A 72,089-nucleotide genomic window follows, 5' to 3' on the forward strand; every position below is an offset into this window, starting at 1 on the left:
GGAGTACTGTCTGGACATTCTGTCCGTGGTCGAAGAACCTTGTCATTCAGTTCTGTTCCGGCCATAACACTCCGACTCAACAAAGTCTCACAGCTGCAGGAGGACACGGATCCCCTTTGAGTTGACATGGGATTGCGGGCCCGATGCCCCACTCTTGGAGGGTGATCCATCCAGTGATGAGTGCGACACAGCCAATGTGGCGTAATTTCACCATGTATAGGCTGAGTAATGGGTTCTGCTGACAAATGCCATGGACCAGGGACATTCAATACAACTCGTTCCCACATGGGGCTCAATGTCCAGAGGGATTATTGATGCAACATCTAGCTTCATGTTAAATGGATATGTCACTGTGGTTACTGGATAGGTACTCTTGCATTTTCAACCTGTTGTGGCACGTATGTTGCATGCTTTGACACTGTAGTAAAAATTTCACTTTTGGAAACGTTTCTTGTCTTCAACTTGTCTGCTTGTGTACAGGTACTTGAATGCCTCAGAGTGAGTAGGGGAGCAAGTGAGGCAGTAGGGCAATGGTGTCCTATGCATAGGAGTGCTTCGAGGTGCTCGGTCCCTGTATGCATGTGTTTTCTAATCCGGCGCATTGTCCAGTATATGTACAAAGTCTCTGGAACATTTTTCAAAGTCTGTGCGACAACAGGAAGGCACACAGACAGTCATAGTCGCTCATTGTTGCATCACACTCAACGGAAGTAGTTGATGATGAGCTGTTGACGCTGGTCAAGGCCTTCTTCCTCACCACTGTCATCGTCACTGGGCATGTGTGGGTTGGGAGCGGAGGAGATGTTGCTGGTCTGCCAGATGTAGCAGTCATGTGTCGACACCGGATACTCTCCACACACGTGTGAGAGGATCTGCTCCACCTGTCATACCACTTGCACGTTGATGGAGTGGTAGTGTTTGCGGTTCCTATAGATGGGTTCACTTGCCTGTGGTGATACGAGGCCAATGTGTGTACCATCAATGGCTGCCATCAACATTTGGGATGCCTCCCAGGCAGGGCCAGCTCAAGGAATCTTTATTTGTGTGGTCCAACGAGGCATTCGGGTGGGCCACTGCGTGCCCAATTTGTCACTTATGTCTCTCGCCAGGCCTGTTTCAGGGTCCTCGTTTATCTCTCCTCAGTTTTACAAGGGCCAGAGAGATGCATTCTTTCCTTATAAATTCTCATTCTAGATGTTGTCACTCAAGAAGTGTGTTTTTTTCCTTAAAAGGCACTCCTGATGGAAGGAGGTTGTTTCCTGAGGTGGGAGTATCAGGCAAGTGACACTTATCATGCCCTCCTCCTCGAATTCCCTCTCTGCCACCCTTGTCTACTGCCCCTCATCTCTCTATAGCCACTCTCTCATGTGAATTTCATTTGTTTTATGGCACTACTGATGTGGGTGTAGGATGTGACAGTACTTTACATCATGCACACATTGTACAGAGACAATCAGTCATGCAAGTATGTAAGTACATCAGTCTACAGGAAATGTCACAAAAGCCACTGAGGATTGCAAGGTGTGGTAATCACATGTCGCAAATACTGGTGGGCAGGATTTTTTAGGGCGTTTGGTCTGGAGAAGCACTGACTCTGGACGTGTGTGGGGACATATACAGGCAGTGGCAGCTAGGCACACAGCACGCCACACCAGTACGTGTTTTGGAAGTGCTAGGGATTACACGTATTTCTGATTTTCAGACAATGGACACCTCTGATTTTCTGCCTACGCCACTAACCCTTCACAAGACGACCCCTGGCCAAGAGACGCCAGTCAGATGTCAAGGGATATTCAAGCGGGGTTCACTGGTCGGATGTTTCATTGCACAGCATTGGTACAGTGTGGGAGACCCTTGTCCTTTTTGTTTTCTTCTTTCATTTAAGTCCATCTGGGCACGAGGCATGGCAATGAATGTAATTTCACTCTCTTTTCCTTGGACATTCCATGTGTGTGAAGACTTGGCTCACGGGTCACACTCTCTCATCCCTTCACAGTGTAGTGACCAGCTGGTCACTGTTCTAGTTGTTCTGATGTATCAGCCACTCCCAGAGGGCTGGCTTACCCCCCACCCCATAGCCACCCAGCACAGGTGTCACTGAACATGTGACCCTGCCAACAAACAGAGCAGGATGCACGTGGCCTTGGCCGGTTCTCCTATACATTTACGGTGTCTGTGTGGTTACTTTATATGCATGGGGGCCTCGTGCCCCACAGCATTACACATGGGGTGCATCAATTACTTTAACCAAATGAGCTGTGATGTGTGATGTAATTGGCAGGGCGCCAATGCAAATGCAGTATGTGTTCGCATGTGTGGTAGCTGGCATTTGCAGCGATGACATATATTGGCCCCACTTGAATGTTGCAGGGTTGCGGCCGCAGCTTCTGAGCCGCCAGGGTGTGGCACACACTATGCAGATGAGCCATCAGCCAATGGGTGCCTTTGGCGTACATGTTTCGATGTTGCGGTGTGCGTGCTCTGCAACTGCGAGGCTCGTCATTGGCCCCAATTGCCTTTGGGGGCACCGAGGGTCAATCATGGTGATGAAGTGGGTTGTGCACTTTGCATTTGGCAGGTTCCCACATTCATCGTTGTGCCACCACACTTGCTGGGAGTTGTAGTTGTTCAGGGGTTGCATGCGTGGAAATGTTTGGTACGTACCTCTGCTGTTGGGCACGGTGGTGTCTTGTCTGCCGGAGGTGCAACAGGTGGTGCAGCAGAAAGACCTGATCCACTGGATCCATGGCGGCTACGGTGGTTTAGATGACTTCTGTTTCGGCTCTTCCTCTCCGTAGTTGTATTTCCGCCATCCGTAACGTGGTGGTTTTGAAGCGGAGGTGGGAAGGGCTGTCTGCAACATCGTGATCTGCTTGGCGGACGGAACGTGTTTCCGCACGCCGGTCCTGCCCAGTGGGCTACGTCCACCACCCTTGCGTAGGCAAAAAAACGTACGGATCCTGACAGACTGCGGCAGATGGAAAATAGCCTCGGTGGGTCCATTGTGATTTGTTGGTCGCAATGACCACTTCTGGGGCGGAAAACATAATTGTTTTCCGCCACCGCCACCAGCACGGATGGGCTTCCGTCCGTCATCGTAATGAGCCCCTTAGTTATTTTATATTTCTAGTGTCTGTATTTTTATCTCAAACTGCCTCTACTAGTATGTCTATAGCTTGCTTTCTTCCGGTTTTTCAGTCCGCTTTCCCTCTCACCTTATATATTTTGTGGACTGCCTAGTGGTGGTACAGTAAGACTAAGAGAACCCATAGGTCCGTACTAGTACTAGTACTCTGCTGTGCAGAGTTCATGCCCAAGTAAGGTATTCTACACATTATTGTTGAGATGAGAAGGCTTTCTTTTACTTTCTCATGCCCAATCAGTAAATAATGGTCAGGTTGGACACCCCAAAGTTGTGTCTTCTTCTCCTCTAGGCCTTGTATTATTATTAACAGCAGTTGATGGGGAACTGATTACTGTGCACCATAGCTGGAAGGAAGTATGAGGAGAAGGAGGAAAATGGCACCATTACTAGTTCCAACCAAGAAGACCTTATGTTATGTCTGATTGTTCACCCAGTTGGCCACTCTGATTTCTTTTCAAAAACTCAGATTCACCAATAGCTCTAGCCTCAGAGTCCAGTCCTTTACAGGTTGGCTTCTTGAGAGGCTTTTCAAAAATTGCCACCAACATAATGCCCAACCAGATATTTTATTATTTTTGATAGGACATACTGTCTGTATCCGAACTGTAGTACTGTGTGTAGTGTATGTATTTACAGTCTTGCTATGGAAAACAATAAATAGGGGCAGGCGTATATGGCATCTAAAACACGTGTAATTTTTTCTAGTCATACCGACCACCAGTGCTGGGCGAGAGGGGACAGCGACACCAGCCAGCAGGGAGGAGATGTAGCAGCTGCAGAGGGTGAGCCAGAAGCAGTGGCAGGCGGTGGTAAGTCATATTGCTTGCTTATTGACAACTTATACACTCGCTGCAAGGGTGTACACTGTACTATTGAGACTAAGTTGTGAACAGTTGAAGACACCCTTTATTTAGTATCAGCATATACAGCGGGAGTTGAGTAACTAATGGCCTCTTCTATCTTCAACTCAGCAGAGAACGTTTTATGAAGAAGAGTCGGACCTTGATGGGTTGACGGAAAAAGGAAAAAAAGGATGGAAGGAGGCAGGACGGGGGAAATGTAATATGACTGGCAGAGAAGGATGCGTGGGTGAAGGGATGCATTTATAGGTGGCAGATAGGATGCATGGGTGGTTGAAGGATGGGTGAAAGGTGAAAGAAAGGATGCCTGCCTGCCTGGGTGAAAGTGTATGGGTGAAAGGAATACTCAAGGGGATTTCATGGGTCAAAGGCAAGCAAGGATGCATGGGTGGTTAAATGACAAATGCATGTTGGTGAAAGGTTTGTTGAGAATGATAGCTATGTTTGGATGGATGGATGGATGGATAGATGGATGGATGGATGGATGGATGATATTCAATAATAGGTGAAGACTGGATGAAGAGAGTTTAAAAGAAACTTTAACCATGCCTGAGTAGCAAAGTCAAGGGTGAAGAATAAAAATAATGCTAGAAGAACAATGCAATGTTAAATGGAAAAATCCCTGTTACTGTTTTGCTAAGAGTATTAGTTACAGTTGTCTTTTTTCTTTCTTGATATAGCTACTCCTCAACCCACCAGACAGGAGATAGCAACCAAGACCCGGCAACTGACGCTGGAGGCCATCAGGGCAGAATATTGGTGGCTGGTGGCCTTGGAGGAAGAGGAGGAGGAGGAGGAGGCGGCAGCATCTGCAGCCACCAATGCCACCAGACCCCAGCCAGGCCTCCCTAGTCTCCCCCCAGTGGTATGGTGCAGTGGTCCAGCAGCTGCCCACCGTCATTCAACCACTGCTGCTTCCCCCTGTATACTTAGAAGTTCCTTTCAGCCCTACATGCTCCTGAGGATGGCGCGCCTGGAGGCCTGGATGGAGGAGCGTTTTGACCAGCTGGAGAGGAAGATCCGGGTCCTAGCCTGCTGCTAGACTTCTCTTGCCCCTTTTTTAATCTGTTGTTTGGTGGGTGGGACTTGTTGGGCAGAGGGTGGGAATTCGGGAAAACATGTGTACATTTTTTTTATGGACTTTTGATTTTTATGGACAATTTTAATTTTGGACTTGCTTTACTGGACATGGGTTGGGGTTAGGGAGAGGGGTGGGTCAGGTGTTGTGGGTTTCTTCCTAGTTTATATTTGTTAGGGGAATACATTTATAATTTTACATATGATGTAAATCTTTTTTGGAGGGGTTACTCTTTTACTTCGCACTGTTTCCTTTGCCACAGCCAGTGTTTTTTAAATCTGCTCATAGTGTAGCACATCAACAGCTAGATGCAGCACCCTCACTTGTCCTACTACACTCAGTCTCTCCTCCTAGTCCATGCAGTCTGCAACTATATTAACAACTATGGACTCAGAAAGGGTGATGGTGTGTGAATTAATTACCATAGTATATAGATTATTACATCTTGTCTGAATGCTCCACAGTTCTTCTCTTACCTGTAATTAGGCAAAGTGATGGCTGCATGGGGATGGTTTCCCAAGGGGCCATGGTGGTAGTAGTAGTAGACAATAGCAGCATGCTAGCAGACTAGTCAAATACTAGTGAAAGCACCAGATTCTACAGCGAGGTTCCATTCCCTCCAAACCAAACTTAAACTGTAGGATGAGGAATATTCATAGTAGGGAACTAATTAAATTGACATATTAAAAACTAAGTTAATGTCGTTTTATATGCAAGCTTTGCAAAAAAAATGAGACAGTCACCTGAGGGAGACTAGAGTATGATTAGTAATAGTTTACAAGAAGAAGACTGTCAAACAAGAAAACATGATAAGCAATGCTAAAGTTAAATGAAAAATAATCAGAATCTTGGACTAGTAAAAGTTACAAACTGGAGTCTACTCAAGCTATGAAGTGGAGTGAACAAGTGTAACCTTTAGTGTTGGAAGGATGATGATGGATTAAGTTCCACTGAAAAAAAAATTGAATATCAAATACTGTGCATGGTTGGACAATGTAATATTTATAATATTGCCAGTGTGGGCTATACTTAGAGCCCTGCTTTCAGTTGCTTTTGCTTTCACCACATCCGCCCCACCAAGTGTGTGTCAATCAATGGTTTAAATTTAATCTAGTCACACCTCAATAAATCACACAGCCCGGGGGAAGAGGGTAGGGGTTTCGATGAATGGATGGGAAGGGAATTTGAGGGCAAGGTTTGACACTACTACACAAGGACAACACATTCATCTTGGCAGCCAACCATCCTACATCTGTAATAGGAGGAAAAGGAAATGCGTGCATGATGATGAGTACTAGACTAGTACAGGTAAATCAAATTGCCCGTCTGCCCCCAGAGAGACCCAAGTTACATTATGTTCTGTTGTACCGGGCTTGGAAAGATAGGAAATAAAATTTAAATATCTGTAGGAGTCAAGTAAACCAACATAAACAACACACACAGTTGTAATGATTGAAGAGAAAAAATGCTACTTTATTGTCCAATTGGGAGTTGCATATCTGCATTCGTCTTGAACTGTCCGTTAATCTTGGGTGCCTGGCGGATGCGGTTCGGTAAGGTAAGTGTGAGTTGTTTTTCCAGTATGGCGCAGGGTAAAGGGCCTGTAGATGGTAACACAAAAAAGATATTGAAGAATCAAGGAGAAAAGTTAAACTGAATAAGGAGTGCAACAAGAAGACTTTTAGAAGCAGCTTGGCTAAATGTGTTTTTCTGGCAGTTACCTCCAAAAACAGGCCCCCCACCAAACCTCCACTTAGCTTCGAATTTGAGCCACACAGCACTGAGCACACACACACACACAGCCAGCAACATAGCATTTTCCCAATTAAGTAAAAAAATCAATGCTTTGCTATCAGTCACACCATACTCACCACCACCACTACTACACAGACACGTGTAGGTCTGGTGTTGTTTACCTTTAGGCCACTTCAAAGTCATTATCATCCAAACTAGAAAAGACTAGTTGTCAGGGAAGTAGATCTTGTCCTCAAACTCTGGTGGTTCTCCCAGAAGTAGGTCATCTAACACACTACTTCCATGACCTGAGTCTGTTATCTTCCTGCTGTGGTAGTTCAGGTATGGTGTAATCTGGTGGTATAAAGTGCTGATTCATTTGGATCATGGTTAATCTCTCCAAGTTTTGGGGTGAGAGACTGGTCCCTTCTCATTGTCAAAAAAGCACTATCAGCACTAAAAACACACTCAGCGGAAACACTGGCTACGGGGCAAACCATATAGTTTATCGCCAGACTGTGAGCACTGGTGCCTTTTCCCATAAAAATACAGCAATGGGTTTTGATCAAAGTAGACCTCTGTTAGGTCATCCAGATACGCCTGGACCATCAGCTCAATGGTCATATTTTGCCTTTGTCTCAGCACTGGATTTAGGCCCTTTCACTAGAAAACATTCCTTTCCTGATTTTGGGGCTGACGCTCCTGTGAGCCAACCACACTGACCTCATACTCTGAACTTGAAGGCTGCCCTGCAGTACTTGTGCCGTGGAGGAGTGGACTCTAAATTTCCGGCTGTCCTTTTTCTAGCTGACTGGCTTACATAGCTATTCAAGTTTTGTAGTTGGCAACATCCGAGTCGGAAAAAGGAATGAAAGTGGCCAGTAATGGTTTGTACTGTGGATCAAGAATAGTGGCACAAATGTAATGGTTGGATGACACAATGTCTCTTTGCACTCTTGTATTTGCAGATAGGCAAAGGATTAAGCTCTCTACCAACTCATATGCTTCTTTTTTTCCTCCACACCTGTGTACATTGCATACACCTCCTTTATCTGTTCCTGTAGCATGTGCAACAATGGGATAGCTTGGCCCATGGTACTGTACTCCTTGCTGACTTCATGTGTGAACACCTCAAAAGGAAGCAGCATCTCTGTCAGGAACTTAACTACTAGGCCCCATTGGTCCATCTGAATCATCATGCCTTTCGCAGTTACATCTCCTGTTTGCATGACATATTCATTGATTGGTCTGTACTGCTCAAACAGGCGTTTAACCATGTAATAAGTCGAGTTCCAATGTGTTGGCACCTCCTGTATGAGTGCTTTAACTGGCATTCTATTATCACGTTGAATGATTCTCAGCTGCTTCCGGGCTTTAAAAGAATGGCAGAAATGTGTGCAGAGTCTTCTGCAGGTGGACAGTAAGTTGCTGACTTGGTTTTCTTTTTTGAGAAAGTCTTGAACAATGATGTTAATCCGGTGCGCCAAACACAGGAACCTTAAATAGTCAGCATTGGTTATGACCTTAACTTTATTACTGCCATTGTCCATGGCAACAAAACCAATGTTATGCCCTTTTGGTCACAGCCATTCAAAGACTTTAGTGTTAAAGTCTTCCAAAATGTTTGCAGCAGTATGGGTTTCTCCATGGCGAACATGGCTACTGTTGCATGCTTCCGAGCACCATTAAATATCTCAGCAGTGTCAACACCTGCAGATATATTTTTTCTAACCCCCACATAAGAGATCCAGTGTGCAGTGATGCACATGTAGTCAGTGGCGTGCCAACTGGTCCACATGTCTGTCGTCAGGTGGGTGGTGTGAACAGCACTCTGCTGCAAATCTAGTCCAAGCAATTCCAGCACGTTGTGATGTAGCACTGGAAGAGCAACTCTGGTGAACTAGAACCGGATGGGAACCTTAGATTTTGAGCAGATGGCTGCCACAAATTAAAGAAAACCCACCCCTTTCACAAAAGAAAAAGAAAGGAGGTCCAGCACTAACATTTTAGCCAGCTTTGCATTGTACAAACGTGCCGTTGGGTGGTTGCGTTCCTACTGCCCCTCCAGCTTAAACCTGCAGAGAATGGTAGCCTGGATTTTTTTCTTTTCTAGTGCCCCTGATGCTGCTGACTTCTTGAGAGCAGACATTGGTAGGCTCAATGCCTGTTTCGGTGTGGTAGTCACTGTACTGTCATGCCTTGGGCCCCTTGATGTCTGGACCTGACTCTTGTGCCATTGCAATGTTGTTAAAGATGATGTGGGCAATATCAATGCCCTGCTGGGGACAGGGCTGCTTAGTGTACTGAGGAAAATATCTTCCTCTTCTTCACCTTCCACCATGAATGGATTTGATTCCCTGCTTAGCCTTTCAACCCCTCCACCAACAACACTCGCAGTTTTTTGGCCGCTAAGGTGCGCCTCCCACTGGATGAAGTGTTTTTTTCTCAGATTGGTTGTTTGGCCACTGACTAACACTTGCTCCACAAATGGAGCATATAGTAATCTTCACCTTCTTCTTGCTAACTGAAAAGAAGTCCCATACAGTGACTTGCATTGACGGATGAACTGGTAGGTGGGCGTGGCGTTTGACTCTCTGTAGTACCTACTTCTATTGAGGTGGTTGTGATGGATACAGGTCGCTGCAGGGATTTTGTAAATATGGCAGCTGGAGGTGGTATCTGTGTTGGTATCTGTGGTGCCACATCCCTCACAGCAATTTAGGAAGGGGTAATGTCGGTTTCCACTGGGGCAGGGCTAATGTTCATGATGACTGGCTCATCATTATCCTCCTCTTCTACATCTACCTCCATAACTCTAAGCTTTTAGGAACATTCTTTTTCCATAGCCTTGTCTCGTGTCAGGATCCAAGTGGTGTCTAGATCATCTGTAGCTGGGCTTAGAGAAGAAGACGATGGATTCTTTTTGATAATCAACTGTATTGCATTTTTAGCACAATAATATAGCGATACCAAATCAAACACATAATCGGGATAAATTACAATCAAGGTAAGCTGACTGAGACTCAAAGAGCACTGGTGAAGTGGGTATAACATTTGCTTATCAGTATGTGTTCTCAAGCATACTCGGACCTCTCAAGCGGGCAGCAAGTTAAACCACTTGCCCCATATTTTGCCCAAAAGTTTGGGACAGCCTCGGGCCTCGAAGAGGGGCTCCTCCTGGGCTCCACACTAGTCCACCCCCCGCCTCCACTGCCTCACAGTTGGTGGTTTAGCCTGGGACCATAGTGTTGCTATATCGTGCTTCGCCACTGCAACCGCTGTTCCTAGGAGACGCCTATCTGCCCAGGACCCATCAAGGCCGTCGAACAACCCCAGGATAAGACGCTGTGGGTCGTGGGGGGCCTCTCAACCCAGGGCCCGTGTAAGCTCAAGTTCAATCCCCCTCCTAAACGGCTCAAGAATGGGACATTGCCAAACCACGTGATAAAAGTCTGCTGGAGCGTGGCTGCAACGCGCGCAGGCCGGGGAAGGATGCATGCGGGCACTGTACAGGTGTGCGGGAGTGAGGTATGCCGCATGGAGGTAGTAGAGTTGGATGAGATGCAGTTTGGAGGAGGTTGTCAGGGTCTTGGGGGCCATAAGTGCGTCTCTCCAGTCCGCCTCCTCCAGGGGACCCAGCCATCCCTCCCATCGTGCACGGAGTCGGTCGAGGGACGGGGGACCATTGTTCACCAGGGATCGGTATATCCGTGAAACCCCGCCTTTGCCAAGGTTTCCCATCACCTGGACCTCCAAGGGGCTGAATTCCGGAAGGGCAGTGGGAGAGGGGATGTGTGTGTGGAAGGCATGTCTGAGCTGCAGGTATTTGTAGAATTGGGAGGGAAGGAGGGAGTGACGTTGTAGGTCTATAAAGGATCTGATATGGTCCCCTTCCCAGATGTCCCCTAACAACGAGATCCCGACAAGATCCCATCGGCGGAAGCCCTGGAGAGATGAGACCCCGCCCAACCATGCCCTGCTCCATAAGGGCGTCTGCCTAGTGAGTTTCCGGTCCCACTGTACGTGGCGTAGGGCTGTGCGCCAGGCCATAAGTACCGTCCTAGTGATGGGGGAAGATCCCGTGGAACTGGGCACCCGTATAGGTATGCTTGAATGTGCGCAAAGTTCATCGATCGGAGTTCCACCCGGTACGCCGGGTCAGACCAGCCGCTCGCGAAGCAGTCGTGGATCATGATTAGCCGTGTGGCCAAATAGTAGAGGTGGAGATTAGTGACCCCCATTTCCCCGTCGAAGGGGGGAATACGACAATGTGCTAGGGACATTCGCGGCCATCCCATAGAAACCGAGTGAAGATGCTGTCTATTCTCCGAAACCAACTACCTGGGAGATGGGTGGTGGTATTTTGTAAGATGTACAGGAAATGGGGGAGAACCATCCTTTTGAAGAGGGCACTCCGGCCTAGGGGGTTGAGAGGGAGGGATTGCCATTTCCTAAGGTCGGCCTTGGCTCTGGTGACCAAGGGTGTGATGTTCAGGGCCCACTCAAGCTCCGGAGGAGAGCGATCCACACACCCAAGTACTTGAACGAGTGCCTGCGTAGGGGAATAGTCGTTTGCCAGTCAAAGCACGCCCGGGAAGGGTGCAGGGGAACCAGTGTGGACTTTGCCTGGTTGAGCCTGAGGCCGGAGACCCATTCAAATGCTGAGAGAACGGCCAAGCATCGCGGACCAGAGTTCTCTGGGTCTGCCAAGAACAAAAGGACGTCATCAGCGTACAGGGATCTTATCGGCGTGACTCGGATCCCAGGCCCAGCCCCGGATGAGGGAGTCTTGACAAATGAGGGAGGCCAGGGGCTCCATCACCAAAGCGAATAGAAGTGGCGAGAGTGGGCAGCCCTGGCGAGTACCCCTCTGGATGGGGAACCTCTTGGACAGCACACCGTTAATGAGGACCCGAGCCCGGGGATTAGAGTGGAGGACCCGGATGAGATGCCGGAAGGGGGAGCCGAAACCCATCCTCTCCAACATCTCCTCAACATAACGCCAATCCACCGTGTCAAATGCTTTTTCGAAGTCTAGAAAAAGCAACGCCAGGTACGGGGTAAGGTGATGGCGGTGTGCAAGGTCGAGGTGGAGGCGGCGTATGCAATGCCGGGTACCCCGGGCTGGCATAAAACCACACTGGTCGGGGTGAACCAGGTCGTGCAGGTGAGGACGGAGACGTTGGGCCAGCACAGTGGCAAAGAGTTTGACTTCCGTATTGATGAGGGAAATAGGGCGGTAGTCTGCACAGTCAAGGGAAGGCGGCTGTGTCTTTGGTATGACTACAATAGTGGCCACGTCTGTCTCTGGCGGGAAGGATCCCTCGTCCACTAAGTGTTTAAACAGGGCTGTTAAGTGGGGAACCAGTGAGTCGCGGAAAGTCGCATAGTATTCTTGGGGGTAGCCGTCAGGCCCGGGCGTCTTGCCGGAGTGCAACAGCGAGATGGCCCCCGTGTATCTCTTCCGGGGTAAAGGGGAGGTCAAGAGCCTCTGAGGCCATCTGGGAGAGGCAGGGCAGGTGAGTTCCGGCCTGGGCCAGCAAGTCCGCCAAGGAGGTCCGTGGAGGTCGGGCTGCATATAGGGTTGCATAAAATCTGGCGAAGGTTTGAGCGATGGCATGGGCTGTGACATGGTGAGCCCCGGACTCAGCCCGGATCTCCGGAATAATATGGTTGGCTCTGGGATGGGACACTAAATTGTGAAGCAGTTTGCTATTTTTATCGCCCCAGCCATACACGCGCGCCACCGAGGAGCGCCATAGCATTTTGGCAGATTCTAGCGAGATCTGGCATATCTCCTCGCGGAGCAGCGTGAGTTGCCGAGCGGAGTCCTCACTGTCGCTGGTAGCTTGGGCTCCCTCCAGCTGCGCCGCTTGGGCCTCCAGCTGTGCGAGCCGGGCTGACTGCTCCACATGCTTCACGTGGACCAGACCTCTAGCCACACCCTATAGTACGGCCTTGCCGGCCTCCCACAATGTTCCCGGTGAGGAGACAGAACCTGTGTTGGTAGAGAAATAGAGCTCCATTTCCCGCCCGAGGGATGCAACAAAGTCGGCGTCTTGCAGGAACCAAGCGTTCATCTGCCATGCCATGCGGGTGCCGTAAGAGGAGGTCCCAAGGCGGAGGGAGACAGGGGAGTGATCGGAGATACCCCTAGGTGATACATTGACCCCGGACAATAGTTGACAGTCCGTGGCAGGCAGTAGGAACAGGTCAATACGGGCCTGGGTGTGGTGGGCTGCGAAGTATGGGTGTATTGTTCCTTACGGGGGGTTCCATACCCTCCAAGCATCGCAGAGACCCAGGGCAGAGGACCAATCAGATAGGCATTTTGCAGAGGCTAGGCGGGAAGCCAAGGAGTACCTGTTGTTGTGACACGCGAAGGTTGTAGGACAGCGTTAAAGTCGCCCCCAACTACCGTCAGACCCGGTGGGAAGGAAGAGATTATCGATGTGAGGTGGCGAAGGGCAGGGGCCATAGTGGCGGGAGGAATGTATGTACACAAGAGATTAAGGGGTTGCCCCTCAATTGTACCCGTCAGGGCCACATAGCGACCTTGGGTGTCGGTCTCGGCGTGTGCCAGGGTAAAAGGAAGTCCTTGCCGCAGTAGTATGGCAACCCCCCGGGAACCCCGTGTAAAACCAGACTGCCAGACCCTGTCAAACCCGTATCTAGCGAGGAAGGTGCAGTGTGAGCCCAGGAGGTGTGCTTCTTGCAGAAACAAGATGTCAGACGCATGGCGATGGGCGCTACGAAGGACAGCAGTACGCTTAATACGGTCAAGTAGGCCGTTAACATTCCAGGAGTGGATGTGGAGGGCCCTATTGAAGGTGGACGTCATCGAGGTGAGCGGTGTGTGGATATGCGTGTGCAAGCGCGAAGAGGCCCGGGTCCCATGGGAAATGACGTGGCACGGTCCGAGTCATGGAGTAAAAGGTGTGTGGTCCGATGAGTCTCATATCAGCGCCAAAGGTGAATAGGTGTGTGTAGCTACCGAATAAAGCTGGGGACAGCGGCCTGTAGGTGGCCAAAAACAACAAACTGGTGGGAGACAACGGTCTCCCCCCTTCCCCGTCCCCCCAACTCCCCCACCCTATACTTCTGAAGAAGAAGCTTCTGTTGCCCTGAAAAGAGAAACAAATCAAACCAACAACCCCACAGTGAGGCTAAATGCTACGCTAAAACAGTTAGCAAAACAGGAGCATGGCAGAGATGGACCCCCCCTCCATGTAACCGGATAAAGATTCGTCAACAGCTGCCAGTGCATTCGGTACGGTAAGCAAGTCCTGAATCGAGGTGGAACGTAAGGCACCAGGGCAACATTAAGGCAAAGCCCCCCTGCTGCAGGATCTTCGAGACCTGGTACCCTGTAGATGCTGCCGGGAGGCGAGAAACAAAGTTCCTAGGGCGTTTCACCCCTCAAGCGTTTCCATCGTCACCGGGTCTACAAATCGCGGGGCTCCGGGACAGGTCAGAGGCCAACACGGTGTGTTGCAGGGTCACGGAGGGCCCGGGAATATCACTCAGGTCAATCAGTGAATTAGTCGGGCTGGGGGAGGTGGACTTCAGAGCTGGAGTGTGGGAAGGAGGGTGCAGAGAGGACGCACCCAGCGATCGAGAGTCCGCCCTCCGATGGTTGTTTTTCTTGCGGGACCTGGTCCGGCGTCGCTGGGGCTTAGGCAAGGTTGGGTGCGGCTGCAGGGGGCCCTGCCGGGCAGAAGAGGGGCTCTTCCCTGTCAGAAGGGGTCGCTCCTCCGTGAGCCAGGTCCAGTCCGCCTAGTGACTATCGAAGGAAAATGTCTTGTCCTGGAAGATAACCTTGAGCCGGGCCGGGAAGAGGAGGCCGTAGCGGAGACCCATGGAGCGGAGCTTCTGTTTGACTTCATCATAAGAGCGGCGTTGGGTCTGCACCCCCTGGGAGTAATCCGGGAAGACCATGATTTTATTGTTTTGAAATTGCAGAGGGCCCTGCATCCTGGCCGCCCGAAGGATAGAGTCCCTGTCTCGGAAATTAAAGACCCTCAGGATTATGGGACGGGCGGTAGCTCCAGGTGGTGGTGTGGGAGCCAAGGAGCGGTGGGCCCGTTCAATAGCAAACCAGGGTGAAAGGCTCTCCTTAGGGATCCATGAGCACACCCAGGTCTCTATGAACGTGGCGGCGTGTACTTGCTCCACTCCTTCGGGAAAGCCAATAAGGTGGAAGTTGTTCCTCCGTGATTTATTTTTGGCATCTTCTGCCCTTCGGTGGAGCTCCGAGGTCTAGGTCTGAAGGCGGGCCACCTGGATCTTAAGCTGGCCAATGTAATGTCATCTTCTGCAGTGGAAATACGGGATTCGGCCTCCGCGATGCGTGCGGTTGCGTTGCGCAGGTCTTGGCGAATGAGAGACGCATCTACCCTCACCTTGCCAATCTTGCCTTCCACAGAGGCCTGCGACGTGCTGATCGCCTGAAGGATGGTGGAGAGATCGCCCCCTGTGACCCCCGGCGCGGCAGACGCTCCCCGCCTGGATCTCGGACCGCTGTGGTGAATTGGTCCATTTTCGTTTGAGTGGGGGGAACCGGGGTCTGCAGGGCGCGGGTCCTGCCCTCGTCTCCAGGAGTTGGACAGTCCAATGGAGGCAGGTATGATCACCGGGCCCGCTGTGGGAGGGGAAGAGGGGGTCACCCGACCCCAGCAATAACCGCTCAGGCCCGGGTGCCCACCGCCACAGAGGGAGCGATCAGGTTGGTCCGGACGTCCACCGAACCAGCTGCCCCCCAGCACGGGCTCCAGCCAAGGATGAAGAGGAGGGGTGGGGGGGCACCAACGCTTCACCACTGCACCGACGCGGTGGCCGGACCCCACACCCGACCCCACATGCCGGAGGAGACACTGTTGAGGGGAGAAGGGATTCACATGAGGCCCCAGGTCCAAGCTTCATGCCGGAGGAAGGGCCGAAGTGACCCGCAGAAGCAGGCCCAGGACAGTCCAGTCAGCTGTGGCAGAGGGAGGTGCCTCACGGGACCTCAGGGCGTCTGGGATGCAGACCCAGGCCCACAATGGGAGGATTAGGAGGTTGGCGGAGCGGGGGGGCGAGGGCCACCCAATATGATGGCCGTACCCCCCACCGCCAGGAGAACAAGGGCGCCTCCACCAGTACGACAACGCCAGGAGGCCAGTCTCACCCTCACCGCTGGCACGGTGCAGAACAGTCCAGTCAATTGTGGCAGAGGGAGGTGCCTCGTGGGACCTCAGGCAGCCCAGGAAGCAGGCCCAGGCCCACCAGGGGAGGATTAGTAGGTTGGTGGAGGGGGGGCGGGATACACCAGGTCGCCCCTTCGCCCCTCCACCTGATATGATGGCCGCACCCCCACCGCCGGGGGACAAGGGTGCCTCCACCAGTATGGTGACGACCGGAGGCCGGACCCACCCCCTACTTCAGGCCCTCCTGGCCGCGGGCATGGCGCCGAATGGCGCGAGGTCTGGACGGAGAGGGGCAGTCCGCCCCGCACCTCAGCCCCAGCCAGATCGGAAGCTCCTCTGCACTTGTGAGTCACAGTTAGGGGCTCGGCCCGTAGGGCAGCGGTGGCAGGCCCAACCCGGGAACAGAAGGCCGCACCCCCAGCAGGCCCGCACCCACGCAGGAAGGTCCCGTTTACAGGCAGGTCCAGCGCCCAGCGGCAACCCAAGGCCTCCGGGCTCGTTCGCTCCAGCTCGTTGCCGCCGGGTCCCGGCAGCCCACCCCGCCAGCCAGGCCCACCACTCCAATGCCCAGGGCTCACAGGGCAGAGCAGGCCGTGAGCATAGAGGCAGGCCCGGTCACCTTCTATCGCTCCCGCCGCTGCCCGACAGCGGCAGCCGAGGTGCTGCGACTCACTGCAGGATGATGCCGATGAGCCGATTCTCCTCTGGGGCAGCGCCCCGTGCCAGCAGCCGATCAAGGGCTCCGCTCTCCGGTGTGCACCGAAGACGGCCGGGTCCGCCCCACAGCCCGGGACCGCAGTCAGTGCTGTTCCTCCACGGTCCGAACTCCTGTCACACTACTGAGCCGCAGATGGAGTTGGCCGTGCCCGGCACCGCAGAGGGGTCCTGGGTGAGGGCTGCAGTGGCACCCAGGACTCTCAGTTCTGGCTCAAACCTCCGACGGGGCTGCCATTTGCAGCCATGAAACCAGGTCAGCAGAAGTACAAATCCGCTCAGAAACGGCACAGGATGCATCTAGGGAGTGCAGCAGATCTCTGCAGCGGAAAGGTACGATGGATGGCAGCTATCGGCGGCGGATGCAAGGCGGATGACGGAGGGAGTCTGGAGCACGACCGCCATCTTGACGCCTCAGGCCGCGCCCCGAAGATGATGGATTAACCCTCCTTTTTCTTGCTGGGGATCTGGAAGACAATGGATCTTCTGAAAGAGTGGCTTGCTCTTCTTACTCAGCAAAAAGCTTTATCTCCTGAACTGCCTCTACTTTGGGAGGTTGCGGCTGTTGTTGTCCAGTTATCTGAGTTTCCTGCATTGATTGGGTACTACATTGCAATGATGATAAGTCAATTTCAACGTCACTGCTCATCGGCGTTGCTGTGATTACACTGGCTGCCTCTGAGACAGATATGGCCTTCTTCTTCTTACTAACAACCTTCTTGGTACTGGTACCTTTCTTCTTTGGGGCCATCTTGAAGCTGTCAGTTAGCAGCGGCACTTAGCTTCACAAGCTGAAGAGATGTCTGTGGTCACACATTACGTCAAACGCAGGTCTTCTGTCTGGCAGTGCTATCGGTAATGTTGTCTCCTCTTCTTGTGCACCTAAAAGCAAGAAGAACATCAGTGAAATGTGGCATTGTTGTAGTTCAAATACAAGTACAAATATATTAACATTTAGAGTGTGGTCACACTTGTTACCTCAGTTATTAAAAAAAATAAAAATACAGTATAACCATTTGTGGGACTTTGACAACAATATAAGCTTTCATGGTGTACCGTACAGTACACCCACAAAGGATAGGAAAGAAGAACAACATCAAAATACAAATGTAACAATTAGCTTTTTGTGCTTCATGCAATGAATCACTTGGGATGTCGCACTCAGGGAGCGGCAGCCGACAAATGACAGTGGAAAAATCCCTATACTGTTGTGCGCGTCATATAGCAGACATGGGGTTAATGGTTTATTGATACCAAATCCTGTTACTTATGAAACCATTTTTTTTTATTAAAAAAATCCTTTCGAAAATTGAAAAAAAGAAAATAAATTGAATAGAAAAAAAAGAACAAAATTGAACAAATTGGAAACATTAAAATATTGATAAGAAAAAAGACATTAAAATAAACAAAAAACAAAAAATATTTTAAAAAATCAAACTAAATAATTAAAAATAAGTAAAAAAATAAAAATTACCCTCAAGCGTCTAATTATTAATTTATTCAGCTCCTATTATCTCATTGATCACCCATCCATAAAAGCATATGGCAAAGGGGCACCCTGTCTGAACACACAAAATGGCTGCCAGCCAGTGCCACATGGTATCATCATAGACAAAAACAATAAGCAGGAATAAGGCATTGGAGAACAAAGAGAAGACATGCAGGCCTATGGCAAAAGCACACTGGCCGCCAGCCACATGGCCAGGTCACAACAAGAAGCAATAAGCCAAGGTTAACACAGGGAAGACATGCAGGCCTATGGCAAAAGCACACTGACTGCCTTCACAAAATAGCCGCCAGCCACATGGTCACAACAACAACTAGCAGGAGGCCTGGAAAACAATCAATACAAGCAGGCCTAAGGACAAAGACTTTACAAAATGGCCCCAGCTGTAAGGGGAACCAAGGCAAATGCATTGCTGGCCTACTTACGCAAACACACACACACTGGCTAAACAAAGAAGGCATGCTAAACAACACATCTTTAATGCAACAATGCCAAAAACGAAAAATCCACAGGGCTAAAACGGTTTGCAGGTCACCAACTACACACATCCAACAAAGGTATTAACACACATGAAAAAAAAAACTATTGTAAAATACCACAAAAAACACACATTTTGTATTTTAATCCAGTGCCATCTACGGGCTCAATGATGGTAAATTCAACAGACACCACAGAAACAGTTGTTTCATGCACCCATGAGAAGCTCTGGACCAATTGGCTGGAAAACCCATTGGCAGACTAGGCCACATAGTGAATCAATTCAAATCAATATTGCAAATATATTTTTAAAAAATGGAGAAAATGTAGTGAACTGTGCTACATTTTTGCTGAATAAAAGTAGAAACAAATTGCATGAAAAACAACAATCAGCAGGAAGACATGGCCACAACAAAGAAGACATGGAGGCATATGGCAAAAGCATACGGGTTGCCTTAAAAAAATGGCTGTATGAAATGGGGCTTGTTTCCGCCCCAACCAAACGCACAGCGTGAAAATGCCTCGTTGGCAATCATGTATACATGGTTAATCCAATCTTTCTCGTAAATTCTTCTCCCATTGTTTTCAATTTATCCTCATTTTTCTCCAATTTAGTCCCCACATGGAATCCAAAATGCCATTTCCAAATTTCTTAATGTTTAAACTGTGCTCCTCTGGCCTCTTGTGAAAACGTGAAAACATGAACACTGTCTGATAAACCTCGCATCTGTTCATGTCAATTGGAGTATGCAAGGAGGGCAATAAATGTACCCTTCAAAGTAGTCTAGTGGAGCTGGCAATTACCCCTACCCTGTCTCAATACACTAAGAGGTCCATTAGGATTGCAAAACTCCAGGAGAGAAGGGACACATACCACAGCTGATAGGAGAGGCAAAGGACACAACATCACTAGCTACACCACACACAGCACCACTTCCACACCAGCAAAACTAACCCCCTGCCTAACACACACCATACACAGCACAACCACCACTCACACTCCTGCACCCACAATCATTTTGCACACCACACACCTTGGCCACACAGAAAATGCCAAAATTCAATGAGAGTGAGATGAAGGTCATGGTAGATGAGATAGTCAGAGTGGAACCACAGATTTTTGGTAGCCTGGTCCAACATACACCTTTAGCCACAAGGACACAAATGTGGGCTAGGATAGTCCAAAGGGTCAACGCAGTAGGGACCACCCCAAGATCAAAAAAGGAGATCATGAAGCGGTGGCATGATCTGAAGAGGGTGGTCAAGGAGAGGAGGAGCAAGAACCGTGAGCTGGCTCAGAGGACTGGCGGTGGCCCTCCCATTCCACAAAACCCATTCACACAATGGGAGGAGAAGGTGCTTGCCATACTGCATCCAGAGAGTCTCATAGGAGTAGCCGGGGGAGTGGAGGCTGGTAAGTACAAACAAATGACTACTACCACTCTGCAATGTACTGCCTTGCACAACTACAAAGCTACACCACCTAGGACACATACAATCCATCTGTACCACACACTCACAAAAACATGGCTCACAGATCCAACATTCACCCACTCCCATTCACCCCAAACATAGCTAGCAACATAACCATGGGGGCATGTGTACAGGCAGACAGCACTACAACTCACACCAGGCCCCCTGGCACACACCTGAGCAGGATGGAGCCCTCCCCCACCCCACCCAGGAGCAGTTGGAAGCCATTGCATTACACCAAACAAACTTACAGGTAGGTAGCCACCTTCCCTGGGAGGGTGTTTGGGGGTGGGGGGCCTGCACCACTATTCCCACCATGCCCCCTGTCCCACAGCCTAGCAAGATGGATCACTCCCACCACCCCACCCAGAAGCATGTGTCAGCCATTACACAACCCTCATCAAACTTACAGATAGGTAGCCATCTTCCCTGAGAGGGTGTTTGTGGCAGGGAGGCCTGCACCACTACTCCCACCATCCCCCCTGTCCCACAGCCTAGCAAGATGGATCCCTCCCCCACACCACCCAGAAGCAGTTGGAAGCCATTGCAGTACACCAAACAAACTTACAGGTAGGTAGCCATCGTCCCTGGGAAGGTGTTTGGGGGTGGGGGGCCTGCACCACTACTCCCACCATGCCCCCTGTACCACAGCCTAGCAAGATGGATCACTCCCACCACCCCACCCAGAAGCATGTGTCAGCCATTACACAACCCTCACCAAACTTACAGGTAGGTAGCCATCTTCCCTGAGAGGGTGTTTGGGGGTGGGGTCCTGCACTACTACTCCCATCATGCCCCTGTCCCACAGCCTAGCAAGATGGATCCCTCCCCCACCCCACCCAGAAGCAGTTGGAAGCCATTGCAGTACACCAAACAAACTTACAGGTAGGTAGCCAGTACGTGCACCCACCCATTTTTCCCAAATTAAATTAAATGGTGCCATATGACAACACCTGCCCTCCATTGCACAAAGAGGCCTACCTACCCCATTGCCAAGCACAGTGTGCACACAGGTAAACTAAGAAAACTGTCACAACCACCAAAGTGTGACACAACAATGCACACGTAGAAGAAAGTCAGGGCACAATCATGCACAGCAACTAGTTACATGTGTATCACCTTTGGGCAAGTGCAACAAGGACCATTTGAAAAATATGAAAGCATGTGTGGTGGCACAAATCAAGATATGCACATGACAGGACAAAGGGATGCAGGAGATAACAATGGCCAGTCCATGGCCAGATTTGACGGCTGCTAGGTCGGACGAACAAGTTACTTACCTTCGGTAACACTTTTTCTGGTGAATCCAGTATCTGCCTGTGGATTCCTCACCTTGTGAATATCCCCTGGCCCAGCATTCCACTGAATTTTTCCTAGCTCTCCACGCCGACGTGGACGTCATAATTCCACGGCTCCGCTCGCGACTCCGTATGACGTCACCAGAGCCATAAGAGAGCCACGTCGGCGTGATGACGTCAGTTCCACTCATTTTTTCCGTGCTCCGAGGCGAACAGGTGGACTGACACAGACTCAAGTATACATCGTAAACAACATTCGAACCAATATATACAGCACAAAGTCAAAAAGGAAAGCTAAAAACATCAGCATTTCCTACTAGATAGAAAATACAATGAATAAAAAACCAGCCAAAAAAGGTATCTTTTTAGGTATACAAAGGTGGACAACGGGGAGGCGGGTGGGTCAGTGAGGAATCCACAGGCAGATACTGTATCCACCAGAAAAAGCGTTACCGAAGGTAAGTAACTTGTTCATCTGATGGATACATCTGCCTGTGGATTCCTCACCTTGTGAATAGATTCCCACAGCAGTCCCAATCCCAGAGGAGGGTGTCCACCTTTCTTACACCAAAAAGTCCTGCAAGACAGAGCGCGCTAAATGGGCCTCCCTCCTCATCTCGGAGTCTAAGCAATAATGCTTTGCGAAAGTATGGAGAGAGGCCCAAGTCGGGGCCTTACAAATGTCTGCAACTGGAACACTGTTAGAATCCGGGTTCTCTGGTGGGCACAGGTAGGTACTTGTGACAAGCAGGGAACCTTTCCTCTCGTCAGGGTAAGGGGTTACACTCCTAATATAACCCCTGCTCACCCTCTAGGTAGCTTGGCGCGAGCAGACAAGGCTTATCTCAGAGCGTTATAGGTTAAGCATTTGTGAACACATACAGTAACCAAGTGACAACACTACAAATGGACACCACACAGGTTTTTATTTTAAAAATAAGGATTCTTTATATAGAGTTACCACAAGACCATTAAACAACAAAAATACACAATACTGTTACTTTAGATGGTAGAAGTTTGCTTAGTTCTCTTAAGTTCTTAAATGCGAAACTTTAAGTCAATGTACCTTAGATGCGACACGCAGGGCAAAGAAAGTGTTGCAACGATGCTGATGCGATTACGTTTTTGGTGCAAAGAAATAAAGACGTGAAGATCTTCCAGATGCGTTACGCTTCTCCGATGGTGCGAGAGGACTCGACTCGATACGTCAGCTACAGCGGCGTCACCCTTTACGCGATGCGACGACAGCGGCCTTGGAAGCGGCACTCTTCTCCGACGTTTGCGAGATGGTTCCGCTCGATGCGATGTTGCAGCGGCGACACCCCTTTACGCGATGCGAAGACAGCAGCTCCGACGGAGGCACGCGTCTCCGTAGATGCGAGGCGCTTTTCTTGATGCTGTGCAATGCGACAGCTACAATGGCTGCGATAGCGACACGCTTCTTCCTCGATACAAGACTCTTCTCTTGATGCGATACATCAGCTACGATGGCTGCGATGGCGACACGCTTCTTCGGCGTTGCGAGACACTTCCTGGACGATGCGAGACGCTTCCGCTCGATGCGATGCTGTAGCGGCGACACCCTTTACGTGATGCGACGACAGCAGTTCCGACGGCGGCACGCTTCTCCTTCTTGAGTCGTGCTTCCAGCTCCTTGCGACACGCAGTCCCTCATAAGGCCCAACAACAGCAGCAGGCACTTCCAAAGAACTTTGGGAAGCTGGGGGGTGAAGTCTGTTGTTCCTGAGACTTCAGCAGGAGGCAAGCTCTATTCCAAGCCCTTGGAGATCTTTTGAAGCACAAGTTGAAATAAAGTCTTTGTAGTCTTTCTTCTCTCCTTCAGCAGCAAGGCAACCACTGCAGGCCAATCCCCCCAGGTCAGGGACAGTACTCCTCCTTACAGCTTTCCCAGTTCCTTCTCCTCAGGCAGAGGTTCTTCTTGTCAAGCAGGATCTAATTTCTTGGGAGCAGGGTCCCAATACTTATACCCCTAATTCCTTTGTTCCTCTGGGGTAGAGGGGCCTTTGCCCAGTCCAAACCAGTTCCTGAGCACTTTGTTGACATGACTCTGACTTTCTATTCAGGGTGCAGGGCAGAGACATCAGCCGCTCCACAGGAGCTGGAGCCAGCATTGCGGTGGCAGAGCACAGCCCTATTCAGAGTCCAGGTGCACTCCTCCCACCCATCTGGATGTCAATCTCTCTATTCACCACCAGGCTACCTAGCCCTGCCCCTCTGGGTTTTCCCAGCCCTGTCACTCACACAAACCAGACAGGCAGATACACATCATAGCAGAGGCGGGCTGAAATGGTTAGGCAAGCAAATGCCAACTTTCTAAAAGTGGCATTTGCAAACACAGAATATTAAAATAAACTTTACTAAAAGATGTATTTTATTATTCTGAGTCCAGGCATACTAAACTTGAATTTCTACCATGTTCCCTGGGTCTGTTAGGATCATAGGATGTAACAATTCTAACAACCCATTCTGGCCTACGGGAAACGGTAGCCTTGCAATAGTGAAAAACGAAAATGGCTGTAATTCACTATTAGGACATGCCACACACATCAGGGCTTGTCCTACCTTATGCTTACAATGCACCCTGCCCTTGGGCCTACCATAGGGGTGACTAATATGAAGTTAAGGGAAGGTTTAGGGACTGGGAAGTGGGTGCACTTGCCCAGTCAGCATGACAGTACCAGACTGCAAGCAGGTTCTGCAATGGCAGACCTTAGACACATTTTACTAGGCCGCTTCTGTGGGTGGCACAACCAGTGCTGCAAGCCCACCAGCAGCATTTGCATTTACAAGCCCTGGGCACTCCTGGTGCACTTTACTGGGGTCTGATAGTAAACCAAATAAGCCAATCATGGAATCCAACCAACATATACATTTTACAGTAGGGAGAGCATATGCACTTTAGCACTGATCAGCAGTGGTAAAGTGCCCAGAGTCATAGTACAGCCAACAACAGGTCAGAAAAAATACATGAGGAAGGTCAAAATTTCAGGGATGACCCTGCAACAAGGGCCAAGTCCAACACGACCCCCTTCCAGCCAAAACACAGGGTAGCCCAATCACCACCGTGATGGGCTTCCCTGCTTCGGGCGATAGAACAAGGACCTGGCCCGCAACTGCAGGGGCAGACTCCAGTTCTACGCCAATCTGAACCTATTGGAATCCCTCTGTCCATACTCTCAGGGCCCACCAAGCCAATCCATGGGGAACCCTTCTCCTCACCTGTGGACACCAACTGGGCAGCACCTAACCGTAACTGGCTCACAGGTGTGTCCCAACAGACAGCCAGCAAAATGCAACAGTGGCCACTGACAGTAGTCAGGGAGGAGACCCAGGCTATATGCCTCTCAGGGCTCTCAAACCTCTGTGGCACAAGGGAGCGGGGGGCAGTAGCCCCAAGTGCTTGGCAACCTTTGTCCACTCTCCCTCCTGTCAGGTCAGGTATGACATCCTGGCACTGACCCACCAGCCCCAGGCCTGTACCCGGCATCTGGACTGAAGACTGGGGTGGCCTCTCCCACACCCGGTCCTCCTCCTTGGGGCTCTGTACCCTCCCACTTGGAGTGGTACCCCCTTCCAGAATTGCCAGGGCACCTGTGGCAGGTGTCTTGCGCAATTCGCCCACCAGTTCAGGGGTTCTATCCTGCAACTGGGCGTCCAGGTCAGGGGGGATACCCTGAACCTGGCCCTCCAACCTAGGGTCTAAACCCTTCAGTTGAGCCGGGGTCAGAGGCGAGGACTCCCTCCCTCTGCACCACCTTCCAGATGGCTGTACCCTCCCACCTGGAGTGGTACACCAAGAAGACAGACTGGTAGGGACACTGATTACAGATATCCCTCCCTGCAGGTCAGATAACACCTGAACCTGGCTCTCCAACCTAGGGTCTAAACCCTCAGGCTGCACCGGGGTCAGAGGCAAGGACTCCCTCCCTCTGCACCCCCTTCCAGTTGGCTGTACCCTCCCAACTGGAGTGGTACCCCTAGAAGCAATATGGGTCAGGACACTGATTACAGTTGTCCCATTCTCCAGGTCAGACAACACCTGAACCTGGCTTCCCAACCCTGGGACCAACCCATGCGGTTGAATGCTCGCCTGGCACACCAGGACTTCCCGGGGAGCACGCATGCCCTCCCTGAGGGTGGCACATAACTCATGTGTCGTGTGACAGTCTGCCTGGCGCAGATCAACCGACCCCTGTCTATCTGACAGTGCGCAAAGATCCCCCAGGACAGAAGTGGTGTCACCATGGTCCTTCACTGGGGACGCAGCCCTTCTGGCTGGCCCCTGACCCACTGGTTCCTCCACTGGGGACTCCTTCCCCCTCTCACCCCTCACTCTGGACTTCTGCACCCTCCCAACTGGAGTGGTACTGCCAGACACCAGAACTGACGGAGGCCTGCTTACAGACACTCCCTGTTCACCAGACACTAGGGGGTCCCGTACAATGGGCCGACCCTCAGGACAGACTAGGCTCCCCACCTGGTGTTCACTTACAGATCCATCCTGGCTCTGAGACTGAGGTTGGGCACTACCGGGACATAACCCATTCTCACTCCTTCCCCTTAAAGACAGGACGTGAGGCCCTACACCCCTCTCACTACTACAGGACCTAGTTGGGCTGCTCTGAGCCACTTCCACCACACTGGGTGTGAAGATACCTGAACCACTCATCTTGGGATCACTCCCCAATGCCTTTCCAGACCCTTTGGACTCCACCAAAGGGTCTGCCTCCAATGTGAGCTCCCTGCGGTCAGAGAACTCACTCTCCCACAGGTGTTGGCATAGCTCTGGAAAACAGGGACTTACAACATGCTCTCCCATAATTGGATCACACAGCCCCCTAGCAGGGTTGACCAAACCATCCTTCACCTCACCATCCAGTGCCTCACACACATACTCCACACCACTCTCCTGAGACTGGCAAGACAGTATCCGACTGTCTCTGTCACACAACCCACACTCTTCTGGGCGGTCTTCACACTCACATACCAGGACTTCAATTTTGGGAGAACCCCTCTGCCTGCACCTCTCATCAAGAGTCAGGAGAGTGTCCCTCCCACCACTAGGACCATGAACCCCCGCGCCAGTTACCCTATTCCTCTCAGGGACACTGCACACTACTGGAGCTACCTCATGTCCTTGAACCTCCTGGTGTATGTTAATCCCCTCCTTAGAGTCAGGTGCCACATCTCTGGGTGTGTGTACTACTCTCTCAGCACTAGAAAATTGAATATTGCTGCCACCATCTGAGCTGGATTCCTCTGCCCACTCAGCAAAGCTCAATCTCTGAGCTACACACATTTCTTGTTGCTGGGCTGAGACACTCATGGTCTCAAGCCTCTCGAGCTCTAAGTCAAGCTTCCTCATAATCAACTCATGCTGCATTTCTCTTTTCTTTTCCTCTAGGGCTAACTTTCTAATTTGCCATTCCAATTCTAACAGCCCTTTTAACTTGAGCTTGGTCAGCTCCATTTCGTGCATCCTACACTCTCTTCTATCTGCCAGCTCCTCTGGAGATAGACTTTTACTGGAAACACTGCTACCGGCAGGGGAAGGGGTTCTCCTTCCTCTTGGACTCACTGGCCCATCCAGCTGCTCCTCTGCATTATCATTATCAGTGGCATTCCTTGCTTCTGCCCAGGCCCTCAGCGCCTTGTAGAACTCTGCCTTGTTTTTACATCCAGTAGTAGAAACATTACATTTCCTGCAGAAGAACTTTAGCTGTCATACTTTTATAGCTTTCCAGTTTTTCTTCTTCCCATTCCCATTCATTATCAACAGAGACTATGGATGCTGCTTTCTCCACCATGGTTAAGCTTGGCAGTACTCAAAAATAGAAAGTCCCAGAAAGAAATCTACCAACAAGTATTGGTTGCGTTAAGGTCTGCACTCACTAAGTAGTGTTCACCAATTACTGTACATGAGTCACAAATGCAAGTCCAGAATCCTAACCACTGACCACCAATGTTAGAATCCGGGTTCTCTGGTTGGCACAGGTAGGTACTTGTGACAAGCAGGGAACCTTTCCTCTAGTCAGGGTGAGGGGTTACACTCCTAAAATAACCCCTGCTCACCCTCTAGGTAGCTTGGCGCGAGCAGACAAGGCTTATCTCAGAGAGTTATAGGTTAAGCATTTGTGAACACATACAGTAACCAAGTGGCAACCCTACAAATGGACACCACACAGGTTTTTATTTAAAAAATAAGGATTCTTTATATAGAGTTACCACAAGACCATTAAACGACAAAAATACACAATACTGTTACTTTAGATGGTAGAAGTTTGCTTAGTTCTCTTAAGTTCTTAAATGCAACACTTTAAGTCAATGTACCTTAGATGCAACACGCAGGGCAACGAAAGTGTTGCAACGATGTTGATGCGATGAAGTTTTTGGTGCAAAGAAATAAAGACGTGAAGATCTTCCAGATGCGTTACGCTTCTCCGATGGTGCGAGAGGACTCGACTCGATGCGTCAGCTACAGCGGCGTCACCCTTTACGCGATGCGACGACAGCGGCCTTGGCAGCGGCACTCTTCTCCGACGTTTACGAGATGCTTCCGCTCGATGCGATGTTGCAGCGGCGACACCCCTTTACGCGATGCGACGACAGCAGCTCCAACGGCGGCACACTTCTCTGTGGATGCGAGGTGCTTTTCTTGATGCAGTGCAATGCGACAGCTACAATGGCTGCGATGGCGACACGCTTCTTCCTCGATGTGAGACTCTTCTCTTGATGCGGTGCAATGCGTCAGCTACGATGGCTGCGATGGCGACCCGCTTCTTCGGCGTTGCGAGACACTTCCTGGACGATGCGAGATGCTTCCGCTCGATGCGATGCTGCAGTGGCGACACCCTTTACGTGATGCAACGACAGCAGTTCCGACGGCAGCACGCTTTTCCTTCTTGAGTCGCGCTTCCAGCTCCTTGCGACACGCAGTCCCTCAGAAGGCCCAACAACAGCAGCAGGCACTTCCAAAGAACTTTGGGGAGCTGGGGGGTGAAGTCTGTTGTTCCTGAGACTTCAGAAGGAGGCAAGCTCTATTCCAAGCCCTTGAAGATCTTTTGAAGCACAAGTTGAAATAAAGTCTTTGTAGTCTTTCTCCTCTCCTTCAGCAGCAAGGCAACCACTGCAGGCCAATCCCCGCAGGTCAAGGACAGTACTCCTCCTTACAGCTTTCCCAGTTTCTTCTCCTCGGGCAGAGGTTCTTCTTGTCAAGCAGGATCTAATTTCTTGGGAGCAGGGTCCCAATACTCATACCCCTAATTCCTTTGTTCCTCTGGGGTAGAGGGGCCTTTGCCCAGTCCAAACCAGTTCCTGAGCACTTTGTGGACATGACTCTGACTTTCTATTCAGGGTGCAGGGCAGAGACATCAGCCGCTCCACAGGAGGTGGAGCCAGCATTGTGGTGGCAGAGCACAGCCCTATTCAGAGTCCAGGTGCACTCCTCCCACCTATCTGGATGTCAATCTCTCTTTTCACCACCAGGCTACCTAGCCCTGCCCCTCTGGGTTTTCCCAGCACTGTCACTCACACAAACCAGACAGGCAGATACACATCATAGCAGAGGCGGGCTGAAATGGTTAGGCAAGCAAATACCAACTTTCTAAAAGTGGCATTTGCAAACACAGAATATTAAAATAAACTTTACTAAAAGATGTATTTTATTATTCTAAGTTCAGGCATATTAAACTTGAATTTCTACCATGTTCCCTGGGTCTGTTAGGATCATAGGATGTAACAATTCTAACAGCCCATTCTGGCCTATGGGAACAGGTAGCCTTGCAATAGTGAAAAACGAAAATGGCTGTAATTCACTATTAGGACATGCCACACACATCAGGGCTTGTCCAACCTTATGCTTACAATGCACCCTGCCCTTGGGCCTACCATAGGGGTGACTAATATGAAGTTAAGGGAAGGTTTAGGGACTGGGAAGTGGGTGCACTTGCCCAGTCAGCATGACAGTACCAGACTGCACGCAGGTTCTGCAATGGCAGACCTTAAGACACATTTTACTTCTGTGGGTGGCACAACCAGTGCTGCAAGCCCACCAGCAGCATTTGCATTTACAAGCCCTGGGCACTCCTGGTGCACTTTACTGGGGTCTGATAGTAAACAAAATAAGCCAATCATGGAATCCAACCAACATATACATTTTACAGTAGGGAGAGCATATGCACTTTAGCACTGATCAGCAGTGGTAAAGTGCCCAGAGTCATAGAACAGCCAACAACAGGTCAGAAAAAATACAGGAGGAAGGTAAAAATTTCAGGGATGACCCTGCAAAAAGGGCCAAGTCCAACAAACACCCCTGGCCAAAGCAGAGGTGGAAGAGTTAGCTCTAGTAGAATGAGCTCTAGTACACGCAGGTGGAACCTTACCAGCCAGGGCGTAGCAGATCTTGATGGTTAGGATGATCCACCTGGACAGAGTGCGCTTGTGCACAGCTTAGCCTTTTGAGTGTCCAACATAGCCCACGAAGAGCTGATCTTCCAAACGTATATCTTTTGTTCTGTCTAAATAAAAGCTCACTGCTCTTTTAGGGTCCAAGCGGTGAAGTCTCTCCTCCTCCTTGGAAGGGTGAGGGGGAAGATAAAATACAAGGGGCCTCATGTAGGTAGCCAAATACCGGTCGGTAACGGCCGATTTTCGGTAATTATACCGTTACCGACCGGTATTTAGGCTCTTGGTATGTAGGGGGACAATTTCTGTATTCGGAATTTACCGAATCGGTAAAATTACCGATTCGGTAATTTTACCGATTCGGTAAATTCCGAATACAGAAATGAGATGTAGGGGGAGTGTGTGGGTGATGTTTGGAGTCGGTATTTACCACCAACTAATAGTTGGTGGTAAATGAAGAATGGATGTGGAAATGCATTTCAAAGCGCCTACAAGTGTGCAATGTGGCAGACATACATGCCCTTAGGGCATGTATGTGTGCCACATGTGCACACATGGCCGTTTCAGGGGTGCAACAGGGTGTCATTGTGACACCCTGCCACCCTTGCATGTGTTCCCCCCATTACCGAATCGGTATTTACCGATTCGGTAATGAGGCATACCTTCCCATCAATGGGAAGGTATGCCTCATTACCGAATCGGTAAATACCGATTCGGTAATTACCGAATTTTAACGAATCGGTAATAATTACCGACTCATTACCTACATAGCATTTACCACTTCATAAATACCGAATCGGTATGATTCGGTATTTATGAAGTGGTAAATGCAAGCCCACCTACATAAGGCCCAAGGAGAGTTATGGACTGCCCCAGATGAAAAGGAGTAACCACCTTAGGTAGGGAAGCAGCCCTGGTCCTAAGGACCATCCTTTCAGCATATAAGGTTAAAAACGGGAGTTAAGAACTAAGAGCTTGAAGCTCACTCACCCTCCTTGCTGAGGTTATGGCCACAGGAAAGACCATTTTAAACGACAACAGCCTCAAAGGACAGCTATGCAGGGGTTCAAAAGGGAACCCCATCAAAAAAGTTAAAACAAGATTAAGGTCCCACTGTGGCATTATACAAAGGGAGTAGGTGGAAACCTATTAGTAAGACCTTTGATAAATCTTAAAACAATAGGAGATTTAAATAACGACGGCTGATCCGGAAGACACAGAAAAGCTGATAAGGTTGATAAATAGCCCTTAAATGTCGCCACAGCAAAACCCTGCTGAGCCAAGGAAAGAGCAAACTGAAGCACATTTGACAATTGGGCCTTTAAAGGGTCAATGCATCTCTCTCCACACCATTTTACAAACTTAGACCATCTATAGGAATAAATTGACTTAGTGGAGTGTCGCCTGGATAATATAACATCCACTACGTCCGGTGGGAGAGAGGAAGAACTCAGGTTGCCCCGTTCAATCTCCAGGCATGAAGGTGGAGGCTCCGGAGGTGGGGGTGTAGAACCTGCCCCTTCGACTGCGAATGGAGGTCTGCCCTGAGAGGGAGACGGAGCGGAGGGTGCGACGAAAGGTGAAGTAGATCTGTGTACCACACCCTTCTTGGCCAATCTGGGGCGACCAATATTACTTGGGCCCGGTCTTGGCGAATCTTCCTCAGAATCTGAGGAATCAAGGTATCGGAGGAAACACGTAAAGGAGTTGTGAGCCCCAACTCGACTGAAACACGCCCCCCAACGCCCCCTGCATCGGAAAATGGAAACTGCAGAATGACGGGCAATGTGCGTTCTCATGAGTGGCAAACAGGTCCACCCGAGGAGTCCCCCACATCCGGAAGATGTGCTGAACTACCTCTAGATGAAGCCTCCATTCATGGTCGGCGGAAAACTGTCGACTGAGACTATCCGCATGTACGTTCAGCACCCCGGCCACATGATTCACCATCAAGCAAATCCTATGGTCCTTAGCCCAGGACCAGAGTCGCAAAGCCTCTCTGCAGAGACGATACGACCCTACTCCTCCCTGCTTGTTGACATACCACATCGCGGTAGTGTTGTCCGTCAGGACCTGAACCAACTGACCGCGAAGGGAAGGGAGAAAAGCCGTGAGAGCCAAACGTATCGCCCGTAATTCTAGAAGATTGATATGAGACAATCTTTCCTCTGGAGACCAAAGACCCTTGATCTCCAGATCTCCCAGATGAGCACCCCACCCTAGGGTGGAGGCAATCGTTATCACTGTGGCCACCGTTGGAGGAAGATGAAAGGACTTTCCTTGAGACAGATTGCCCTCCACGCTCCACCAAGACAGATCCGCTGCAGCTTCTCTGGAGATCCTGAGTGACTCCCTGAGATCCCCGTTGTGCTGATACCACTGCCTGCGGAGACACCACTGGAGCGCCCTCATGTGCCAGCGTGCATGGTTGACCAACAGAATGCAGGAGGCGAACAGACCGAGCAGACGAAGGACCTTCAGAACTGGAACAACCGCTCCATTGTAGAATAAAGGGATCATCTCCTGAATGTTAAGAATTCTTTGTGGATGAGGAAATGCTTGACACACATTAGTGTCTAGAACCGCCCCTATGAACAGGTTGCGCTGAGAGGGCACCAGGTGAGATTTGGGCACATTGATTGAAAAACCCAAGTTGAATAACAGATGAGATGTTACCTACAGATGATGTTGCACCATCTCTGGTGACTCTGCTTTCAGTAGCCAGTCGTCCAGGTAGGGGAAAACCGGAATCCCCGACCTCCTGAGATGGGCAGCCACCACCGCCATCACCTTGGTGAAGACTCGAGGTGCAGTAGTAAGACCAAACGAGAGGACCGCAAACTGGTAGTGTTGCGACCCAACCGTAAAACGGAGATACTTCCTGTGCAACTTCAGGATTGGGATGTGGAAATACGTATCCTGCAAGTCGATCGACACCATCCAGTCTTCTTGCTGCAACGCCTGAAGAACCTGAGCAAGGGTTAGCATCCTGAATTTCTCCTGCTTCAGGTAAAAGTTCAAGACTCTCAGGTCCAGGATAGGACACAATCTGCCGTCCTTTTTGGGAATCAGAAAATACCCGGAGTAGCATCCCTGACCCCTTTCCTGCTCTGGAACCACCTATATTGCACCTTTTTGTAGCAATACAAGAACCTCCTCCTGCAGAAGAAGCAGATGGTCCTCTGAGCAAAAACCTTGGCAAGGAGGGTAAGGGGGAGGAAAATCCCGAAAGGGAAGGGCGTACCCAGTCTCCACAAGGTTTAAAACCCAAAGGTCTGCTGTGACCAATTTACAACCTTGCAGAAAATGAGACACCTGACCCCCAACAGGCCCCACATGATCCAGGATGGGGGATCTAGGGCTGCTTCCCTGTAGCATCATTGAGAGCAGAGGAGGTTGAGGAGGAGGAGAGATTGCGGCCAGAACCACGTCGTCCCTTTTGTCTTCCTCTATAGGACTTAGAGTGGATTTTGCTTTTGCTGAGGTTGACGGAAGGTGCGAAAGGAAGACCTTCCAAAACCCCTATACTTTCTGAAGCCAAAACCCTTCGACTGGGTCTGCAATCCCAAGGATTTCGCAGTTGCCCTGCTATCCTTAAACCTCTGTAAGGCAGAATCCACTTTTTCTCCAAAAAGCTTTCTCCCATCAAAGGGCAAGTCAACAAGAGTGGCCTGAACATCAGGTGAAAATCCAGAAGAGCGGAGCCAAGCCTGTCTTCTTGTGGCTATGGAAGAACCCATTACTCTGGCAACAGAATCAGCCGTATCCAAGCCTGACTGGATTACCTGCCTAGCTGCAGCCTCAGCATCTGAAAGAACTTCCATAAAGCAACCCTTCTCTTCATCAGGCAATTTGGGGGCCAATTGCTTTACAGAGTCCATTAAAGCATGAATGTAGCGGCCCAACAAACAAGTGGCATTAGTTGACTTCAGTGCCATACTAGCTGAAGAGAAAACCTTTTTAGCTGACTGTTCTATTTTCTTTGAGTCTCTGTCAGCTGGAGCTTGTGGAAATGCTCCCGAAGATTGTTTGGAGCAGGATGCTTGCACTACCAAACTCTCTGGAGATGGATGTGAAGAAAGGAAGCTCGGATCCCCTGGAGCTACTCTAAATCTCCTAGCCACAGCCCTTGAAACAGCAGGCGAAGAAAGTGGCTTGCGCCAAACGTCCATGATAGGATCCAGGATGGCCTCATTAAAAGGCAACAGAGGCTCAACAATTGAGGAAGGCGAATGTACTTGCGACCTCTACCTTCCTTCTTTGCCTTGACCATAAACAGCTTCGCTTCCTGTCCCTTAAGTGCCTTTGGATGAATTTTCAGGAACAATCCTCCACGTCGTGATCCGACGACAGACACCATAAGCAATCTTCATGGGGGTCAGTGATGGACATGTGACACCCACATTCCATACACGGCTTAAAACCTGACTTCCTCGACGAAGACATGAGTTTAAAAAAAAACTGTAACTCACAAGTTAACAACAAAGTAACTCTTCAATAAAGGAGAGTGCTAGAAAACCGTTACGCGTCGACGGCACGGAAAAAAAGGGAACCGACGTCATCATGCCGACGTGGCTGTCTTATGGCTCCGGCGACGTCATACGGAGTCGCAAGTGGAGCCGTGGAATTATGACGTCCACGTCGTCGTGGAGAGCTAGGAAAAATTCTGTGGAATGCCCGCGCAGGGGATATTCACAAGGTGAGGAATCCACAGGCAGATGTATCCATCAGAAAAATAAACTATGAGTCCTCAATTAAATACATGTTGTGCCAGGCCCTAGATGGCAACAAGTCCCTGTAAACCTCAATTGTGCACGGTTCTCATGGTATGCCTTGACACCTCACACCATGGACAAGTAATGCTTGTACCACTGCATCATGTCAGGAAGCACAGTACTGCACATAGTCAACAATGTGATGATATGTCAATTGTGCAGTGTAAAAAAGTGAATGACACACAGCTAACACAAAGCTTGCTGGGTGCACTGCAATGACCATTTCACATCTGACCCTCAGGTGACCAAGAACTCACTGCAGAGGACAATACCAGCAACCTGCAGAGCCAGTCTCCACCCCCGGTACAAGGACTCTCGGATGTTGGCTCCCAGGATTCCATGGACAATGAGCTCGAGGCCGGCCCATCTGGTGTGCCAGGGAGCAACAGGTCCCAGGACCCCATCGTCCCCCCCACCACATCTGTGGCAACACCAACTCCACAGCAGACCCCTGCTGTCACAGCCTGTGCGGCCACCGCCACCACCACCACCACCACTGTTGCCTGCAACACCCTCTCTGTCCCAGAGGATGCCCAGCACACACCACCGACAGTGGAGGGCAGGGAGAGGATGCGGGTGCCCACAGTGGTGAGGCAACAGGTCTGTGGCAGCAGGGCAGGTGGGAGGGGCAGGTTCACCCACGGACACCAGGAGGCTGAGACCCACTCCCTGGAACACATCACCAGAGTCCTAGGTGCATATGAACAGCCCCAGGGACGAACGGACTGGTCGGACGATCTGTTGCACAAGCTCATCCTGCTGATGAGGTCCATCGACACCCACATGGGACAAATCGTGGACCTCTTGGGCCAGCAAGTGGCGGTACTGAGGGACAGGCATGCGCCACAGACAACACCTCCACCTCCCTCTGGTGGGCTGCACAATGACAGTTCACCATCCTCCCCTGTGCCCACAGAGAGGGGTGAGTCCTCAGACCCCACTGGCTTGCAGCAGGGCCCCTCCTGCCAAACAACGAAGGGGCCATCCCAAGAAGACCCTGGGAGTATCTGGAGGTCAAGCACCTGCTAGACGCCAGTCACTGAGCCAGCCATGATGGCAACCCTCTCCACCACTGTATTGACTCTTTGGACTGTCCTTCCCCACACTGCCTTGTGAATGGCATCTTTCTGTTGGACTGGGTCACCACAGCAATGTGGTGACTACTCGACTATCTCATCTACCACAACTGTCAACTCACTGCTCCACCCCACCACCCAATGGAAATGTACACCCCCCTCGCATCTCACCATGGTAAATAAAATATCCTCACACACATGTTGTTGTGTCTGCTCCATCTTTATTGCAGGGTGTACAGTCTTCAACATGATCACAATGTACCAGGAGCATGGGCTGTATGTAGGCAAGGAGAAGTCGAAGGTACCTAGGGAAACACAACAGAACAACTGTCACTGGTCTGGGTGTGGCATCACAGACATCACACGCCCTAACATCAGGATAACCCAACATGCACATGTCACCATGGCCACCAAGTGTCAACATACACGTCCTATTGATGTTCCCAAATGACATGTCCTAGAAACATTTCCAACCACCACTGAGTCTACAACTGGCTGATGCTACAATTCTCACATGCCCCTTCACGACAACAGCAATATCATCAGACAATGGGTATGTTGCACATTGACACCCACCGTCAAGTGAAGTAGCGGGTGATGAGCTATTCACGCAGGTCAACACATTCCTCCTCTCCACTGTCCTAATCACTGGACCCGGCTTGGTTTGCAACCTGGGGCCTTGGGTCCTCACCATCATCCAGGAGCAGGGGAATCTCCTTGCGAATGGCTAGGTTGTGGAGCATGCAGCATGCTACAACAATCTGACACACCTTCCGGGGCGAGTATGCCAGTGCACCTCCGGTCTTGTCCAGGCACCGGAAACGTGACTTGAGCAGGCCAAAAGTACGCTCCACCACACGACGTGTCCTCCCATGGGCCTCATTGTAGCGGACTTCAGCCGGGGACCTGGGATTCTGCAGTGGGCTCAGCAACCAGGGGTGGTTGGGATATGCAGCGTCACCTAGGTATGACAAACACAAATAGACATTGCAACGTCGCAGAGGCTCAGGGCAGCAGGTCACACACACAGCACAACACACTACTAGGCATACTCACCCACAATCCATGCACGCTCTGGAATAAGATTAGCCATCAGCTGGGGCACTATGCTGTTTCGTAGGATGTGGGAGTCGTGGGCCGGGCCTGGGAATTTGGCACACACCTGCGAGATGGTCATATCTGCCAGGCACACCACCTGCACATTGCTGGAGTGGTAATACTTGCGATTGCGGTATATGTGCTCACTTGCCTGTGGTGGCACAAGACCGACATGGGTGCAATCAATGGCCCCAAAAACATTGGGGATGTGTCCAAGGGGATAGAAGTCTCCCTTCACAGCTGGCAATTCAGCACCCCTGGGGAAATGGATGTATCTGTCCTTGTATAGCATCATGGCGGACAGTACATCACGCAGCACCATGCTGAACATAGGTTGTAACATCCCACCAGCGCTGGCCACAGTCTCCTGGAACGATCCAGTGGCAAAAAAATGCAGGGCTACCATCACCTTGTAAGTAGGGGTGAAAGCTGTTAGATACGTCCTGCAAGGCTGCAGGTGGGGCTCCAACAGATCACAAGGGGTTTTCAGGGTGGCTCTGTCCAGGCGGCATTTCCGTATGATCGCAACATCCTCCATGTCCTCCAGCACCATCAAGTGACAAGTCAAATTTGGCCTCCTCCTATTGGAGATGATAGTGGACACATGTCAATGCAATACATCTGGAGATGTGCACAGCATATCACGTTCTGGATGACACAACAACAACAATGACTGACATCTATAGTGACTAACAGACCAGCTTACATGGAGGGACACCTTCAGCTACACAAAGGGCACACGTGTCAACTTACACAAGACAAGTACCTCAAACACCACCTTGTGCAATGTGAATGCACATAGGGATATAGCCACAGTACAAATGTGCACACCTGGGAGTCTAGCATCCAGCATATGTGTAACTAATCAAAACCACTGTCTCATACCTAGATGCTGTACCGGTCACACCTTAATGCGTCATTACAGCCTGGCACACATCCACCAGACAATGACCACAGTCAGCGCTGGAATGACGAATGGGTTCATGAGCAGACATGAGAGGCAATGCTAAATAGATCATCATTCATCGAGACGGGCATTGCTGTGATTGTCACTGGACCTCAACACCTTGACATGTGTACACATTGTACAGTCCAGGACTACACTGTCCTGCCTACACCAACATCAAATCCTTAAGTGACATGTGAGTGGGTAGGGGCAAATCTACGTTACACACACACAAACATGGCATGTGTAGTCATCAGTGGAGTAAATTGAACATTGGCATCGTGTGCACAATGATGTGCCATTGAACATGTCGGCACTGTGCACTGTTGATGTGTAACAGATGGCCATCGCCATTGTATGGCACCCATATCGCGGTATCTACTGCCTGGCCCCGGCGGTGTGTCACCAGCCCACCCATTCACACAAGTGCAGTAGTCATAGGCATGGAGACATGCCTATAAGTGGTTGGCATGCTCCGCCACCCAAATCGCGGTGCCTCGTGTCAATGCATGGCACCCATATCGCAGTAGCTACCGCCTGGCCCTGGCGGTGTGTCACCAGCACCCCCATTCACACATGTGCGGTAGTCATAGGCATGGAGACATGTGGCAATGCATGGCACCCATATCGCAATAGCTACTGCCTGGCTCCGGCGGTGTGTCACCAGCACCACCACCCACACAAGTGCGGTAGTCATAGGCATGGAGACATGTGGAAATGGCGGTTGGCATGCTCCGCCACCCAAATCGCGGTGCCTCGTGTCAATGCATGCCACCCATATCGCAGTAGCTACCGCCTGGCCCCGGCGGTGTGTCACCAGCACCCCCATTCACACAAGTGCGGTAGTCATAGGCATGGAGACATGTGGAAATGGCGGTTGGCATGCTCTGCTGCCTGAATGGCGGTGCCTCGTGTCAATACATGGCACCCATATCGTGGTAGCTAGCGCCTGGCCCCGGTGGTGTGTCACCAGCACCCCCATTCACACAAGTGCGGTAGTCATAGGCATGGAGACATGTGGAAATGGCGGTTGGCATGCTCCGCCACTAAAATCGCAGTAGCGCACACCGGGCCCCTGCGGTGTTTCACCGCCATGGAGCTTGCCCTAGAGCCAATTCGATGCTCAATAGCGGTGGCATGATGCAATTTTGAAGATGGCGGTAGGCGTGCTCCGCCATCGTGGAGGCGGACATTGGCTGGATTTGAAAGATGCACCATCGCGGTAGCGCACCCCAGGCCCCAACGTTGTATCACCGCCATGGAGCATGCCCTTACAGCCAATGGGAACCATGATTGTGGTGACATGATGCAATTTTGAAGATGGCGGTAGGCGTGCTCCTCCACCGTGAAGGCGGTCATTGGATGGATTTGAAAGAGGCAGACCTGGACCACCAATTGCTACAGCTTAGCACCTTTGAAACGACCCCAGGGGGCTATATATGTGGGAGTGAGCCTCACATTGCCACTGCTCAAAGAGCCTGCTGCCTGAGACCCCTCACCTGCTGCTGCCTCCAGGGAGTGCTGCCTGAGACCCCTCACCTGCTGCTGCCTAGAGGGACATTGCTACTCCCTGGAGGCAGCAGCAGGTGAGGGGTCTCAGGCAGCAGGCTCTGTGAGCAGTGGCAATGTGAGGCTCACTCCCACATATATAGCTCCCTGGGGTCGTTTCAAAGGTGCCAAGCTGCAGCAATTGGTGGTCCAGGTCTGCCTCTTTCAAATGCATCCAATGACCGCCTCCGCGGTGGCGGAGCACGCCTACCGCCATCTTCAAAATTGCATCATGTCACCACAATCATGGCTCCCATTGACTGTAAGGGCATGCTCCATGGTGGTGATACAACGCTGGGGCCCGGGGTGCGCTACCGCGATGGTGCATCTTTCAATTCCAGCCAATGTCCGCCTCCGCGATGGCGGAGCACGCCTACTATTTGATTGGCATTTGAATTTTTGATATCATGTCCATCCATGTGACTTCCATGACACATTCAAATATTCACAGGAATGGGACAATGATGGCTGTGCAGTATTCGACACATTGAATCCACCCCCAAACACAGGTTGACATGTGATGTATGTGTTTCTCAAGCCAACAATGGACTGGAGACGTGGGCAGGCTATATGGGTGTTTCAGTGCTGGCATCCTGCATGTGTGTGAGATGTGCAGGGACTGTGTTCCCCCTCACACTGCATGCTTTAACATCAGCTTTTCCAATGCAGGGGTCCCATGTGGACTGTACTATAGTCTCTGATTGACCTATCGTTGGATATGTGATGATTTTGTATCTTGCTGCTATACTGATAGATGTCGGTACATGACACTGTGTCCCTGATCATTTCTCCCTTTTGTCTCCCATGCCTTCAGCTCAAGGTACACCAGCGTAAGGCCATGTGGAACCATTGCAGTTAAGGTGCGAGCCCTGGGAATCTCAAACCGACGGCACACCCACTGCCACAAGAGATGGGACGACATGAGCTGGCCGGCAAAGAATGTGGCGGAGATGACCCTGGGCTGCTTCCTCGCACTGGGTGTCTGGCACGGCGCAGTATGACACCACTAATGGGGCGCATCTTGGCGGTGACACAGCCTGAGCTGGATGCATGTTTGATGGAGCATCAGCAGCAAGCCAGGGGTGAGCATTTGGGGAGTCTGACTTTGGCTGGGAGTGACTGCATGTGTACAGAGCCTGTGCCAGCGCTGGCCTCTGTGATGTTGGTAGTGTGATGCTGTGGCATGTAAGTGGCTGCTGGGCTGGGTGCCTGTGGCATGCATTTGCACTACCTGTACTTACAAAGGTGATTCGGATGCTGTGCCTTCACATTACATTGTGAGTTGTGCTCTTCAGGTTTCTCCTGCATTGCTGTAGTCCTGGGAATCCCATGGGGGGAACGGCAGTGTGTCCAATCTGACTGTTCGTACATCAATGCATCCATTGCATGCACCCATATTGGAGAGGGCTAGACATCTTACAGCAATATGCAGCATTCTATTGTCCCCAAGGTACGACATGGTGGGTGGCATGGGCTAATGTCCATTGTGGACTGTCATGTTATAGTCTGGGTCTGTGTTGTCCACTCCTGTTCCATCCAGTTCTGTCATTGGCAAAGAGTAGTGTGCCCCCATCATGTCCCTAGGTGTGCTCAGAACTAGTTGTGTGTCTATTTGAACAGAGACACAAGCAGGGTGTTGTGCTGTGTGGTCATCACATGGCTCACTCATGCCTGAGTTTCCAGTTTCCACGCACTGCTTGAGTCTATGTAGTGAGTTGGCACAATGTGATCGCACAGGGTGGTGTGCAACATGTAGATTTGGTCGACTTTTGTCATGCACTGCTTTCATATGTTTGTTCTATTTTTACCACTGACCTGACCCTACATCTCTCTCTCCCATGCAGCATCACCTGTGGTTACGGAGGGACAGGAGACAGACACCAGTGGGGCTGAAACTAGCACCACAGCTGCCCAGGAGCCCAGTGACACAGATGTCACCAGCACCTCAGAGGGGGACAGGAGTCTGCTGGAGGAGTCACAGCCTGAGACGCAAAGCACCACATCATCCGATGCCAGCGGGGATGCATCCATGTTGGAGGGCACAGGGGACGGGGACTCTGCATCGACTTTCACCACACAGCAGCAATTGCCCACCCTCCCAGCCACTTCCTCTGGTGCTGCCCGTGTCCGCCTCAGTAAGAGGGGAAGAGTGTCCTTCATGCCTGGCACCGCTGCCCCTGTCCCACCTGCTGCCATCACTGCTGAGTCTGTGGAGCTTTTGCGCCAGCTGTGTGTAGGCCAGACAGCTCTCCTCAATGCCTTCATTGACCACGACAAGAAATTGTCCCAGGTGGTTGCTTTCATGGAGGGCATATATTCCGACGTGGGTGGGCTGCACTGGACAGTCCAGGCTTTGTCATCAACAGTGACGTCTGCCCTGCAACAGGTACATTCTCACAGTCCAGCTCCAATCCCTTTATCCACCCCCCGGGCAGTGGCCACGTCTGACGATAGTGACCAAGGGCCACATACATCAAAGTCACGATACAGCACATGGACCATAAAGCAGCAGCAACCCAAGCGGTCCTGGGCACAGACACCATCCCCACAGAAGACCAAAGGCACCCCAGAGCGCAGGGAGAAAAGCCCGTCAGGCGACACCAGTGGACAATTAGCAAAGCAGCAGACCTCAGGCACACATGCCTCAGTGGCATCTCCATCCAAGGACTCTCCTGCCCCTAAAGCATCGCGGAAAGATAATCGTACAGTGTCTGTGCCCACCAAAGAGGTGGTGCATGCCAAGGGTACACCTAGGAAGGGCACCAAGGCAGTATCACCAACCACCCCAGTGAAGCAGGGGCCGGAGGGCACTGTAGGGGTAACACCTAGTAAACAGGGGAAGGGGCGGCAGAGGCGAAGCAAGGCAAAGCGTTTCGCTGGGTCCAGCACATCACCCGAGGGGCTGCCAGCGCCTGCTGCAGCAGTGGTGGTGAGTGTTAGGCCTGGGCCAAAATTCCGTTCCGTTCGCGGAAATTGCAATAATTTGGCATTTTTGCGTTCCGCGGCAAGCACGAAAATGTCAAAATTTCCGCATTCCGCAGCTTAGCGATAATTTGTTTCTTGCTCACGCTGTAAAATAAAACATTCTCGCGTGCGCGCGATCGCCTTACCTGAATCCCCGCGTTCGCCGACAAGTTTTCCCGATCCGGTCGCATTCTCCACGAGATGTTGGATTGTTGGTAGCCATTTGCGCTGTCTCGCGACAGTTCGCACCAGCAGTAACGTCATGCGTCGCACGATCACGTCTTTCTTCTCGCGATCATGCACAGCGAGACAAGTGAAAACAAGATGGCCTCGCCCCCGAGAAACCGCATGGGTAAGTTGGCGAGCCGCGACCAAGCAGAAAATACCGCGAAAGGGCTGGAAAAAAACTTCCGCATCTTCGCGATATTTCCGCGTGTTTGCGGAGATTTTCAACATTTTCGCGATAATTTGCGAAAGTGAATTTCGCAAATTCAGCCCACCCCTAGTGAGTGTGCCTGTTGTGCCCAAACCACTTCCCATTGATCCACAGTCAGTCAAGCCATTTTGGATCCCCAAGAAGTGGAAGGGCATCCCTCCACAATCTCCCAGCCGCACCGTGACTCCCGTCTGCATGACTCCACCTCCACGTGCCACTACACCACATGGTCCAAGCAGCCCTCCAGCTTGCCAAGCCACTGATAGCTCTACTAAATATAACAAGATTGGGGGGTGTAGAGGGGGGGGGCCTATATAGGCGCTGAGGTGGATACGTCCTCCACTCAGAGTTAATTAATAAACAAGAAGGATCCACCTCTGGAAAGAGAGGTACTAAGAAGCCTGGGTACAGTGGGGTAATGATAGGTGCGTGTCCCAATATGGTTGGGCACACACAGTGTTGTTTAAATACCCCTCACACACCAAGAATGGCCCATGGTGTCCTGCTTCATCATAGGGGTCTTCCCGCCCCGCTGCGGGATGGGGCGTGCTACGACCTACGACTACGTGGGAGCACTGATGATAAAGTGCTATGTGTGATGCAAAGGAAGGGTCTGATGTGGTTGTAAGTATGTGTAATTAAAAAGCACTTGGCCCTTTTAGACAGAAAAAAACTTTAATGCGTCCAGGAAGGCTGGTACTACTAAAAACAGGGGTGTGGAGTTTGCCTACATAATGTGTGGTTACTCCTTGTGAGTCAACATGTTTCGATGCGAAGCATCTTCATCAGGACAGGAAAAAGATCCCTCCCGACTAGAAAGCATGTGCTTAGTGATACAAAATTAGAAGTGAGAGATGCATTCAATGATGCACTTATATACAATACCTAATCGTATGTATGCGTATCTGCAAAAAACAAGGAAGGAAAAAGGACATATTCAGTGTCCCTGGAAACAAAGCGTAGTACCTGTAAACGCAAATAGTGCGCCACAATGTGACCAAAACGTGTGGTTTTAGCTATAAATCTAGCTTTATCAGGAAAAAGGTGCAGTGACCTGTAAAGAAAAAGACAGTACAAGACACTACAAACAGAAAAAACACACTCTATAAATTAACGTGAAATATTATTCGTGGACCAGGTGGACAATACAATAAAAAAAGCCCAAATGCATACTTATATGTATGTGAGGTTATTGCCTCATGAACCTGGAACGGGAGGAATCGTCATGGAGCCTCAATTCTAGTGGGGTAAAGGGGAAGGTAATACAGGATCAGGCTATTTACCTTGGGTGTATGGCTCGAATGCTGAATGAGACCGGCATCCATGAACGGCTGTGCCGTACTTACGTGCCCTGACTAGGAACTCCACTCAAGGTCTGTCCATCCCGCGGTTCCGCTATGCTATGGGACCATGGTGGGTGTCTGCTTATAACCCACCCGTTAATCACCCAAATACGAGTCAGCCTGTGCCGCGATGGGGATGCGGGTGCACTTCCGGGTTACCACAGAGATGAAAACTAGACTGCGGTATCCGTATAGAGTGATCCGGAAGTGAGGGAAGTTCCCTACCTAAATGATACGTAAGAGGCGGTATTGTAGAAAAAAGACTCAATATCTTTATTGACTAAGGAAAAGGTCCTAAGGGCTAGACAAATCGTCTCAGTACAGGTAGAGATGTCTCCGTGCTAGGACCGCATAAAAATCAAGGGCCCGATTCACAGAACTAACTTAAGACAAAATCCTAAACTTACTACTTTTGGTATTCACAGAAGTTAGGATTTTGTCTTAAGTTTGTCTTAAGATAAACATAAGACAAATTTAAGACAGACTTAAGACAGACTTAAGACAGACTTAAGACAGACTTAAGACAGACTTAAGACTGACTTAAGACTGACTTAAGACTGACTTAAGACTGACTTAAGACAAACTTAAGACAGGCTTAAGACAGACTTAAGACAGACTTAAGACAGACTTAAGACAGACTTAAGTTAGGATTTTGTCTTAAGTTTGTCATAAGTCTGTCTTAAGTCTGTCTTAAGTCTGTCTTAAGTCTGTCTTAAGTCTGTCTTAAGTCTGTCTTAAGTCTGTCTTAAGTTTGTTTTAAGTTTGTTTTAAGTTTGTCTTAAGTTTGTCTTAAGTCTGTCTTAAGTCTGTCTTTAGTCTGTCTTAAGTCTGTCTTAAGTCTGTCTTAAGTTTGTCTTAAGTCAAACTTAAGACAAAATCCTAACTTCTGTGAATACCAAAAGTAGTAAGTTCAGGATTTTAGTTCTGTGAATCGGCCCCAGAGACCGCTAATGGTATGACTCGCGTGCTTGGGTTTTTAGACAAAAAGAAGTGTACAAATAAAAGCGTGTTAGGACGGAATATCCATCTTGATGAAAACAGGGTAGGGGGGTGGGGGGGCGGGGTTTTTTTTTTTTTACACACACCAGCGTAATAACGCCGTGCGGAAGGGAAAAAAAGGCAAATTAGAGACGCTGTGCCCAATAAATGGGGGTGGAGGCACTAAACACGAGCTGTCATCTGTGTTTATAGAGCCTCCTATGGGGGTGTTCATCAATGCTCTAAATAAACATTATACAATTACCCACATGAGGAGATGGAAAGATGCCTTTAAAAATTGAGGCCTTTAAAAACTGATGAAAAACACCAAAGGGGAGTGAAACGTCGCACTAGTACGTTTAGGTGCGGGAGACCCCGGTACTAGGTCAGTTTTGCCCAAGGTATATCATCGTTAAGGCCCGTCATGTGTGTGCCCAGGCGGAACACCCATCGTTGCTCTTTTTCAAAGAGTCCACGATCAGTGTTAAGTTGTTCTATGATGGTCCACTTAATTTCATCCACGCCATGATTCATGGTCAGGAAGTGAGTTGCCATTTTCGTTGTGCCCTTCTTGCAGCGGATATTGCTCCTGTGTTCACCAATCCGCACTTTTATTTGCCTCGTGGTCATACCGACATATTCTATACCGCATGGGCAGGTAATAAGATACACCACATTTTTGCTGTTGCAATTTGTAAATTTTCGTTGCTCCCATGACGTACCATTGGAAAAAGTGAGCTGAGTACTTTTCTTAGCAAGTGAACATGTACTGCACATGCCACATGGATGATGCCCTTTAATGGGTGGTAACATACTGCAAGTGTTCTATCGTGCTGATGGGGGACGTGGTCTAGTGTGGACCAGGATGTCCCTCAAACTGCGGCCTCGTTTGTGGGAGAACATAGGTTTAGGTAGGTCCAGACCTCCACAGTTCAAAATTTTCCAGTTTTTATTGATAATCTTAGACACTTGGTTGGAGTGGGTGTTAAAAGTAGTCACACAGATAGGTCTGGTTTCTTGTTCCTTTGGTGTTTGATTTTCCAGGAGAGCGTCTCTGTTGTTGTTTCTAGCACGTTTGAATCCTCTTTTGACTATCCGTTCCGGATAATTTCGATCTAATAGTCTCATCTCCAGATCTTTAGCTTGTGCTTTGAAATCCGTCAGCTCTGAGCAGTTTCTCCGTAAACGGAGAAATTGACCATAGGGGAGATTATCCCGAAGGTGTCAGGGATGGAAACTATCATAGAGCAACAGGCAGTTTTTTGCCGTGGGTTTAAAATGTGTTCGGGATTTTAATCTTCCCTCTTCTGCATAGATGTTTAAATCAAGAAACACCAGGTTGTTATTGGAAAATGTGTGGGTGAATTTGAGGAAAGCGTTCTGTTCATTGAGCCATGTCATGAAATTGGTTACTGAATCCGAGTCCCCTTTCCAAATCACAAAAACATCATCTATGTAACGTTTCCAAAGAACAATGTTGTTGAAAAATGGGTTGCGCTGTTGGAGTATTTTCTGTGACTCCAGATGGTGGACATACAGGCCCGCTAGGCTCGGCGCAAAGGTACTACCCATGCTGGTACCGTGTTTCTGTAGATAGTGGGTATCCTGATATAAGAAAAAATTCTTCTTCAGGGCTAGGGTGATACATTCCATAACCATGTTCCTGGGAGTATGGTAATTCCAGGTAGTGGAGAAAAGGACCTCTTCTATGATATCAAGGGTCTCATCATGCGGGAGGCTGGTGTATATGCTCTCCACATCTAAACCGAGTAGTAGTTGTTGAGTGGGGTCAAAAGTGAGACCTTCAAGGAGTTGTAGTACAGCTTTAGTGTCCTTCAAATAGGTATCGGTGGCCTGGACTAATGGGGGGAGAAAAGCGTCCGAAAATTTGGATAGGGGCTCGAGAATTGAGCCAATTCCAGATACAATAGGACGTCCTGGAGGGTGTTCAAGATTTTTATGAATTTTGGGGATGGTGTAAAAATAGGGTGTACGGGGGAATTTTGAATGAGAAAATCAGCCTCTTTCTTAGAGATCCAGTCATGTGTGATAGCTTCCTCAACCATTCCCATTATCCGTGTCCGGATGGCTTCTGTAGGGTCATCGGGGAGGATTTCATAACTTCTCTGGTCCCCTAGGAGTCTCCTACATTTGGTGTCGTAGTTGATAGTTGTCTGGACGACTATCGCCCCGCCCTTGTCTGCCGGTTTTATGGTGATATCAGTATTATTAGCCAGCTGCTGTAGCGCTTCCTTTTCAGATCTAGTTGTATTATGAAAAGTTTGGTTGTCCTTCTGTAGTGTTTTATTCAGATCTTCCATCACCGCCTTTTCAAATGTTAATAGTTCTATCGGTACGGTGGAGTCCAAAGGACTAAAGGTAGATTTAGGTCTCAAACCAGTATCAGAAGGCTGACTATCAGCCATGGTCTTGTCGGCAAAGAAAGTTCTTAATTTGAGCTTGCGTACAAACTCCTTGACTTCTAAACAGAGTTTGAACTTATCAACCCTGTTTGTAGGGACAAAACCCAAGCCCTTTTCCAGTGCCGCCACCTGGGGATGTGTTAGTGTAATCTCAGAGAGATTGACAACTAGTTGTCCTTTCGGCTGGTTGACGGTTGATTTGTTGCCGCTGTCATGCTCCGTGTGGATACCCTGGTCTGATCCTCTTGGTCTTTATTCCAATGGACCTGGTTGCCTCTTCGATTCCTTCCCCGTGGTTGTCCATGGCGCATCCCTAAAAAAGGAGGCGGACCATAGTGGTTGTAGTCTTGGGGGGCCGGATTCCACTGTTGGAATGGTATACTCATTGGTGGAGGACCATATGGATATTGGGCGTAGAGTGGTGGACCTTGATAGCCACCCCAACCTCTGCCTCTTGGTCTGAATGGCCTTTGTTGTTGTCCCCTGCTTCTCTGGTTCCTTGGGTTATTCGTTCTGCTGGAGTACGAGTCATTAGATGTAGTGTCAGATAAGTCACTATCTGTATCTTGGTCACTGCCGGTTCTGCTTTGGATGTAGTCATCTCTTATATAGGGGTATACTCGTTCACGACTAAAGGCTGTAATATCTTTCTTGAGTTTTTTATATTTACTTTGCTTGAGTGAGATTTCATATTCACTCATCTCTTGATTGAGTTCATCCAGCCTTTTCTTGAGGACTGTCGTGGATTGATAACTTTTCAATTCGACCTCGATTTTTTGTATGTCGATTTTAAGTTCTTGGGTTAGACGGGTGGCTGTTTTGATAATGAGAACTAGCCAGTCCCGTGTACAATGCCACGATATCAGTGACCAGTCTTTTTTAAAAGTCTTGTCATGTTGAAAGATGAACGGTTCATTCCGAACAATTAAGCCCCTTGGTGCTGTATTCGCCCTGAGATATTCCGTCATTAGTAGACTGTGCAAAGCAGTTTTTATCTGTGTTCTCCTCAGGTTGACCAATTCGTCCCAGTCTGAACCATTCAAGCCGGGATCAGTATTGCTCAAACCCTCAAAGGGGTTAAGAGCTGCCAGAATCCGGTCAACTTCCTATCATCAAATGTGAGGCCTGCTGACTCAGCCATGTTTGTGTGATCGAAGAAATGTATCTGTGTGAAGGTCAATTTTAGTGAGTGATCAAGAGTGTGTGTCTAAAGTGTAGTGTCTAAGAAAATAAACTTTCTATTAAAGTGGTAAAATTATAAACTACTAAGTGTTTGGAAGGGGAGAAAAAGCACACTGGCTTAACCGTCCCCTAAAAAAGGGAAAGGGCTCCCACAGCTGTACGCTGTCAAGATAACTAAATATAACAAGATTGGGGAGTGTAGAGGGGGGGGGTGCCTATATAGGCGCTGAGGTGGATACGTCCTCCACTCAGAGTTAATTAATAAACAAGAAGGATCCACCTCTGGAAAGAGAGGTACTAAGAAGCCTGGGTACAGTGGGGTAATGATAGGTGCGTGTCCCAATATGGTTGGGCACACACAGTGTAGTTTAAATACCCCTCACACACCAAGAATGGCCCATGGTGTCCTGCTTCATCATAGGGGTCTTCCCGCCCCGCTGCGGGACGGGGTGTGCTACGACCTACGACTACGTGGGAGTACTGATGATAAAGCGCTATGTGTGATGCAAAGGGAGGGTCTGATGTGGTTGTAAGTATGTGTAATTAAAAAGCACCTGACCCTTTTAGACAGAAAAAAACTTTAATGCGTCCAGGAAGGCTGGTACTACTAAAAACAGGGGTGTGGAGTTTGCCTACATAATGTGTGGTTACTCCTTGTGAGTCAACATGTTTCGATGCGAAGCATCTTCATCAGGACAGGAAAAAGATCCCTCCCGACTAGAAAGCATGTGCTTAGTGATACAAAATTAGAAGTGAGAGATGCATTCAATGATGCACTTATATACAATACCTAATCGTATGTATGTGTATCTGCAAAAAACAAGGAAGGAAAAAGGACATATTCAGTGTCCCTGGAAACAAAGCGTAGTACCTGTAAACACAAATAGTGCGCCACAATGTGACCAAAACGTGTGGTTTTAGCTATAAATCTAGCTTTATCAGGAAAAAGGTGCAGTGACCTGTAAAGAAAAAGACAGTACAAGACACTACAAACAGAAAACACACACTCTATAAATTAACGTGAAATATTATTCGTGGACCAGGTGGACAATACAATAAAAAAGCCCAAATGCATACTAATATGTATGTGAGGTTATTGCCTCATGAACCTGGAACGGGAGGAATCGTCATGGAGCCTCAATTCTAGTGGGGTAAAGGGGAAGGTAATACAGGATCAGGCTATTTACCTTGGGTGTATGGCTCGAATGCTGAATGAGATTGGCATCCATGAACGGCTGTGCCGTACTTACGTGCCCTGACTAGGAACTCCACTCAAGGTCTGTCCATCCCGCAGTTCCGCTATGCTATGGGACCATGGCGGGTGTCTGCTTATAACCCACCCGTTAATCACCCAAATACGAGTCAGCCTGTGCCGCGATGGGGATGCAGGTACACTTCCGGGTTACCACAGAGATGAAAACTAGACTGTGGTATCCGTATAGAGTGATCCGGAAGTGAGGGAAGTTCCCTACCTAAATGATACGTAAGAGGCGGTATTGTAGAAAAAAGACTCAATATCTTTATTGACTAAGGAAAAGGTCCTAAGGGCTAGACAAATCGTCTCAGTACAGGTAGAGATGTCTCCGTGCTGGGACCGCATAAAAATCAAGACCGCTAATGGTATGACTCGCGTGCTTGGGTTTTTAGACAAAAAGAAGTGTACAAATAAAAGCGTGTTAGGACGGAATATCTATCTAGATGAAAACAGGGTGGGCGGGTTGTTTTACACACACCAGCGTAATAACGCCGTGCGGAAGGGAAAAAAAGGCAAATTAGAGACGCTGTGCCCAATAAATGGGGGTGTAGGCACTAAACACGAGCTGTCATCTGTGTTTAGAGAGCCTCCTATGGGGGTGTCCATCAATGCTCTAAATAAACATTATACAAATACCCACATGAGGAGATGGAAAGAGGCCTTTAAAAATTGAGGCCTTTAAAAACTGATGAAAAACACCAAAGGGGAGTGAAACGTCGCACTAGTACGTTTAGGTGCGGGAGACCCCGGTACTAGGTCAGTTGTGCCCAAGGTATATCATCGTTAAGGCCCGTCATGTGTGTGCCCAGGCGGAACACCCATCGTTGCTCTTTTTCAAAGAGTCCACGATCAGTGTTAAGTTGTTCTATGATTTTTTTTTTTTTGTTTAAAATATTTTTATTGCAGGAATCAGTAAATCGTTACATAATCGGCCAACATTATATATCACGCCCGATCAATGAGATGCAACCCTCCGTTCCCCCACCGTAAGTTACTTACACAGCCATTCAGCCCACAACCCTAGGGTCGGGCGGCGAAATTCAATGGGGGCTCAGGAGGATGTCGAAGCTGGCCCGGAGAACCCGCTGTCCGTCATCTGCTTTTCCAAACAAACCCATAAACCCAAAATAACACCCCACTCTTAAAACACCCCAAACCCAAGTAAACCCTCCCCCCCCCCCCCGCCATCAGCGCGCGGCACCAACCGCCACAGGATCTCCAAAAGGACCCACAGGGAAAGCAATTGATCTGAAAAGTGCAATCGTCTATCGGGACGCAGGGCGAGCCTCTTCCTCAAGCTCAGGGTCGCTGGGGTGCCATAATCCCTAAGGGCCTGCACTAACATCTCCCATTCCAGCGCTGCCTCCTGTGCCTTCTCATTACGCTGCCTCCAAGCTAGCTGGTATCTGAGCGTACTCTCCCCCGCCGCCCACTTCAAAAATTCGCTGTGCCACCGGCTTCCCGTCGGACCAGCTCGTGCCTTCCAGTTCCTGGTCACCTCCCGTTTAGCAAGGAGCAGCCCCAGATCAATGAACTTGCTAGAAATTTTATTTTTGGGGGTATGAGGGAACCAGTGCAGGAGACCCACCGCCGCGTCAAGCGATAAAGATCTCCCCGTCGTCTCCTCCAGGGTCTTCCCCACTTCCTCCCAATAGGATGACAATCCCGGGCAGGCCCACAGCATATGGAGGAGGTCCGCCTCCTGGGCCGGGCACCTGGGGCATTTCGCCGAAGTCGTACCAAAATATCGCCTGATTTTCACCGGGGTCAAATAGGCTCTATGGAGCACGTAGTAGTGGACCAATTGAAAGCGGGCGTGGCGTGTGCCCTTCCAGGCCCTCCGCACTAGCTGGGCCCAGGTCGTCTCCGGGATCTCCCTGCCAATGTCCTCCTCCCAGCGGTTTCTCAAAGTGGTGAGGGGAGCTATCCCCTCATTGATCAGTCTGCCGTAAAGGCAAGTGACCGCCTTCACCGTGCCCGCAGACATCATCACGTATTGGCATACTGGGGATAAAGGAGGTTCCTCCTGCCCGCGTCTCCAGTGCGCCTGGATCGCTCGAACAAGGGCCGAGTGCAGCAAAAAGTCGCCGCGGGGAATCCCGAAGCGCTCGATGAGCTCCTGAAAGGGCAAGAGCGACCCGTCCTCGTATAGATCCCCGATTAGCTGCAAACCGGCGTCCTCCCAGGTCGCCAGCCGCGACCAATCACCCCCATGGGGCAGAGCCGTTAGCATCCCCAGCGGTATTTCGGGCGCGTACGGTGTTCGCAGGTGGCCCCGGGCGTGAGCTCGGTTCCAGCACAGGCGGAGAGTCCGCTCCTCCATTGACAAGTCCTGCAAGGCCAACCGTTGTCTCATCGCTATGAAGGAGAGAACATGCCTGGCCATGCCCATTCCCCTCTTTTCTTCGGGGCCCCGGAACTCCCGGGCGATCTCCTGGGTGAAGGCCTGGAGCTGCGCCGCTAAATAATACTTTTCGAAGTCCGGCACCGCAAGCCCACCCTCCTCCTTCGGCCTCAGTAGGGTCTTGAGGGCCACCCGCCGGCGGCCCGACCCCCAAAGGAATCCGACAATCATGGATCGTAAAAGTCGAAACGTGGTCGGTGGGACCCAGATCGGTAGTGTCCGGAAATAATATAGCAACCGGGGGAGCGCCACCATTTTAAGCAAAGCAATCCTCCCAGCCACCGAGAGCGGTAGTGTGGCCCAAAAGCCCATACTGCCTCGAAGTGCTCGAATGCCCCGGGCAATGTTCCCATCCAGGAGGCCAGAAGGTTCATGATAGACATACACCCCTAGATACTTAAAGCAGTCGGGTTCCCATCTAATCTCCCTACTCAGAGAAGGGGTAGGGGTGCCCCTGCGGACCGGGAAAAGATAGGTCTTAGTCCAATTCACTCGGAGGACCGAGACCTCCCCAAACTCCGTGAGCGCCGTCGCAGCCCCATGTAGGGCATCCAGCGGGTCTTCGAGGAAGAGCAACAGGTCGTCTGCATACAGTGAGATGTAATGCGGGCCCGGAGGAGTCCACAGGCCCGTGTAATAGGCTCCCGACCGGAGATGCAGCGCAAGAGGTTCCACCGCCAGCGCAAAGAGCAATGGGGATAACGAGCATCCCTGCCTCGTGCCTCGTTCCACCGGATATTGTGAGGAAATCAGCGGTCCCGCCCGAACCCTGGCCGACGCCGAGGCGTACAGAACCCTGGTCCACCTGATGAAGCCCTCCCCGAGGCCGAACCTCCGCAACACAGCACAAAGGTAGTCCCATTCCAGGCTATCAAAAGCCTTCTCTAAATCCACTGAGAGGACAACCGGGCACGGGGCGTCCACAAGCGGTTCCCCTAGCAAGCGGAACAACCGGCGAATGTTCATGGTCGTGTTACGCCTGGGGATAAAGCCAGCCTGGTCCTCATGTACCAAGGAGCTCATGTGGCCGAGCAGCCTCGAGGCCAGGATGCTGCTCAGTATTTTATAATCCACCGTCAGCATCGATAAGGGACGGTACGACCCCGGATCGGAGGAATCCCTTCCAGGCTTGAGGAGCGGGACCACCAATGCCTCACACATCGAGCCTGGGAGACGCCCAAGCCTCTTCGCCTCCCTGTATACTACCAACAATCTAGGGGCTAGGAGATCGGCATAGGCCGCATAGAACTCCACAGGAAGACCGTCCAGGCCCGGGGTCTTATTTCTCGCCATCTTTTTGATGGCGCTACGGATCTCTCCCAATTCTATGTCGGACCCCAAGGCTTTCGCCACGTCCCGCTCCATTGTTCGGATCTCTAAAGGCCGCAAATAGTTATCGAGCAGGTCAGGGTCTCGGACCGAGCGACTGCGGTATAAGCGCTCGTAATATTGCCGGTAGCAGCTCAGAATCGCAGGCTGGGTGTACACCTGGGTTCCGTCTGCCCTGCGCATGGACGTCGTCAGTGAGGACTGCCGCGTAGGGTTGGCCAGCCATGCCAACAGCGCGCTCGACCTATCCCCCTCTGCGATGGACCGAACCGTATAGGCCTTATAGTCAAAACAGCGAAGCCGTTCGACCTTCGCCGCCACCGCCTCCTTCGCCTCCGCCGTGCGCGCCTGCAGTTCGGGGCGCCCGGGGCGGCGTAACTCCAACTCGCGGAGTTTTCGATCCGCTGCCTCTAGGTCGGCGAGGATACTTCGCCTCACGCCGACCTGTTTAGAGATGCAGTACCCCCTCACCACCACCTTAAAAGCGTCCCACTCCAGCGCTCTCGAGCTCGCGGTGCCACGGTTGGACGCAAAGTACTCTGAAATCGTATCACCTAGGTCCGCCTTGAAGACACTGTCCTCAAGGATCTCGGGCCGTAATTTCCAGGTGGGCACCGCCGGTACCCCGGGAAACCAGCCAAGGTCCAACAGGAGGGGGTTATGGTCAGAAATGGTCCTGGTCAAATATTCAGATCGGACCGCTGCTGAAACCAGTTCGGGCGAGCCAAGAAATCCGTCCAGTCGAACGTGCAGTTCATGGAGGCTCGAGAAGTAGGAGTAATCCCTGGTTGTGGGGTGTTGCGCCCTCCAAATATCCGTTAGACCCCAGTGAGTCTGCCAGTCCCGACGATCCCTAGCCAATCGACGAACCGGAGAATCGGGGAGGGGTGGATGCGAGCGGTCCATATCTACATCCACTACTGAGTTGAAATCTCCACCGAGCAGGAGGGGTCCGGAGAGGCAATGGGCCAACGAGCCCGATAACCTGGAAAGGAAGGCAGACTGGTCTACATTAGGAGCATACACACAGCAAACGTTTAGGTCTCTCCCTCCCAAAGTCCCCGAAATAGCCACATAACGCCCCTCTGGATCTATCACTGTGTTCGTGACCTGGAAGGGAACCCCAGCCCTAACCCAGATCAGCGCCCCTCTGGCATACGCAGAGTATGAAGTGCAAAAGACCTGCCCCCTCCACCTACGCTGTAAGGCCGCCCCTTCCGCCTTGTTCAGATGAGTCTCCTGCAGCAGCGCCATTTGTATTCCCCTACGCACTAAGTAAGCATGGACCTTGTGGCGCCTGGACATAGTGTGAAGCCCCCGTACGTTCCAAGTAACACATTTCAGATTAGCTATCTCAGCCATTGTCCCATATTGTTCTCGCAAAGTCTCCCCATCCGGGTCCCAACAATAACAGGACATCGATCCTCATAGCACTGATGGCGGCCATTTTCCCCAACCATAACTTAGCAACCCAAATATGAATCAACTCCCCATCCACCCTCCCCAGAACAGGACCCAAATAGCACCATCTAGTTCCCATCCAAACCATATTCTACAACTATACCCTACTAATCCTGCAGTCGCCACCGCAGGAAGGCCTTAAGGGCCAGGTGCAGGCCGGGCGGAGGCAGTGGGCCCTCGACGCTCAGGCCACCAGGACTAACCGAAGCCCAAAACAGTGTCACAAATAAACCCCCTCGGGGCAAATCCAGGGCACCCCACCCTCCCTACCCCGATAGTCAGCATCTCTGTTCGACACCCGCCACCCCCTCGCCGGGCCCCCACCCAAAGTGAAGAAGCTCACCCCGTTACCCCTGCCCATCCAGAAGGTCCTCCGCCGATTGCGGTGTGATCACCGGCGTATGGTCACTGTCAGGCACGGATTCCTCGGAGTCCGTTGGATCCCCCTCGTCCTCAGGGACCGCTTCCTCCGCAATGGTAGCGTCCCGTGAACCAGACAGCGCTGATAGCACCTCTAGTACTCCCTTCCGCTCCGTCGATGTCTCTACAGTTGAGGGACCCCCCGAGCGGCCACGGCGACCCCGAATCCTCCTGGATCTCCGTCTCTGCTCTGGCTCCGCCACCTGTCGAGGCGAAGAGCCGGATCCACCTTTCCCCGCTCTATATAGTTCGAGCCAGTGACAAACATCCTCTGGGGTATCGAAGAACTGAGTTTTGTCATCGACAATTATGCGGAGCCTCGCAGGATAGAAGAGCGAGTATTGGATACCCTCGCTCCGGAGCTCGCGCTTGACCGCCAGGAAGGAGAACCGTCTGCGTTGAGTTTCATAGGTGTAATCCGGGAAGATGTTCACCTGGCTGTTTGCCACTTTAAATGGCCCATTATGTCTGGCGACATTGAGGATGAAGTCTCTGTCCCTGAAGTGCAATAATCGCGCCACCACCGGTCGTGGGGCACGTCCCTGCTGCGGTGGCCTCGCCGGGACCCGATGGGCCCGCTCCAGGGTGTAGAAGGAGGATAGACCCTCCGGGGCCACCGTGTCTCGGAGCCAGGCCTCCAGATATGCCACCATGTCGCCATCCTCAATCTTTTCTGGCAGGCCGACCACGCGGATGTTGTTCCTCCTGTTACGGCCTTCCGCGTCCTCCGCCCTCTGCTCCAGGACCGTAATCCGGGATAAGGCATCCTTCATATCCGCGGCCAAGGTCCGCTGTGCCGGCTCCAAGGTTTTCACCGAGCCCTCCACTTCCTTGACCCGGTCCGAAAGTTTGTTGTGGTCCGCTCTAAGGAGACCCAGGCTCGTCGCTACCTGGGCAATGTCCTGCTGGAGGGCCGAGCGCGTGGTCGCTATTGCCTCTAGGACTCGGTCAAATTGCTGCTGCAGTGGTGCACCGCCGGCATCCTAGGGGCCCCCGCGTTCCTCCTTGTCCTGGGTCTCCGAGTCCGAGACAGCTGGGGCAGTCCCCTTGGCTCCTCTAGGTTTCCCCATGTCGCCGGCCGCTCTCCGTGCAGGTCTCGGAGCAGGCGCCTCCGAGTTCAGGCCCCGGCTGTGACTCCCTCGAGTGCTAGGCCTCAGGTCGAATGCCGGAGATCCCCGTCTCCAGGGCCCGTTGGATCGTCTCAACCTTGGCTCACGCCACCAACACGGCGTCCGGGGGCACCGAGGAGGAGGCGGAGGCAGCCGTCGCCAGGAGTGGATGTCACCCGCTCCACCGGACGATTCGCGGCCCCAGAAGGTTGCGCCTCCCATGGAAGTGGGTCGGCCCGGAGAAAGTGGCCAAGTGCGGTGTAGGGAGTGGGGCCACCGACGGGGCCTCCTGCCGTCCCCGCGTGGGATCCGCTAGGGTGTGGGCCTCCGATCATTCGAGTGCAATCCCCGTTAAAAGAGACCGCTCTGACCGATGTCCAGCTCCGACCCCCACCGGGAGCCGGCAGAGCAGGGGATGCACCGCCGCCAACAACGTTCCTCCAGTCTAATGGATCTGGCCAGGGGGACAAAGAAGTCCGGGCGCCATGTTGGGTCGCACTGCGTGGTACCCCGGACTGCGATTGTCGCCGGGTCACCGCTCGTGCCGATCATGCCAGGGGCCCCGGCAGGTTTCCGTCGGGCCGGTCCTCAAAATGCGGGGGCTGGGGTGCCCCGCAGCTGCCGAATTACAGGATAATCACGGGCTCAGTCCCGGAGCCGAGCTCTCAGGCGACCATCACCATCGGCGCCCAAGCCACGCCCCAAGTTGTTCTATGATGGTCCACTTAATTTCATCCACGCCATGATTCATGGTCAGGAAGTGAGTTGCCATTTTCGTTGTGCCCTTCTTGCAGCGGATATTGCTCCTGTGTTCACCAATCTGCACTTTTATTTGCCTCGTGGTCATACCGACATATTCTATACCGCATGGGCAGGTAATAAGATACACCACATTTTTGCTGTTGCAATTTGTAAATTTTCGTTGCTCCCATGACGTACCATTGGAAAAAGTGAGCTGAGTACTTTTCTTAGCAAGTGAACATGTACTGCACATGCCACATGGATGATGCCCTTTAATGGGTGGTAACATACTGCAAGTGTTCTATCGTGCTGGTGGGGGACGTGGTCTAGTGTGGACCAGGATGTCCCTCAAACTGCGGCCTCGTTTGTGGGAGAACATAGGTTTAGGTAGGTCCAGACCTCCACAGTTCAAAATTTTCCAGTTTTTATTGATAATCTTAGACACTTGGTTGGAGTGGGTGTTAAAAGTAGTCACACAGATAGGTCTGGTTTCTTGTTCCTTTGGTGTTTGATTTTCCAGGAGAGCGTCTCTGTTGTTGTTTCTAGCACGTTTGAATCCTCTTTTGACTATCCGTTCCGGATAATTTCGATCTAATAGTCTCATCTCCAGATCTTTAGCTTGTGCTTTGAAATCCGTCAGCTCTGAGCAGTTTCTCCGTAAACGGAGAAATTGACCATAGGGGAGATTATCCCGAAGGTGTCAGGGATGGAAACTATCATAGAGCAACAGGCAGTTTTTTGCCGTGGGTTTAAAATGTGTTCGGGATTTTAATCTTCCCTCTTCTGCATAGATGTTTAAATCAAGAAACACCAGGTTGTTATTGGAAAATGTGTGGGTGAATTTGAGGAAAGCGTTCTGTTCATTGAGCCATGTCATGAAATTGGTTACTGAATCCGAGTCCCCTTTCCAAATCACAAAAACATCATCTATGTAACGTTTCCAAAGAACAATGTTGTTGAAAAATGGGTTGCGCTGTTGGAGTATTTTCTGTGACTCCAGATGGTGGACATACAGGCCCGCTAGGCTCGGCGCAAAGGTACTACCCATGCTGGTACCGTGTTTCTGTAGATAGTGGGTATCCTGATATAAGAAAAAATTCTTCTTCAGGGCTAGGGTGATACATTCCATAACCAAGTTCCTGGGAGTATGGTAATTCCAGGTAGTGGAGAAAAGGACCTCTTCTATGATATCAAGGGTCTCATCATGCGGGAGGCTGGTGTATATGCTCTCCACGTCTAAACCGAGTAGTAGTTGTTGAGTGGGGTCAAAAGTGAGACCTTCAAGGAGTTGTAGTACAGCTTTAGTGTCCTTCAAATAGGTATCGGTGGCCTGGACTAATGGGCGGAGAAAAGCGTCCGAAAATTTGGATAGGGGCTCGAGAATTGAGCCAATTCCAGATACAATAGGACGTCCTGGAGGGTGTTCAAGATTTTTATGAATTTTGGGGATGGTGTAAAAATAGGGTGTACGGGGGAATTTTGAATGAGAAAATCAGCCTCTTTCTTAGAGATCCAGTCATGTGTGATAGCTTCCTCAACCATTGCCATTATCCGTGTCCGGATGGCTTCTGTAGGGTCATCGGGGAGGATTACATAATTTCTCTGGTCCCCTAGGAGTCTCCTACATTTGGTGTCGTAGTTGATAGTTGTCTGGACGACTATCGCCCCGCCCTTGTCTGCCGGTTTTATGGTGATATCAGTATTATTAGCCAGCTGCTGTAGCGCTTCCTTTTCAGATCTAGTTGTATTATGAAAAGTTTGGTTGTCCTTCTGTAGTGTTTTATTCAGATCTTCCATCACCGCCTTTTCAAATGTTAATAGTTCTATCGGTACGGTGGAGTCCAAAGGACTAAAGGTAGATTTAGGTCTCAAACCAGTATCAGAAGGCTGACTATCAGCCATGGTCTTGTCGGCAAAGAAAGTTCTTAATTTGAGCTTGCGTACAAACTCCTTGACTTCTAAACAGAGTTTGAACTTATCAACCCTGTTTGTAGGGACAAAACCCAAGCCCTTTTCCAGTGCCGCCACCTGGGGATGTGTTAGTGTAATCTCAGAGAGATTGACAACTAGTTGTCCTTTCGGCTGGTTGACGGTTGATTTGTTGCCGCTGTCATGCTCCGTGTGGATACCCTGGTCTGATCCTCTTGGTCTTTATTCCAATGGACCTGGTTGCCTCTTCGATTCCTTCCCCGTGGTTGTCCATGGCGCATCCCTAAAAAAGGAGGCGGACCATAGTGGTTGTAGTCTTGGGGGGCCGGATTCCACTGTTGGAATGGTATACTCATTGGTGGAGGACCATATGGATATTGGGCGTAGAGTGGTGGACCTTGATAGCCACCCCAACCTCTGCCTCTTGGTCTGAATGGCCTTTGTTGTTGTCCCCTGCTTCTCTGGTTCCTTGGGTTATTCGTTCTGCTGGAGTACGAGTCATTAGATGTAGTGTCAGATAAGTCACTATCTGTATCTTGGTCACTGCCGGTTCTGCTTTGGATGTAGTCATCTCTTATATAGGGGTATACTCGTTCACGACTAAAGGCTGTAATATCTTTCTTGAGTTTTTTATATTTACTTTGCTTGAGTGAGATTTCATATTCACTCATCTCTTGATTGAGTTCATCCAGCCTTTTCTTGAGGACTGTCGTGGATTGATAACTTTTCAATTCGACCTCGATTTTTTGTATGTCGATTTTAAGTTCTTGGGTTAGACGGGTGGCTGTTTTGATAATGAGAACTAGCCAGTCCCGTGTACAATGCCACGATATCAGTGACCAGTCTTTTTTAAAAGTCTTGTCGTGTTGAAAGATGAACGGTTCATTCCGAACAATTAAGCCCCTTGGTGCTGTATTCGCCCTGAGATATTCCGTCATTAGTAGACTGTGCAAAGCAGTTTTTATCTGTGTTCTCCTCAGGTTGACCAATTCGTCCCAGTCTGAACCATTCAAGCCGGGATCAGTATTGCTCAAACCCTCAAAGGGGTTAAGAGCTGCCAGAATCCGGTCAACTTCCTATCATCAAATGTGAGGCCTGCTGACTCAGCCATGTTTGTGTGATCGAAGAAATGTATCTGTGTGAAGGTCAATTTTAGTGAGTGATCAAGAGTGTGTGTCTAAAGTGTAGTGTCTAAGAAAATAAACTTTCTATTAAAGTGGTAAAATTATAAACTACTAAGTGTTTGGAAGGGGAGAAAAAGCACACTGGCTTAACCGTCCCCTAAAAAAGGGAAAGGGCTCCCACAGCTGTACGCTGTCAAGATAACTAAATATAACAAGATTGGGGAGTGTAGAGGGGGGGGGGTGCCTATATAGGCGCTGAGGTGGATACGTCCTCCACTCAGAGTTAATTAATAAACAAGAAGGATCCACCTCTGGAAAGAGAGGTACTAAGAAGCCTGGGTACAGTGGGGTAATGATAGGTGCGTGTCCCAATATGGTTGGGCACACACAGTGTAGTTTAAATACCCCTCACACACCAAGAATGGCCCATGGTGTCCTGCTTCATCATAGGGGTCTTCCCGCCCCGCTGCGGGACGGGGTGTGCTACGACCTACGACTACGTGGGAGTACTGATGATAAAGCGCTATGTGTGATGCAAAGGGAGGGTCTGATGTGGTTGTAAGTATGTGTAATTAAAAAGCACCTGACCCTTTTAGACAGAAAAAAACTTTAATGCGTCCAGGAAGGCTGGTACTACTAAAAACAGGGGTGTGGAGTTTGCCTACATAATGTGTGGTTACTCCTTGTGAGTCAACATGTTTCGATGCGAAGCATCTTCATCAGGACAGGAAAAAGATCCCTCCCGACTAGAAAGCATGTGCTTAGTGATACAAAATTAGAAGTGAGAGATGCATTCAATGATGCACTTATATACAATACCTAATCGTATGTATGTGTATCTGCAAAAAACAAGGAAGGAAAAAGGACATATTCAGTGTCCCTGGAAACAAAGCGTAGTACCTGTAAACACAAATAGTGCGCCACAATGTGACCAAAACGTGTGGTTTTAGCTATAAATCTAGCTTTATCAGGAAAAAGGTGCAGTGACCTGTAAAGAAAAAGACAGTACAAGACACTACAAACAGAAAACACACACTCTATAAATTAACGTGAAATATTATTCGTGGACCAGGTGGACAATACAATAAAAAAGCCCAAATGCATACTAATATGTATGTGAGGTTATTGCCTCATGAACCTGGAACGGGAGGAATCGTCATGGAGCCTCAATTCTAGTGGGGTAAAGGGAAAGGTAATACAGGATCAGGCTATTTACCTTGGGTGTATGGCTCGAATGCTGAATGAGATTGGCATCCATGAACGGCTGTGCCGTACTTACGTGCCCTGACTAGGAACTCCACTCAAGGTCTGTCCATCCCGCAGTTCCGCTATGCTATGGGACCATGGCGGGTGTCTGCTTATAACCCACCCATTAATCACCCAAATACGAGTCAGCCTGTGCCGCGATGGGGATGCAGGTACACTTCCGGGTTACCACAGAGATGAAAACTAGACTGTGGTATCCGTATAGAGTGATCCGGAAGTGAGGGAAGTTCCCTACCTAAATGATACGTAAGAGGCGGTATTGTAGAAAAAAGACTCAATATCTTTATTGACTAAGGAAAAGGTCCTAAGGGCTAGACAAATCGTCTCAGTACAGGTAGAGATGTCTCCGTGCTGGGACCGCATAAAAATCAAGACCGCTAATGGTATGACTCGCGTGCTTGGGTTTTTAGACAAAAAGAAGTGTACAAATAAAAGCGTGTTAGGACGGAATATCTATCTAGATGAAAACAGGGTGGGCGGGTTGTTTTACACACACCAGCGTAATAACGCCGTGCGGAAGGGAAAAAAAGGCAAATTAGAGACGCTGTGCCCAATAAATGGGGGTGTAGGCACTAAACACGAGCTGTCATCTGTGTTTAGAGAGCCTCCTATGGGGGTGTCCATCAATGCTCTAAATAAACATTATACAAATACCCACATGAGGAGATGGAAAGAGGCCTTTAAAAATTGAGGCCTTTAAAAACTGATGAAAAACACCAAAGGGGAGTGAAACGTCGCACTAGTACGTTTAGGTGCAGGAGACCCCGGTACTAGGTCAGTTGTGCCCAAGGTATATCATCGTTAAGGCCCGTCATGTGTGTGCCCAGGCGGAACACCCATCGTTGCTCTTTTTCAAAGAGTCCACGATCAGTGTTAAGTTGTTCTATGATGGTCCACTTAATTTCATCCACGCCATGATTCATGGTCAGGAAGTGAGTTGCCATTTTCGTTGTGCCCTGCTTGCAGCGGATATTGCTCCTGTGTTCACCAATCCGCACTTTAATTTGCCTCGTGGTCATACCGACATATTCCATACCGCATGGGCAGGAAATAAGATACACCACATTTTTGCTGTTGCAATTCGTGAATTTTCGTTGCTCCCATGACGTACAATTGGAAAAAGTGAGCTGAGTACTTTTCTTAGTAAGTGAACATGTACTGCACATGCCACATGGATGATGCCCTTTAATGGGTGGTAACATACTGCAAGTGTTCTGTCGTGCTGGTGGGGGACGTGGTCTAGTGTGGACCAGGATGTCCCTCAAACTGCGGCCTCGTTTGTGGGAGAACATAGGTTTAGGTAGGTCCAGACCTCCCCAGTTCAAAATTTTCCAGTTTTTATTGATAATCTTAGACACTTGGTTGGAGTGGGTGTTAAAAGTAGTCACACAGATAGGTCTGGTTTCTTGTTCCTTTGGTGTTTGATTTTCCAGGAGAGCGTCTCTGTTGTTGTTTCTAGCACGTTTGAATCCTCTTTTGACTATCCGTTCCGGATAATTTCGATCTAATAGTCTCATCTCCAGATCTCTAGCTTGTGCTTTGAAATCCGTCAGCTCTGAGCAGTTTCTCCGTAAACGGAGAAATTGACCATAGGGGAGATTATCCCGAAGGTGTCGGGGATGGAAACTATCATAGAGCAACAGGCAGTTTTTTGCCGTGGGCTTAAAATGTGTTCGGGATTTTAATCTTCCCTCTTCTGCATAGATGTTTAAATCAAGAAACACCAGGTTGTTATTGGAAAATGTGTGGGTGAATTTGAGGAAAGCGTTCTGTTCATTGAGCCATGTCATGAAATTGGTTACTGAATCTGAGTCCCCTTTCCAAATCACAAAAACATCATCTATGTAACGTTTCCAAAGAACAATGTTGAGGGACATCCTGGTCCACACTAGACCACGTCCCCCACCAGCACGACTGAACACTTGCAGTATGTTACCACCCATTAAAGGGCATCATCCATGTGGCATGTGCAGTACATGTTCACTTACTAAGAAAAGTACTCAGCTCACTTTTTCCAATGGTACGTCATGGGAGCAACGAAAATTTACGAATTGCAACAGCAAAAATGTGGTATATCTTATTACCTGCCCATGCGGTATGGAATATGTCGGTATGACCACGAGGCAAATTAAAGTGCGGATTGGTGAACACAGGAGCAATATCCGCTGCAAGAAGGGAACAACGAAAATGGCAACTCACTTCCTGACCATGAATCATGGCGTGGATGATATTAAGTGGACCGTCATAGAACAACTTAACACTGATCGTGGACTCTTTGAAAAAGAGCAACAATGGTTGTTCCGCCTGGGCACACACATGACGGGCCTTAACGATGATATACCTTGGGCACAACTGACCTAGTACCGGGGTCTCCCGCACCTAAACGTACTAGTGCGACGTTTCACTCCCCTTTGGTGTTTTTCATCAGTTTTTAAAGGCCTCAATTTTTAAAGGCCTCTTTCCATCTCCTCATGTGGGTATTTGTATAATGTTTATTTAGAGCATTGATGGACACCCCCATAGGAGGCTCTATAAACACAGATGACAGCTCGTGTTTAGTGCCTCCACCCCCATTTATTGGGCACAGCATCTCTAATTTGCCTTTTTTTCCCTTCTGCACGGCGTTATTACGCTGGTGTGTGTAAAACAACCCCCCCCACCCTGTTTTCATCTAGATAGATATTCCGTCCTAACACGCTTTTATTTGTACACTTCTTTTTGTCTAAAAACCCAAGCACGCGAGTCATACCATTAGCGGTCTTGATTTTTATGCGGTCCCAGACATCTCTACCTGTACTGAGACGATTTGTCTAGCCGGTAGGACCTTTTCCTTAGTCAATAAAGATATTGAGTCTTTTTTCTACAATACCGCCGCTTACGTATCATTTAGGTAGGGAACTTCCCTCACTTCCGGATCACTCTATACGGATACCGCAGTCTAGTTTTCATCTCTGTGGTAACCCGGAAGTGTACCTGCATCCCCATCGCGGCACAGGCTGACACGTATTTGGGTGATTAGCGGGTGGGTTATAAGCAGACACCCGCCATGGTCCCATAGCATAGCGGAACCGCGGGATGGACAGACCTTGAGTGGAGTTCCTAGTCAGGGCACGTAAGTACGGCACAGCCGTTCATGGATGCCGATCTCATTCAGCATTCGAGCCATACACCCAAGGTAAATAGCCTGATCCTGTATTACCTTCCCCTTTACCCCACTAGAATTGAGGCTCCATGACGATTCCTCCCGTTCCAGGTTCATGAGGCAATAACCTCACATACATATAAGTATGCATTTGGGCTTTTTTATTGTATTGTCCACCTGGTCCACGAATAAGATTTCACGTTAATTTATAGAGTGTGTGTTTTCTGTTTGTAGTGTCTTGTACTGTCTTTTTCTTTACAGGTCACTGCACCTTTTTCCTGATAAAGCTAGATTTATAGCTAAAACCACACGTTTTGGTCACATTGTGGCGCACTATTTGTGTTTACAGGTACTACGCTTTGTTTCCAGGGACACTGAATATGTCCTTTTTCCTTCCTTGTTTTTTGCAGATACGCATACATACGATTAGGTATTGTATATAAGTGCATCATTGAATGCATCTCTCACTTCTAATTTTGTATCACTAAGCACATGCTTTCTAGTCGGGAGGGATCCTTTTCCTGTCCTGATGAAGATGCTTCGCATCGAAACATGTTGACTCACAAGGAGAAACCACACATTATGTAGGCAAACTCCACACCCCTGTTTTTAGTAGTACCAGCCTTCCTGGACGCATTAAAGTTTTTTTCTGTCTAAAAGGGCCAGGTGCTTTTTAATTACACATACTTACAACCACATCAGACCCTCCCTTTGCATCACACATAGCACTTCATCATCAGTGCTCCCACGTAGTCGTAGGTCGTAGCACGCCCCGTCCCGCAGCGGGGCGGGAAGACCCCTATGATGAAGCAGGACACCATGGGCCATTCTTGGTGTGTGAGGGGTATTTAAAAAACACTGTGTGTGCCCAACCATATTGGGACACGCACCTATCATTACCCCCCTGTACCCAGGCTTCTTAGTACCTCTCTTTCCAGAGGTGGATCCTTCTTGTTTATTAATTAACTCTGAGTGGAGGACGTATCCACCTCAGCGCCTATATAGGCCCCCCCCCCTCTACACTCCCCAATCTTGTTATATTTAGTTATCTTGACAGCGTACAGCTGTGGGAGCCCTTTCCCTTTTTTAGGGGACGGTTAAGCCAGTGTGCTTTTTCTCCCCTTCCAAACACTTAGTAGTTTATAATTTTACCACTTTAATAGAAAGTTTATTTTCTTAGACACTACACTTTAGACACACACTCTTGATCACTCACTAAAATTGACCTTCACACAGATACATTTCTTCGATCACACAAACATGGCTGAGTCAGCAGGCCTCACATTTGATGATGAGGAAGTTGACCGGATTCTGGCAGCTCTTAACCCCTTTGAGGGTTTGAGCAATACTGATCCCGGCTTGAATGGTTCAGACTGGGACGAATTGGCCAACCTGAGGAGAACACAGATAAAAACTGCTTTGCACGGTCTACTAATGACGGAATATCTCAGGGCGAATACAGCACCAAGGGGCTTAATTGTTCGGAATGAACCGTTCATCTTTCAACATGACAAGACTTTTAAAAAAGACTGGTCACTGATATCGTGGCATTGTACACGGGACTGGCTAGTTCTCATCATCAAAACAGCCACCCGTCTAACCCAAGAACTTAAAATCGACATACAAAAAAATCGAGGTCCAATTGAAAAGTTATCAATCCACGACAGTCCTCAAGAAAAGGCTGGATGAACTCAATCAAGAGATGAGTGAATATGAAATCTCACTCAAGCAAAGTAAATATAAAAAACTCAAGAAAGATATTACAGCCTTTAGTCATGAACGAGTATACCCCTATATAAGAGATGACTACATTCAAAGCAGAACCGGCAGTGACCAAGATACAGATAGTGACTTATCTGACACTACATCTAATGACTCGTACTCCAGCAGAACGAATAACCCAAGGAACCAGAGAAGCAGGGGACAACAACAAAGGCCATTCAGACCAAGAGGCAGAGGTTGGGGTGGCTATCAAGGTCCACCACTCTACGCCCAATATCCATATGGTCCTCCACCAATGAGTATACCATTCCAACAGTGGAATCCGGCCCCCCAAGACTACAACTACTATGGTCCGCCTCCTTTTTTAGGGATGCGCCATGGACAACCACGGGGAAGGAATCGGAGAGGCAACCAGGTCCATTGGAACAACGACCAAGAGGATCAGACCAAGGTATCCACATGGAGCATGACAGCGGCAACAAATCAACCGTCAACCAGCCGAAAGGACAACTAGTTGTCAATCTCTCTGAGATTACACTAACACATCCCCAGGTGGCGGCACTGGAAAAGGGCTTGGGTTTTGTCCCTACAAACAAGGTCGATAAATTCAAACTCTGTTTAGAAGTCAAGGAGTTTGTACGCAAGCTCAAATTAAGAACTTTCTTTGCCGACAAGACCATGGCTGATAGTCAGCCTTCTGATACTGGTTTGAGACCTAAATCTACCTTTAGTCCTTTGGACTCCACCGTACCGATAGAACTATTAACATTTGAAAAGGCGGTGATGGAAGATCTCAATAAAACACTACAAAAGGACAACCAAACTTTTCATAATACAACTAGATCTGAAAAGGAAGCGCTACAGCAGGTGGCTAAAAATACTGATATCACCATAAAACCGGCAGACAAGGGCGGGGCGATAGTCACTATCAACTATGACACCGAATGTAGGAGACTCCTAGGGGACCAGAGAAATTATGAAATCCTCCCCGATGACCCTACAGAAGCCATCCGGACACGGATAATGGGAATGGTTGAGGAAGCTATCACACATGACTGGATCTCTAGGAAAGAGGCTGATTTTCTCATTAAAAAATCCCCCCGTACACCCTATTTTTACACCATCCCCAAAATTCATAAAAATCTTGAACACCCTCCAGGACGTCCTATTGTATCTGGAATTGGCTCAATTCTCGAGCCCCTATCCAAATTTTCGGACGCTTTTCTCCGCCCATTAGTCCAGGCCACCGATACCTATTTGAAGGACACTAAAGCTGTCCTACAACTCCTTGAAGGTCTCACTTTTGACCCCACTCAACAACTACTACTCGGTTTAGACGTGGAGAGCCTATACACCAGTCTCCCGCATGATGAGACCCTTGATATCATAGAAAAGGTCCTTTTCTCCACTACCTGGAATAACCATACTCCCAGGAACTTGGTTATGGAATGTATCACCCTAGCCCTGAAGAAGAATTTTTTCTTATATCAGGATACCCACTATCTACAGAAACACGGTACCAGCATGGGTAGTACCTTTGCGCCGAGCCTAGCGGGCCTGTATGTCCACCATCTGGAGTCACAGAAAATAATCCTACAGCGCAACCCATTTTTCAACAACATTGTTCTTTGGAAACGTTACATAGATGATGTATTTGTGATTTGGAAAGGGGACTCGGATTCAGTAACCAATTTCATGACATGGCTCAATGAACAGAACGCTTTCCTCAAATTCACCCACACATTTTCCAATAACAACCTGGTGTTTCTTGATTTAAACATCTATGCAGAAGAGGGAAGATTAAAATCCCGAACACATTTTAAGCCCACGGCAAAAAACTGCCTGTTGCTCTATGATAGTTTCCATCCCCGACACCTTCGGGATAATCTCCCCTATGGTCAATTTCTCCGTTTACGGAGAAACTGCTCAGAGCTGACGGATTTCAAAGCACAAGCTAAAGATCTGGAGATGAGACTATTAGATCGAAATTATCGGGAACGGATTGTCAAAAGAGGATTCAAACGTGCTAGAAACAACAACAGAGACGCTCTCCTGGAAAATCAAACACCAAAGGAACAAGAAACCAGACCTATCTGTGTGACTACTTTTAACACCCACTCCAACCAAGTGTCTAAGATTATCAATAAAAACTGGAAAATTTTGAACTGTGGAGGTCTGGACCTACCTAAACCTATGTTCTCCCACAAACGAGGCCGCAGTTTGAGGGACATCCTGGTCCACACTAGACCACGTCCCCCACCAGCACGACAGAACACTTGCAGTATGTTACCACCCATTAAAGGGCATCATCCATGTGGCATGTGCAGTACATGTTCACTTACTAAGAAAAGTACTCAGCTCACTTTTTCCAATGGTACGTCATGGGAGCAACGAAAATTTACGAATTGCAACAGCAAAAATGTGGTGTATCTTATTACCTGCCCATGCGGTATGGAATATGTCGGTATGACCACGAGGCAAATAAAAGTGCGGATTGGTGAACACAGGAGCAATATCCGCTGCAAGAAGGGCACAACGAAAATGGCAACTCACTTCCTGACCATGAATCATGGCATGGATGAAATTAAGAGGACCATCATAGAACAACTTAACACTGATCGTGGACTCTTTGAAAAAGAGCAACGATGGGTGTTCCGCCTGGGCACACACATGACGGGCCTTAACGATGATATAACTTGGGCACAACTGACCTAGTTCCGGGGTCTCCCGCACCTAAACGTACTAGTGCGACGTTTCACTCCCCTTTGGTGTTTTTCATCAGTTTTTAAAGGCCTCAATTTTTAAAGGCCTCTTTCCATCTCCTCATGTGGGTATTTGTATAATGTTTATTTAGAGCATTGATGGACACCCCCATAGGAGGCTCTATAAACACAGATGACAGCTCGTGTTTAGTGCCTCCACCCCCATTTATTGGGCACAGCGTCTCTAATTTGCCTTTTTTTCCCTTCCGCATGGCGTTATTACGCTGGTGTGTGTAAAACAACCCCCCCCGCCCCCCCCCACCCTGTTTTCATCTAGATAGATATTCCGTCCTAACACGCTTTTATTTGTACACTTCTTTTTGTCTAAAAACCCAAGCACGCGAGTCATGCCATTAGCGGTCTTGATTTTTATGCGGTCCCAGCACGGAGACATCTCTACCTGTACTGAGATGATTTGTCTAGCCCTTAGGACCTAATCCTTAGTCAATAAAGATATTGAGTCTTTTTTCTACAATACCGCCTCTTACGTATCATTTAGGTAGGGAACTTCCCTCACTTCCGGATCACTCTATACGGATACCGCAGTCTAGTTTTCATCTCTGTGGTAACCCGGAAGTGTACCTGCATCCCCATCGCGGCACAGGCTGACTCGTATTTGGGTGATTAACGGGTGGGTTATAAGCAGACACCCGCCATGGTCCCATAGCATAGCGGAACCGCGGGATGGACAGACCTTGAGTGGAGTTCCTAGTCAGGGCACGTAAGTACGGCACAGCCGTTCATGGATGCCGATCTCATTCAGCATTCGAGCCATACACCCAAGGTAAATAGCCTGATCCTGTATTACCTTCCCCTTTACCCCACTAGAATTGAGGCTCCATGACGATTCCTCCCGTTCCAGGTTCATGAGGCAATAACCTCACATACATATAAGTATGCATTTGGGCTTTTTTATTGTATTGTCCACCTGGTCCACGAATAATATTTCACGTTAATTTATAGAGTGTGTGTGTTCACGTTAATTTATAGAGTGTGTGTTTTCTGTTTGTAGTGTCTTCTACTGTCTTTTTCTTTACAGGTCACTGCACCTTTTTCCTGATAAAGCTAGATTTATAGCTAAAACCACACGTTTTGGTCACATTGTGGCGCACTATTTGTGTTTACAGGTACTACGCTTTTTTTCCAGGGACACTGAATATGTCCTTTTTCCTTCCTTGTTTTTTGCAGATACGCATACATACGATTAGGTATTGTATAAAGGTGCATCATTGAATGCATCTCTCACTTCTAATTTTGTATCACTAAGCACATGCTTTCTAGTCGGAAGGGATCTTTTTCCTGTTCTGATGAAGATGCTTCGCATCGAAACATGTTGACTCACAAGGAGTAACCACACATTATGTAGGCAAACTCCACACCCCTGTTTTTAGTAGTACCAGCCTTCCTGGACGCATTAAAGTTTTTTTCTGTCTAAAAGGGCCAGGTGCTTTTTAATTACACATACTTACAACCACATCAGACCCTCCCTTTGCATCACACATAGCACTTTATCATCAGTGCTCCCACGTAGTCGTAGGTCGTAGCACGCCCGGTCCCGCAGCGGGGCGGGAAGACCCCTATGATGAAGCAGGACACCATGGGCCATTCTTGGTGTGTGAGGGGTATTTAAACAACACTGTGTGTGTCCAACCATATTGGGACACGCACCTATCATTACCCCCCTGTACCCAGGCTTCTTAGTACCTCTCTTTCCAGAGGTGGATCCTTCTTGTTTATTAATTAACTCTGAGTGGAGGACGTATCCACCTCAGTGCCTATACAGGCCCCCCCCTCTACACTCCCTAATCTTGTTATATTTAGTTATCTTGACAGCGTACAGCTGTGGGAGCCCTTTCCCTTTTTTAGGGGACGGTTAAGCCAGTGTGCTTTTTCTTCCCTTCCAAACACTTAGTAGTTTATAATTTTACCACTTTAATAGAAAGTTTATTTTCTTAGACACTACACTTTAGACACACACTCTTGATCACTCACTAAAATCTACCTTCACACAGATACATTTCTTCGATCACACAAACATGGCTGAGTCAGCAGGCCTCACATTTGATGATGAGGAAGTTGACCGGATTCTGGCAGCTCTTAACCCCTTTGAGGGTTTGAGCAATACTGATCCCGGCTTGAATGGTTCAGACTGGGACGAATTGGCCAACCTGAGGAGAACACAGATAAAAACTGCTTTGCACGGTCTACTAATGACGGAATATCTCAGGGCGAATACAGCACCAAGGGGCTTAATTGTTCGGAATGAACCGTTCATCTTTCAACACGACAAGACTTTTAAAAAAGACTGGTCACTGATATCGTGGCATTGTACACGGGACTAGCTAGTTCTCATTATCAAAACAGCCACCCGTCTAACCCAAGAACTTAAAATCGACATACAAAAAATCGAGGTCCAATTGAAAAGTTATCAATCCACGACAGTCCTCAAGGAAAGGCTGGATGAACTCAATCAAGAGATGAGTGAATATGAAATCTCACTCAAGCAAAGTAAATATAAAAAACTCAAGAAAGATATTACAGCCTTTAGTCATGAACGAGTATACCCCTATATAAGAGATGACTACATTCAAAGCAGAACCGGCAGTGACCAAGATACAGATAGTGACTTATCTGACACTACATCTAATGACTCGTACTCCAGCAGAACGAATAACCCAAGGAACCAGAGAAGCAGGGGACAACAACAAAGGCCATTCAGACCAAGAGGCAGAGGTTGGGGTGGCTATCAAGGTCCACCACT

The sequence above is a fragment of the Triturus cristatus genome, chromosome 4_2 (assembly GCF_964204655.1).
Source record: "Triturus cristatus chromosome 4_2, aTriCri1.1, whole genome shotgun sequence".
Classification (NCBI taxonomy): domain Eukaryota; kingdom Metazoa; phylum Chordata; class Amphibia; order Caudata; family Salamandridae; genus Triturus; species Triturus cristatus.